This window comes from Scomber japonicus, chromosome 22, assembly GCF_027409825.1.
Source record: "Scomber japonicus isolate fScoJap1 chromosome 22, fScoJap1.pri, whole genome shotgun sequence".
NCBI classification, from domain to species: domain Eukaryota; kingdom Metazoa; phylum Chordata; class Actinopteri; order Scombriformes; family Scombridae; genus Scomber; species Scomber japonicus.
This window is the reverse complement of record NC_070599.1, coordinates 18,016,185-18,088,024: the sequence shown is the minus strand read 5'-3', so window position 1 is coordinate 18,088,024 and position 71,840 is coordinate 18,016,185. Positions and strand designations below refer to the sequence as shown.

At 37.6% G+C, this 71,840-nt stretch overlaps 7 protein-coding genes across 7 annotated transcripts in view; 5 read left to right on the top strand and 2 right to left on the bottom strand.

Annotated features, from left to right (window-relative positions):
- The window catches only part of pfdn2 (prefoldin subunit 2), a 4,356-nt gene extending 1,921 nt beyond the window's left edge, over positions 1-2,435 (bottom strand). Inside the window, exons 1-2 of the mRNA XM_053343549.1 lie at positions 2,347-2,435; positions 850-938 (exon numbers count right to left, since the gene is read on the bottom strand). Of these exons, the coding sequence (XP_053199524.1) occupies positions 850-938; positions 2,347-2,427 (170 nt within the window). The 5' untranslated portion in view covers positions 2,428-2,435. The remainder of the gene's footprint in view (positions 1-849; positions 939-2,346) is intronic.
- Positions 2,436-3,661: 1,226 nt separating this feature from the next.
- Positions 3,662-7,149, top strand: nit1 (nitrilase 1). The gene is made up of 6 exons (XM_053343537.1): positions 3,662-3,848; positions 4,453-4,689; positions 5,086-5,189; positions 5,303-5,439; positions 5,892-6,017; positions 6,154-7,149. Exons 1-6 carry the CDS (start codon positions 3,760-3,762, stop codon positions 6,418-6,420), a joined length of 960 nt encoding a protein of 319 aa, XP_053199512.1. The 5' UTR covers positions 3,662-3,759; the 3' UTR covers positions 6,421-7,149.
- Positions 7,150-9,472: 2,323 nt separating this feature from the next.
- On the top strand, positions 9,473-17,956 carry LOC128383507 (basement membrane-specific heparan sulfate proteoglycan core protein-like). The gene is made up of 14 exons (XM_053343119.1): positions 9,473-9,503; positions 9,934-10,194; positions 11,255-11,518; positions 12,060-12,326; positions 12,944-13,210; positions 13,818-14,096; positions 14,227-14,499; positions 14,644-14,946; positions 15,470-15,730; positions 16,764-17,006; positions 17,205-17,318; positions 17,463-17,478; positions 17,573-17,670; positions 17,841-17,956. Exons 1-14 carry the CDS (start codon positions 9,473-9,475, stop codon positions 17,900-17,902), a joined length of 2,739 nt encoding a protein of 912 aa, XP_053199094.1. The 3' UTR covers positions 17,903-17,956.
- Positions 17,957-21,491: 3,535 nt separating this feature from the next.
- On the top strand, positions 21,492-22,608 carry LOC128383505 (ependymin-like). Its single transcript, XM_053343118.1, has 4 exons — positions 21,492-21,641; positions 21,880-22,066; positions 22,150-22,237; positions 22,372-22,608. Exons 1-4 carry the CDS (start codon positions 21,492-21,494, stop codon positions 22,499-22,501), a joined length of 555 nt encoding a protein of 184 aa, XP_053199093.1. The 3' UTR covers positions 22,502-22,608.
- Positions 22,609-27,571: 4,963 nt separating this feature from the next.
- Positions 27,572-55,000, top strand: LOC128383504 (basement membrane-specific heparan sulfate proteoglycan core protein-like). The gene is made up of 16 exons (XM_053343117.1): positions 27,572-27,635; positions 28,505-28,537; positions 30,432-30,695; positions 30,970-31,242; positions 32,305-32,574; positions 32,848-33,126; positions 34,283-34,582; positions 35,413-35,712; positions 36,584-36,850; positions 37,271-37,513; positions 53,168-53,281; positions 53,423-53,438; positions 54,027-54,124; positions 54,374-54,422; positions 54,793-54,858; positions 54,969-55,000. Coding segments are annotated over exons 1-15 (2,544 nt in total). The 5' UTR covers positions 27,572-27,598; the 3' UTR covers positions 54,794-54,858; positions 54,969-55,000.
- LOC128383957 (ependymin-2-like) lies at positions 41,159-42,714 on the top strand. The gene is made up of 6 exons (XM_053343545.1): positions 41,159-41,254; positions 41,475-41,509; positions 41,603-41,737; positions 41,991-42,177; positions 42,261-42,348; positions 42,483-42,714. Exons 1-6 carry the CDS (start codon positions 41,188-41,190, stop codon positions 42,610-42,612), a joined length of 642 nt encoding a protein of 213 aa, XP_053199520.1. The 5' UTR covers positions 41,159-41,187; the 3' UTR covers positions 42,613-42,714.
- Positions 55,001-57,290: 2,290 nt separating the features above from the next.
- LOC128383503 (OTU domain-containing protein 1-like) lies at positions 57,291-65,610 on the bottom strand. Its single transcript, XM_053343116.1, has 3 exons — positions 65,604-65,610; positions 64,213-65,142; positions 57,291-57,376 (listed from the first exon to the last, which is right to left on the bottom strand). Exons 1-3 carry the CDS (start codon positions 65,608-65,610, stop codon positions 57,291-57,293), a joined length of 1,023 nt encoding a protein of 340 aa, XP_053199091.1.
- Between the last annotated feature and the right edge of the window lie 6,230 nt (positions 65,611-71,840).

Below are 71,840 nucleotides of genomic sequence, written 5' to 3'. Positions count from 1 at the left end.
GCTGAAGTTGTCAAACTGTCTTTTTTAGGGGAAGACAAGATAAGACAAGAGAGTGTACAACAGTCCAACGCTCCTGAAGACGGACGCATGAATGAGCGTGTAATGTGTAAAATATCTACTGAGCCGGTCACTTGTCTGTAGTTCAAACACCAACTCTAACTTATGATCTGTGGATTTTAAAGTTCTCAGAAGGTAGGACACATGGTGAATAAGAAGTGGGATATGTACATACTGTCAGTACAGACTATAATAAAGGTTTAGACCAGGGGTGTCAAACATGTGGCCCGCGGGCCATATCCGGCCCGCTGAGGGGAGCAATCCGGCCCACTTTCCTTCCTTGGTTCTTTTCCTTCCCATCTGTCCTTCCTCCCTTCCTTTTTTTCTTTTCTTCATTCCTTCCTTCCTTCTTTCTTCCCTCCCTCCTTCCTTTCTTCCTTTTTTCTTCCCTACCTTCCTTTTTTCCTCTCTTCGTTCTTTCCATCTGTCCTTCCTCCCTTCTTTCTTCCCTCCCTCCTTTCTTTCCTTCCTTTTTCCTTCCCTACGTTCCTTTTTTCCTTTCTTCGTTCCTTCCTTCCATCTGTCCTTCCTCCCTTCATTTCTTCTGTCCTCCCTTACTTCCTTCCTTCCTTCCATCTGTCTGTCCGTCCTTCACTGTCTGTCTTTCCTACTTTTCTTCCCTCCTTCCTTTTGCCTGTCTTTCCTTCCTTTCTTCCTTCTTTCTCTCCATCTTTTTTATGATCTGGCCCACGTGAGATCAAATTGGTCTGTATGTGGCCCTTGAATGAAAATTAGTTTGACACCTCTGGTTTAGACTGTCGATCTATTATGAAATGAAGAGACGTTACTGACCTGTGCTCATTGATCTCCATCTCTAACTCTGCAGATTTAGAGGCCATACTGCGCTGCTCCTGGCGCATCCTCTGAAATGTTGCCACGACCTGTCACACAAAAACACACATACACATTTATGTCACACAACACACATATTCTGACTATGAATCAATACAGTAAGACTGGAACAATACAGATGTTGATATCTAACTATTGATTTAATCATGGAGGGTTATGATCTTTTTTTTTGATAGGGCTCCACATGCAGAATTATGCAATTATGCACATGCAGTTCCCATCATGTGAATTGAAGCATTAAACTGCATGAAACGCCACCACTCCTCCACATCTAAATGATTTGATTTTTACACAAATGCATTTTGAAAGTCAATTGAATTATAATAATAATAATATTGTCGCATTAAACTCTTGCGTTGATTGGCTGTGAGCAAGTCCACAGAAATAGTCGTATTGTCTAGCTCTGGGTGCAAAAAAGATTGATTGCAGGTATTGTTTGATGGGAGACGTTTCAATACTACTTGGTATCCATTTATTTCGGTCAGTACCTTAAATGGTATCGAGTACAGATACCCAGCTCTGAAGATAAAGTAAAGGAGCAAGTCTTTGCAAGTGAGAAGTTGGAATTTGTGCTTGAGAATTAAACTGATCAAAATGTTTGGCCAATTAATTTTCTGTCATTTAGCTCTAAAAAAGTAGTGTGCCTATAGCTGTTGGCCACTCTAATGAACTTATATAGCTTTTGATTGTGATTTGTTATTTTTAAACTACTGATCAATTAATCAAGTACAGATTCAGTAAATCGAAGTGATTTGTAATAATTAAAATGGTTATTTGACAAGTTATTACATATTAAATATTTAATTATAGGCTGCCATACTGTGCTGCTGAATGATTTTCTGCTAACTGAACAGATTTCTATTCATTTATTCATCTTAATGCACAAAATAACGCTGGAAATAAACTCTTAATTTCTCATTTTTAATTACAGTTCTGAGGTTTTTAACTGGAGGCTGTCTAAAAGCTTCGCTGATTTATGATTTTAAATACAATATCATACAACCAGTTCATGAAATATAAATAAATATATCCAAATGGACATGAAGTGCTTAGATCTTAGATAAAGTGATCTTCACTGTCTTGGAGAGGCTCTGGGTGGTCTTCAGTGATAAAAATAGCCTCTCTACACCTTCCCAAAAGGGACGTATACTAAATTAAATGCACTATAACTCTTATTAATCAGGTTTCCATGAGCATAAACCTGTGACTAAACATTTAAACATTAAAATAGCATTAAACCCCCCCTCTGAGTGTTTGTGCTGTGCTAATTTCTGGTGATAAAAGCACAATGTGAGCCAGATGATGGCGATAGGGAAGCTAACGTTAGCATCGGCTAGCTGGGGCTCAGACTGCCGGCTTTAGCGTCTCCACACACGGCTAAACAACGACCAGAAACACCGGAGAGATTAAACCACACATGGCTGGAGGGGATGGTACCTGCTCGGCCGAGGGACCGGACTGTTTTCCTCCGGAGCTGCTGCTGGATTTGCTACCCGTGCTGCCACTGTTGGCTGCCATCTTGGAAGGGTGTAGCTGAGAAGGACCCCGGGCAGGATGTGCAGAGCTGTCTGCTGTGAGTGCCTGTGTGGAAATGGATACTCTCTCCAGCAGGTGGCGGTGGTGTGCTTTAATACTGGTCTCTATCCTCTTTTATGCAGCAGGGAATTAGGAATGAGCCAGTTTATTATACAGGCTATGTATATTATTTAGATAATATAGACTAAACAAAGTCCTAGTTTAGGATGAGATAAGATGTGTTCCAAAACTAATTTAAGATACTTTTAATAATAATAATTTTATTTTGAGTTACTAAGTCATTATTAGATATATTAAGTCATTATATTGAGAACGTTTCTCATTATACTGACTTACATAATTTTTTTTTTCATCGAGGTTGGCAGAAATGGGCTTCCACAGTGTCTTATTGATCCCCCTTTGGAAGAAATTCAAATTATAAAAGTTGGAAAAGCATTTGGGAAAAAAGTAACAGTGTAAGGGTAAAACTGATAAATAAATAAAGTAAAATACTATATAAAGTAAACAATCTCTAAATTAATCTGCAATATATAAATGTGCAATATGTATATTTACATAGTAAGGACAGGATCAGTCTCTTTTAGTGGGTAGTATGTCAGGTGTGTCCATTAATAATCAGGACTTATTGTTCAAACAATTGCAATACACTGGTGAGTAATAAAACAAGGCATTCATTTGGGCTTCTGCCATGCAGTCAATAAAGTCCTGCTCACATCGGCAATAAAGGAAATTGAAGAGTGGACACAAACTTGCCAAACAAGCACTTGGGAAAGGAAACACAGACATCCTATATGAAAATCAGAGGGGAGAGGGCATTGTGTGGGAAAATATCTATAAAGAGTGGAAACAGCACTGGGATCAGGAAATAAGTGGGAGGCATTTACATACTGTTCAAAATAGAGAAGGTAGTGTCAGAAACAGGAATCTATACAGCACACTTTATATTATAGGGAAGCATCCAACCAGTCTTTGGTCATTTTATCATTAAATTATCATAAACATCAAAAATGTAGGACATACTGTACAAAATGGGAAAGCATAGGGATAACAGGGACAAGGTTAAAGAACATATTAGAGTGTGATGCTGGTGGAGAGATCTGATAGAAAAGATGAGATAATCTGGATGCTCTAGGAGTTAATTATCTCCACAAGATGGCAGTAATGCAACAATATCACCAGTGATTTAACATAAAATGAGAAGAAGAAGAAGAAAGAAGGCAGTCTGATCCTTCCTGCTGCACAGAAACACACTGAACCAAATGTTAATATGACACTAACGTTGACCAAACAAGGAAGGTGACGCTGTCTGGACCAATGTTCACGTTCAGGTGCATTTTGGGAACATCTACAAAGTATTTGACCTCTCTCTCAGCTCGGAAATACAACATCAAGCTGCAGATCAGGTATGTTTTACTCTACTGTCACTTTACACTTAATCCACCAAACACATGATTTATAATACAAAATCTTATATTGGTAAATGGTTTTTGACAGCGAAGTCCTGCAAACATCATCTTTTAGAGATCTAGATCTAGAGTTCTTCTAAAGTAGTGACTTTTGGGTGCATGTTTTTGCACATATTGCATGCTAATGATGTTGATTTAAATGTAAAGTTTATAGCTTTTCATCAGAGAACATCTCTATATTCCTGTAAGCTGTACAATGTTATAAGAAGTAAGTTTAGCAGAGTACTGTACTGTATGTAATTCTCTTCAATGAAGCCACAACTTAAATATTCAGCAGTGAACATTATGACTTGTGCAGTTAATGATCAACAAAGGTGGAGATCAGAGCATTAAGATTATATTGCATGCAAATGAGATCAGAAAATGTCTCTATATTCCTGTAAGAGTGTATTTTCTCCTCAGTGAAGCCACAACTTCAATATTCTGTGAAAATGATCCTACTACTATTTTACTAGTGCAGTTAATGATCAACTATAGCTGACTTGACATGTTTTGTTGGCTCTGCAGTGGATATTCAGTAATAACCCTTTTCTCCGTGCAGGATGTCCTCTTTACCTCACCACCCGCTGGCTGCAGTGTGTCAGGTGACGGCCACTCCGGACAAAGAGGCCAACTTCTCTGCTTGTAAAGAGTTAGTGGAAAAAGCAAAGCAGCGAGGGGCGAGCATGGTGTTCCTGCCTGAGGGATTCGACTACATCGGGTCCAGTCGAGAGGAGACTCTGTCGCTGTCTGAGAGCCTGACAGGAGACACGATCTCTCGATACACTCAGCTGGCCGGGTAGGCGAACTGTTTTCTGTTGAATGTAGGGCAGACAACCTGAATTTTGCCTCCTACGTCTTCATTTTCACTTAAGGCAAAATGTATTATTGGTTTATTGACTTATTTTTGCAAAAGTAATTGGAGCAAAGTGACCAACCTGTGTTTTGTACTTGTATTATAACACTTAGTATATGTTTGTTCACCAAGTAAGATTGGTTATTCAAACTCTGAATCTATCAGCAGGCAGCAACATTTAAAGACTGACTGATTACTTCTTCTATTTGTAATCAAGTCTTGAAAATGAAATCCAGATACTTCAACCATGCATGCTGTGTGAAGAAGATGTGAAAAATATGCACATTTTTTTAATCTCTAGAGGATTTCCACACCAATTTTAACCTCTCCATCTTCCAGGAAGTTGGAGGTGTGGCTGTCTCTTGGAGGATTTCATGAAAGAGGACACGACTGGGAGTCTGACCAACGAATCTACAACAGTCACATTATAATTAACGATAAAGGTACTGTTCTTTCAGTTCTTTTCTTTACACTCTCCTGAAATTATACCCAATTAATTAAGACGTTTTCCACGTTGATGATTCCTTGCACTCACACACTGTCATTACACCTCCAGGTGACATCGTTTCAGTCTACAGGAAGTCACATCTGTTTGACGTGGAGCTGCCAGAAAAAGGTGTATCCCTCAAAGAAAGTGCCTTCACCATCCCCGGACAGTCACTAGTGTCTCCGGTCCAAACTCCAATTGGAAAGGTATCATTTTGTGAGACATATATATCAATGTAGAACGAGAAACAAACATTTTTACTTTAAATTTAAAAATACATTTTAGGCTCTTGCTGCCACAGAAAACTACAACAGTTGTGAAGATTGGATGCAAATAATTCAGATAGACACAGATGTTCCCAGACACCTTGATTTTACCTCTTAAAAGAAGAAGTATGAACTTTGTATTACTTTGTAGTAATTGATTGCAGGTTGTTAAAATCACACAAGGTCTGAACTATTTGTTGGCTTTGTGTATGACTGTTTTTTAAATGTGGAAAACAAAAACTTGCTCAAATTATTGACTCTAGTACATACCATATTCAGGCAAGTGAAGGCATGTTTTAGATTCAGTTCTGGTTTTCAGGATGTCAAAAATCAACCTGTTTAATTGCGGTCTTCATTATGATTGTTATGATACATTGTTATTGTTGCCTTAGGTCGGTTTGGGCATCTGCTATGACCTAAGATTCCCCGAGTTATCAATGGCTCTGCAGAGGCATGAAGCAGAGATCCTGACATACCCATCAGCCTTCACGGTAGCAACAGGAATCGCTCACTGGGAGGTAGGACGAGTCACGACGAGGCAGTTTGTTTCATTATTCAGATTAATTAGTGCATTTTACATTTGTTTACTGTAAGATACAAACCCACTGAAGCCCATCTTTGATATAAAGGTGTTATAAATGCACACATTCCCAGGTCTTACTCCGTGCACGAGCTATCGAGACCCAGTGCTTCGTCCTGGCTGCGGCGCAGGTTGGACGACACCACGAGAAGCGTTCGTCATATGGTCACGCCCTGGCGGTGGACCCCTGGGGCGAGGTGCTGGGCGACTGTGGAGGAGAGAACCCAGGCATGGTGCTGGTGGAGATAAACCTGGAGAAAGTGAGCAGCACCAGGAGGAACATGCCGGTCCAGCAGCATCGCAGAGACTCAAGTTTCTATCACAGTCTGGAGAAGACTTAAATTAAAACTGTCTGAATACAGAAGACAAACTGAATAGAGATGACTAGCTAATAAGGTATTGAATCTTTGATGTTGGATTTAATTCTTATATATTTCATCATGAACAGATTACGAGTTGTTGAGGTTTCTGTCAGGTCATGAAGTGAAGAAGGGAACATCAAAATCAATCTCAGCTTGTTAGGAAGCATAAATAAATTAAAGATTTTAATGAAAAAATATGGAGGTTCAATCTCGGAGTAACTGTTATGCTCAGTAAGAATGTGAATGCTGATTATTAGCAACACTTAAATATGCTCATAATCTCATTTCCAAATCAGCTCAGACCTTCAGCTCAAGTCTGTAAATGATTTTACTCACATTGGTCAATAGGTGGTGCTGTTAGGTAGTGAGAACAGAAGAGGAAGAAAGTGGAGGAAATGCTTTGATGTTTAATGTAGTAAAATATTGCTATTCTAGTTTAATTCCTGATATGCATCAATCTATGAAAATGAATGTTTGTTTGTTGTTGTGGTGAAAGAAAGAAAAACTCATCATCAAAACTTCACTATTTCCTTTGCACAATTGTTTTTAGTCTTTATATTGGACAACAAAAACTCATTAAACGTGAATAAAAAGGCTCTGCACACCCACACAGGTGTTTTTAATGATGCTGTCTAATTAGATATATGGAAGATGGATGGAAGGAGGGTGGAGCTACGATGGAAATTAGACAGTCTGAACAAAATCTATGGATTTATAAACGGAGGTGAAACCAATGAAAATATCAGTCACAGTTTGTACACACCCACACAGTCCTGAGAGGAAGTCAGACAACAATTGAAAACATCTGAGTAGATTTATAAGCACAGATCTCAAAGACGTGGTTATCACAGATAAATAAATAACATTCATACATTCATTCATGTAAATGAAAATAAACACTAAAACTTCTGCGGCATCAAAGTGTTAAAACTCAAACCGTGAAAAACCACAGAGTGAAATACTCATTTACGTTCTTCCTGTTATCTTAGGTCCTAATATATAGATTTATTTATTCATCTCTTTCATTATCATTAAAATAAAAATGGTTAATCATAATCAGTTACTTTGATTATTAAAGTAGAATAATGTCATATTATGTCAATTGTGTAAGCAGCAGTTTGATAAAAAGCATAAATATTAAATGTACTATCAGACTGAGAAATGACTGACCACTTCTTCATGTCACATGCACCTCTTCTTTTCCGTGAGTTTAAAAAATATCTCCGGTGTGAATGTGGTGTCAACACATGACGTATGTGTTAGGATAAAAATGACACATTAATTACTGAATGTCTAAAGAGGAAGTGGTACACTGGTGTGTTTCTCTAACACTGATCAGCAGCGGTTTGGCTTGTTTCCACTCAGACTGGCTGTTTTTAGAAATGAGTCCTGACATTTGGCTTCTGTTTTAATATGAAGCTTTTTTAGACACTAGGGCAGAGGCGGTCCTGGCTAGTTTTGCGCCCTGGGTGGACCGTTGACTGTTGAGTTAAAATGTGGATTGGCTTTGTAAATGACAAATAATGAAGATAATGTGAATATACTGATTCGAAAAAATTAATGTTCAACATTTTATTTATTGATGTGTTGAGAGATAAATAAAAAGTTAAGTCTTTTTTATTTTCTTTCTTGTGTCCTGAGCTCACCACAATTGCTTTTGCTCTTTAGATTGATAAGAAGGAAACACATTTACAATTCAAGGCTTTTTATAAATATATACAACACATACCTCGTTACAATGCAGGAATTGTTGATGCAAGAGCACTGGACATGTGCTGCAAAACATACAAAAATAAACATGCATACATTTTAAGCATGCATATAATGTAATATGTTAAATTAAATGGTTTTATGGTTCTTGGATGTGCATAAATACTTATTGTTGATACCTATTTAAATGACATTTTCACAAACTTTTGCAGAAGACACAAACTAAAATATCTCTGCAATGGCCAGGAAGTGTAAAGGTGTCAAAGTTTGCTGCGGTTAAACCAACTGAAGTGGTCTGAGCTTCACAAGGAAACACAGGTGGACTAAACTAAGAACTAGTTTGAGAAAAACTCTGATCTAATATTCATATGAAATGTAACTTCTCTCTTTCTGCTGAATTATTATTGAAGCAAAGTAGAAACATTGTCAGACTGGGAGCAGCTGAGTGACAGAGTGTCAGTGCTGGATGTGAGGATGAGGTCCACTTTGATCTGTGTGCTGGGATTATTCTGTAAGTACATTACTGACTTTGTTTGCATGGCACAGATCAAAGAACATGTTCCTGATTAGTCACAATTACAGAGTATCACTGGTTTCATCAGTTTCTCTGAGAGCTTGAACAGAGCTCGCTTATAGTTTTTAACTACAGGGTTATTTTTTAGTCCAGATGTTGGTTGGTGACTTGGCTCAGTTTAGATTGGAGGACTGTTTTTAGAAGCAATTATTTACATAAATACTGTACTGCACCATGCATGTAACATGTTTAAGGTATTATGTATGTGAGTTTTGAATTTCATGGTTTCTTATTTTATTTTAAATATTTCATTTTAAAGTGTTTTTCCTTTTATCTGTTACCTCCCTGCTTCGTACTACAGTTGTTAGGGTGAGTGAACCCAAGGCAGGAACACTGAGGCAGAAGGCTCTGACTGGTTTTGAAAGAGTTTTATTGCAGGGAGGTATCTGGGAGACTGGGGCAGGAGCTGAAACCAGGATCTGAGACTGTGGTGTGAAGCTGGAGTCAAGCAGAGACAAAACTACAGGAACAGAAAAAAAGGATTTATAGGAAAATGCCAATTTCAAGCAAACCAGTATCAGATTTTAAAAGGGCTAGAGCCGTGACTGACTGTGTTAACAGATTTTTATACTTGTCTTCACTCCTGCTATCAAGCACAGACACAAGGAAGGGAGAGAAAGAGAGAGAGGGACTGCAGACTAGGAGGCAGACAGGATAGTATATAAATATGTAGTTTTTAATGCCTTTGTTATGATTTTGACTTTTTCAGTTTGATTTTCTCTGATCAAGTTTCATCTTTTTTTAGCGATGAATACACTCTGCTACGGACAATATGAAGGTGAATATTTTTATATTAAAAATGTATATGAATATTTATCTTATTTTGTCATCCACTGTATTATTCTTAATCTCATCCCATTTATTAGGTTTAAGTTTTATTATGTATATAATTTTACTCCATGTATCAATATAAATACTGAAGTGGCTTCATTACTGCCCAAAAGTAAAACAGCTTTTTTCTCAAAATGCATGTTCATGTAGAGAGGCCACATGTTGACATGAAGCGTTATTATGGATCCCACTTCTTTTCTTGGCAAGACCCTCCTTACTCTGTCTCTGATTGGCTAGTACTTGTTACTTTGGTTGGTTAGATTTAGGTTTGTTGTTGTGGAAACAGAGTTAATTAAAATGAGCTGTCAGTGCTGTAAAATAAATCTAATTCAAATCTCATTATAATTGTTATAGTTTTTTTTGTTTTTTTCTCCCAGCAAATAAACCCAAACTGACAGCAGACAAAACCATCATACCAGTAGGAGGCAGTGTGACACTGACCTGCTCTGTGTACGGTTTTGCTGACTGGGAATACGAATGGTTCAGACAATACGACTGGTTATTGTACAGACAAACCTCTGAGTCTTCTGCACCTCAACTCATAAGTGTTAATGAAGGAGGCATCTACTTCTGCAGAGGAGGAAGAGACTCAATCTTCTACACAGAGGACAGCAACAAAGTTACTATTCAGGAAACTGGTGAGTTAAGTCATTTGTTTTTAATAAAACAACATTTATTCTTTAAATGTAATTCTTAAACAGTGTCTGAAGTGTGGAAGAAAACCATATGTGGTAACAAGAACATGTATTAAATCCTTTATCATGGTAATAATGCAACATTTGATTAATACTTCAGTTTGTATACAGACATAATAAAGGCGTTGAGGGTTCTTCCCTAATGCTGCTCAGTTTAACTTATAAATATCTAGAAAACACATGACTGTTTAATTCAGTATTATTTGTGGACTTTTCCTTGACATTGAATATCATTTAACTCAATGTTTCAGCTGAAATAGTTTTCCTTTGTTTCAATCTAGATTTTAAATCAGTGAGGAGGCTTTTAGATGATTTTATTGAGTATATTTTAAAATGATCAGAGTCAGTGACGGTAGGTCAGATTCTTTACTCCAATGGCTCCCCCGAGTGGTGACTCCTTTCTCAGCATGAGATCAGACACATCATTACATTTACTGACAGTACTGTGATCCTCAGTTTATTACTTTACCAACTTTTCCTCCTGCTACAAATCATCTTTTCATACAGTGAATGTTTACGAAACATGACTGTGAACAGACTGTCCTGGAGTGCAAATAAAAGCTTTTCACAACAAATCTCAACAAAATCTGTTTTTATCATATAAACTTATAAACTTTTAATTGTAATGCTGAATAAAAGGTTCTTATTCTTTTTCATAGAAAGTTTAACATATTATTTCGTAATGTCCAGTAATCTGCCTGCTTGGTAATCTAGACAGCAAAGACACAACTAGAGGAGATTATTAAACTCTTCCCCAAAATGACTAATGTTGAACAGTCAAGTCTCTCTGCTCTGTGAGATAAATGAATCCTGTAAGAGTTTAGGTTTAGGTGTTCTGGAGGACTGTTGTCCTCAGTAAAACCTGTTTATCTTACAAACAGATGTGATTACAAAGGTCTGTTTATACTACTTGATTTTTATGCTTTCAATGTTGCCTTGTTTTTTTCTCTCTTAATGTTATATTTCTAGTTGTGTCCTAACTGTGTATTTCTGGTTTGAACAGTTTCCAACAAGGCTGTTGTGACTCTGCAACCCAACTGGTCTCTGATATACAGTGGTGAGACAATCACTGTCAGATGTGAGATAGAGGGAGGTGGAAACACTGGATGGGAATATGAATGGAGAGAAAACGATGTGGTCTCACCTCAGAAAGACAAAGAATTCAGAATCAGTGCTTCTTCATCCAGTAATATAAACTTCATGTGTAAGGGTAGAAGAGATTTATATTCCTCGACAGAGTGGAGTGAAGCCGTCACACTGAGATCATGTAAGTCAAATATGTTCGTATCATATTCATGTTTTTCTGTTTCAATCTATCTCGATAAGGTAACAGTAAATATTTTCTCCTTCCTATAATAACGTAGCTTCCTGAGCAGCAAGAGACTCAAATTCTGTTTTAGTTTGAGGACAGAATAACTTAAGAAGAGACAACATACAGTGTACTTTTGGGTTATAATGATTCACATGGAAATGTGCAGAAAACAACATAAAATATAAAATATCAGCTGTCTGCCAACAGGAGAATAATAAATGGCAGTGAATCATGTGTTGAATGACCACATGTCACATGCTCTGTTTGTAACTTCTATATTCCACATGATCATCACAACTATTCTAAATAATAAATAATTAAACTAAACAAAAAACAGTCAAAGACCAAGAAGAGTCACATGTTGCTCTGTTTGTAACTTCTATATGATGGTTTTGGGTAAATGACTTAATTTATGTTCAGATTTTTTCTAAGTGAAATTTCATCTCATTTGATACTATTTTTTTTTTTGGTGGTGTTTCTTCTCTGAACTGAACAGTGAATAAAGCCAAGTCGAAACTGACACCAGACAGATCCATCATACCAGTAGGAGGCAGTGTGACACTGACCTGCTCTGTGGACTCCTCTGCTGACTGGAAATACTACTGGTCTAGACGTGACTCAGGTTCTTCTGCTCTTCAGTCCATAACAAATGTTAAACCAGTTCACAAGGTCTCAGAAGGAGGCATCTATCAGTGCGGAGCAGGAAGAGGAAACCCAGAGATCTTCACAGAGTTCAGCAGAACAGTCACTGTTTGGAAAACTGGTGAGTTTAATAATTTGTTGTGGAATAATAAAACATGTATTATTTAAATATATTATCAGTAGTATAAAAAGAGTAATTTTGACATTGAGAGGAGGATTAAGGAGAATGTTAATGAAAAAGTGAGTATATGTTAGTAGCTCTTGATCCTCTGATGACGGCCTGTTCAGGTTGTGTAAAGATGTGAAACAAGAGTGGAAGCTTCCACAACACATTTGTCCTGTTTAAGTATTTGTGTATTTCTGCTGAGGAGCTGCTGTCCTGTTTCAGTCCAGACTTTAAATTAGACTTTTAAAGTTTTTATATAATTGTCCTTTAATCCCACTTCTATATTTAATATCTTTAGTTTGAAAGACTGTCTCTTATTTATTGCATTTTTTCTTCTGGTAATAAAAAATGGCAATTTTGCTCTTTTTAATTAAAATGTTTGCCTCTGATGTGTATTTGTCACTTTTCACTGTTTTTTCTGATGTTTTTAGGATTTTTTTGGCAAATAAGATGCTTGACATGTTTTCACATTTCTGTCTTCAAACTGCTTTTGTTATTACAAAAATCAAATTTTGTATGTGTGTGTGTGTGTGTGTGTGTGTGTGTGTGTGTGTGTGTGTGTGTGTGTGTAGTCCCAAATAAGGCAGTTGTGACTCTGCAACCCAACTGGTCTCAGATATACAGCGGAGAGACAGTCACCATCAGATGTGAGATCCAGGGAGGTGGAGACACTAAGTGGATGTATGAATGGACACCAGCCAACTTAAACACATCTCCAACACTCAGTGAACACAAGATTAGCAGCACTGATTACTACAGTAGAGGATACAGTTGTAGAGGACTGAAGGACTCATATTCCTCTACAGAGTGGAGTAATGTCTTCAGACTGACAGTATCATGTAAGTTGGATATCTGTCATCCATAACGAACATGTTATGTTTTATATTGTTTTCATCTGTTTAGTTCATCAATACCATGTGATATCACTTGCTGATCTACTTAATAACTCAATATATTTATTTACTTTAATTTTCATTGGACCTTAAAGGACCTGAGAACGATTGTAACAGCAGGAGCAACACAGGTTTCATATTTAGTCAGATCAACAACAAAAAAAACAAATGAACAGAGTAGAATATGTCTTAAAGGTTAATCTGTTAGTTTAATAGTGTTACATGTCGGCCTGGAGGCAGCTATTACTTTACTCTTAATTAAGTAACAACTATTTATTTTACTTTTCAATGACCTGTAGCATTTGAAATATGACCTGGAGGCAGCTATTCTGGCTTTTGAGCCATTTCAAGAATGATTTTACTATAGTACTTGTACTCTTAACAATATAATTAAGTACATTTTCCTCCAAGATCAAAGAAAATATAAAATAATGACTCACGGTGCAGATAATAATGATTAAATGAATGTTCTCATTTTCATCAAGTTTATTTAAATTGGACTATATCACAGGACAATAATGACCTTTTAATGTCTTTGTTCTAAACTGAACAGCAAATAAACCAAAGGCCAAACTGAGAGCTGACAACAGAGATATTCCAGTAGGGGGCAGTGTGACCCTGACCTGCTCTGTGGACTCATCATCATCTGGTTGGAAATACTACTGGTACAGAGGAGAGAAAACCTCTGAACCCCTGACCACACAAGATGCTGTTTTCCAATCAAATGGACAAATCAGCGTCTCACAGGGAGGATCCTACTGGTGCAGAGGAGGGAGAGGAGACCCAGTTTACCTCACAGAGTACAGTGATTCAATCAGGATCAACAATATTGGTGAGTTTGACAATGAGATTTGTTACACAGTTTAGAAAAAAACTGATTTAGTCTAAAAACATTTTGACTGTAAATGATTCCAACTTTTGTCATTCTCGTATCCTCATTGGTAATTCTTAACCATGAACAGTCCCAAATAAGGCTGTTGTGACTCTGCAACCCAACTGGACTGAGATATACAGAGGAGAGACGATCATGCTGAGATGTGAGATCCACGACGGAGACAAAGAGTGGGAGTATGAATGGAAGAGTCCCCGTTACACATCTACAAATAACAATGAATACAGGATTAGCTATGCTTCTTCATACCACAGTGGAAACTACAAGTGTAGAGGCAGAATGAAAAATGCAGAACATATTTCAACAGAGTGGAGTGCTAACATCACATTGACAGTATCTGATAGTAAGTCTGATCTTATTTAATTTTACACTGAAAATATTAAATAGTCTATTAAATAAATTTTTGTTACAAATTTAGATATAAAAAATATTAGATAGACTAAAGTTTTAATATGTTTTCATTCTGAGAAAAATCACTTTCCAACAGATGAACCAGCATCTGTCCTCACTGTGTCTCCATTATGGCTGAGTCCTGGAGACTCAGTAACTCTGAGCTGTGAGGTTGAACATCCATCTGCAGGATGGAGGTTTTACTGGTATAAGACTGTTCCCAAACTATCAGAGTATTCCTACATCAATGAGCTGCTACCTGGTAGCATCAATGGGACTGAACAGGATTCCTACATCATTCATGGACCGACACACACAGCAGGATATATGTGTAGAGCTGGAAGAGGAGACCCAGTGTATTACACTCAATACAGCAAACCTGGGTTTGTTTGGTCTGGAGGTGAGTTTGTTTGTTTTAGTCTCTTTCTGTCAAGAAGCAGTTGTGATGTCATTATCTGGGTATTGATTGTGGTGAACCTTTGACCTTTCTTCTTCCTTACAAACTGGACTGAGCTGGATTTACTTCTTTATATCTTCAGTTTATCTGAAATCATTAAAGCACCAAAAACACTGAGATATTAGTATTTTACTTGTTATTGAAACTGAGAGAGATTTTATCTGTTCATCAGGTAACTTACAGATAAACACAAGAGTCAAAATATAGGAATGAAAAACCAGGTAAAACATCCATAAAACAGCTGAAACCTCTCTGTAGCACACTTCACGTCTCCACTGTCAGTCCATATGCTCTGTATGTTCTTAACACTCAGTTTTACCTAAACACAGCACCTGATGCACCGATTATATGATTCAGATGTTTTTATTATCAACAATAAATAGAATTAAAATACAACAAGATAAATATTTGCTGATCTTTTTAAATGTAATATCTCTGTTCTTGGTTTTTCATTACATGTTTTCAGATGTTCATTCAGCAGTGACTCTCAAAGTGAGTCCTGACAGAGTGCAGCACTTCACCTCTGACTCTGTCTCACTGAGCTGTGAAGGAAACTTTACTAAGTGGAGAGTGAGGAGGTTTCCTGTGGGCTACTCATACTGTTATTACTGGAGGTCCATGACTGGATCCACATGCAACATCAGCAGTTCAAAGCAGAGTGATGCAGTGTACTGGTGTGAGTCTGGATCAGGAGAGTTCAGCAATGCCGTCAACATCACTATACAGAGTATGTTTTCATTACATACATTTTATTTTCATCTTGTATTTAAATTATTATCAACATGGTGTCACTAACTACACTTCCTGTGTAGACAAACAAGTTATATACCTAACCTTTTCATAGAATAATTATATGATCTAGTTTCTTTCAACAAAGAACTAAAAAGCTCATTGAATTATTATTAATGCAAAAGGATAAAACTTTACAAAATTATACCAAAAACTCTCCTGTGGCCCAAATGACAGATTCTTTATATTTATTAAATCAAATGGAAATTAATATTTTATAGATTCAGTATATTTGGTCCACAGCTTTTTTGGTGAACAACAAGACCTTTCCTTCTTTCTTTCCTTTCTTTTTTTCTTTCTTTCTTTCTTTCTTAACCCCTAACCCTAACCCTTTCTTTCTTTATTCTTGATGATAAAATTAAAATGCTGATTTAGTTAGGTGTTTTTGTGACAGTAGCCATCCACTGTTTCTTTCATGTGTACCTGTTAACTCTACTCTTCCTTTATTATTGTCTTCTTTAACAACGAACCTAAACCTTGAGATTATGGTAAAGAAATATCATCCAATTCATTAGGAAAGTACACAAAGCTCAGCTGTGGCCCAAATCAAATATTCTTTATATGTATTTAATCAAGTGGAAATATATATATAGATTTATAGAGAATATATTTGGGTCACAGCTTTTTTGATGTACAAAAAGATATTTCTTTATTCTTGATGATTAAATTAAAGTGCTGATGTAGTTAGAGGTGTTTTTGTGACAGTAGCCATCCACTGTTTCTTTCATGTGTACCTGTTAGCTCTAGAGCTAACTAGCCATAGCTATATTTACAGTTATGTAATAAAGCTGAAATGTTGGGTCTTTGTTCAGCTACACTGATTCTGTGAGATATATTAGTTGTAGAAAAATAAAGGTATATGTGTGATCTCTTCTTATAGTTTTATGTCACCTTGTTCTAAAGGCCACCAGCTGGTCTCTGACTGAAACTTCTTCTTTTTTTTCTTTTTTTATTCTTTGACTGTTTTACAGATGCAGATATTATCCTGGTGAGCCCTGTGCATCCTGTGACTGAGGGACAGTCTGTTACTCTTGGCTGCAAACTGAGGACAGGAGAATTACTTTCCAACGTGTTTTTCTATCAAAATGACAAACTTATCCAAAATGATACCAGAAGAGAGTTGAATATCTCTGCAGTGTCAAAGTCAGACGAAGGTTTCTACAAGTGTAAATACTCAGGAGAAGAATCAGCACAGAGTTGGATGTCAGTTCAGGGTGAGTAGGATTAAAACAATTCATACATTTAGTTTTGTATGAACTGTGTTGCTGTCTTTGAAAGAAATGTGGTCAAACATAAATTCAAATGTACAGGTTTAGTTTCAGAAAATTTAACATATTGGATTAACTTATCTTATACTGTATATCAGGACCATTAAATAATTATCTCAAGATATCATTTATTATCTCTTGCAGCAGTGTCCAGACCTGAAAACTCTTCATCTCTTATTACATTAATTGTTGGGCTGGTTTGTGGAGTTGTATTTATTATTCTCCTGATCCTGTTGTATCTCTACAGTCGATCCAGAGGTGAGAGGCTTTTTCATTTTGATGTTAAATGTTTTATGTTTTAATGTATTCAAATACAAAGTTGTATTCTGATGTCATGATGTGGAATAGCAGAAAAATAATTTATAAAACAAAACCATGTAACAACAAATATCCTTTTCACAGATTCTCACTCTGTCAGGTTGGTACAAAACTCTCCTCTCTTTCATGTTGAACATAACAGCAGTAACTTCAATGTGTCTTATTAAATTCATTGTATTTGTTAAATGTTTTAGACCAATCCAGTCTGAGAGCACCAATCAGGACTCTGCTACACATCACATGGTCAACCTGAATGAAACTCAAGATCACATCTACAATTCTCTTCTCCACGGTCAGTCTTCATACTCATCCTGATTAATTGAGTTATTTTATATTTACTTTAACTGTAACCCTAACATTTCTATTACAGTCTACAAATACAGTAAAGGCTCTAAAACATTCAAGATTTTGTCTTTGCAACATTACAATCACCTCAGTTTGATTTTAACTTGTTGCTCACAGGTGATGTTTGTGTCTATGAATCAATCAGAGGCTCTGAAGACCCTGAAAACGGTAAAGTATAAACCTTAACATGGAGCAGTCTGAAATGCAACTATTGTATAATTTAAGAGAAAATCATTTACCAAACAAAACCATGTAACAACAAATCTCCTTTTCACAGATCCAGACTATGTCAGGTTGGTACAAACCTCTCCTCTCTTTTATTATGAACATAACAGCAGTACCTTCAGTTGTCTACATATCTGTCTATATGTCTATATCTATATCGTGTCTTGTAGAGACAATTCACAGCCTTGTGACTGATGGAAAAAGGAGTCGTTTATTCTGCACAGAAGAAAGTGACTGACTTAAACACACCCAAGTGAACATTATATACAAAGATAGGCAGAGCTACAGAAGACAACACACATACCAGTGCCTCCTGTTATTCTCTACAACCGCAGCTCATCACCTCGTTCTCTCTGATCATACTCTGCTCCCAAACTGTCCTTGATCATCCTCACACCACATATCCTGCTCTTTAGCTGAATCTCTGCACACACACTCTGCCTCGAACTCTTTCTTTGTAAATCGACCTCTGAAATACCATATAATGTATCTTATTAAATTCATTGTATTTGCTAAATGTTTTAGACCAATCCAGTCTGAGAGCACCAATCAGGACTCTGCCACACATCACATGGTCAACCTGAATGAAACTCAAGATCACATCTACAATTCTCTTCTCCACGGTCAGTCTTCAAACTCATCCTGATTAATTCTGTGATTATTTATTAACTCTAACTCTTACTCCAACATTTCTATTACAGTCTACAAAGACAGTAAAGTTTATCTTTAAACATTTAAGAGTCAGTATTTATACATCAGTGTGTTTATTCAGTATCAGTATGTTTACTAAATTCAGTAAAAGTCATAATACTCTGCTTTGTGACTGCTTTGAGCCCTGTGGACATTATAATACTGTTATTCTTTTATTATCAGTGGAGACATTAACCCTGACAACCCTTCAGTACATTATCATTATAAATTATAACATTACTGACAAATGTTTAATCTTCTCTCCATTTAAAGGAAAATCAGCTCCTACAGCAACTGATGAAGCTGTTTATTCTGAAGTTAAACCAGGAACAGCTCATGGTAATAATTAATCATACTGATAATTAGATGAATAATCTCGTATTGCGATTTCCAAAGCATTAAATTCTGAATAACCCAACACATCTTTCTTTTTTGTGGTTGTCTTTCAGGTGTGTAAAGACAGCTGTGTGGACAAGGCCAAATAAATATGGTTAACAGCATTTTATAACCATTGTGTGCATCTCTGCTATCCAAATATCAGCCATGCTCAATGCTTCGTACAGTTAATATAATAAGATTATATGAAATAAATACATCATGTGGATTTAATACTTTGTTTTTTAGCAGAAAGCACAAGACCACTGAGGTTTATGTAGATTTATGCACTGTATTATTATTTTATTTGTAGTTATTTTGTTTCTTCATTTCAAAAGTTTGACTGCAGCTATTTCAAAAAGCAGCAGGAGGTATCAGTTTGAAATGTGTAAATGATATTAACCAGATGATACTGCAGCTTTAAACTCATATACATATATATTTTCTACATTATATATTTTCATACATGTTTTTCAGTGTTTGATGAAAAAGCTCCATGATGGACGTCAACAGTTACTTTGGTAAATGTAATAATCTGCTCTGAAATGTTTCATGTAACTTTTTGTGTTATGAGACTCTAAAGTTTTCCTGAATTTAGTGGCATCAATAAACTTTTTAAAGCATTAAATAATCAGTGCTGTTTGTCATTTCTTTTTTTATGTACATAATATATATTTAATATATTTATATAACTGAGCGAGCTTGAGTTTATCATTTTTAATAATTAAATTTGAAGCTCTAAGAACATCTGGGGAAACAAAACATTTAGCTTTTTCCTCCTGATCTTAAGAAATGTTGCCATCCAATATCACATGTGAGTATTACCTAATATGATCTGAGAGCAGACAGAGTTGAGGAAGCAGAGAGGAGAGTGGTGCACTACTGATCCATATCTAACACTATACTTGTGTGTATGTTATGTTAACAGGTTTCAAAGTAACATGATTAAAATTGTGATATAAGACAACAAATAAAATTGACTTGACTTAAGAAAATTGCATTTAGAAATCATGTCCAGATTAATGTAATCTGTGTTTTACTTATTATAGATGATAAAAATGATCATACACTAGATTTAATGAAAACGCATGATGTCCTTATTTTTAAAACTGCCTGTGATGTATAACGTCAGATTTGACTGTATAAGTCAGTTGCAATATAGGAAACTTAAAAGTGCACTAAGTTTAGTTTTGCACAGGGTTGAAATGTAATATATTGAATCATTAAACAAACTCTAATGGTAAATGTAAAGCATAATGCTGTTGATAAATAAAACATATAAGACATATCAAACCAAGAAGATTTGTGTAACATGCAGGTATTGCAGTCAGGTGACAGCAGTAGCACACCTTCACATCATATGACAGTGATGTCATTAATAGCAGGCATGAACCTCCCTCACTCTGCCGCCAAAAAGAAAAGACTGTTATCGTTAATGTAGGTTAAAGTATAATGCTGAGGAAAACGCAATCCAAGAAGATTTGGCTAACAGGTATTCCAGTCAGGTGACAGCAGTACCACACCTCCATATCATATGACAGTGATGTCACTAATAGCTCACATGACCCTCCGCTTCACTCTGCAGTAGTCCAGTCCTGGTTTTATTATCCTCAGTCTTTTATGAAAACAAACAATATTCTTTACCCCTGACCCACTGTGCACAGGTCTCCCAGACACTCAGTCTGATAAAACAACTTTTCTGAACATGGGAAGTCTTGCATTTCTAGCACAATGTGTTAATTCTGCATCATGTTTTATTGTTGGGAGTAAAACATTAATGGATACAATATTCCATTACAAATATACACATGATCTGCTGTAAATCCAGTTCCTCCATTAAACATTAACCTGATATATAATGCCGATAAAGTGGATCAGGTGGTGTCATTTTGCTTTTATGCTGTGTTATCTTGATGTGAGCCTGATAGCCTGTATGAGGTCATTTTTTTCACAAGGCCGATGAGATAACCTGGAGGCAGGACTTTCTCCTGGAGCCTCATAGCAGTGTATATCAGGAAGTGATTTACCTCTGACACAACAGACTGTTTGGAGCTGAGAATCGCAACATAGAATCCTGCAATATGAGACTCTTAGTGGCTTTCATGTGCTTACTGGCCGCCTGCCTGGCTCAGAAGCCTCAACCATGCGGTAAATAAAAGAACAAATGAGGAAAATCATTTGGAGGTTGATTGCTATTTTCCTCATTTCATTCATTCAAGAATAATTATATAGATTGTTCGTTTGATTATTGTTGACATAATTATCAATTGCTGACTTGCAAAGGGATCAGGTTTGCTATTTAAAGCTAATACTTTGCCAAATGTGTATTTTTGTGTAATATTTTTACATATCTTCTTCTATGACACAGCAAGTCCAGCTCTTCTGACTGGAGCCTTCACTGTGGTGAGTATTTGCATGAAAGCAGAATGACCGAGTCCAATTACAGTACCTTTAAAGGGGAGATATGAGCTCACTTACATGGTATTTGTCCAGGCCACACAGAATGAGAAGCTGTGGGAGTATTCCACGTACGAGTATGATGCACTGGGACAACGAATGCGGGTCAAGCAACAGGGAACTTACCAGTCTAAGCCATTCACCCAAGATTTTCTTCTGCTCTTTAGAGAGGTAAGCAATGACATTGGCATCCCAAATATTGATTTTAGAGTACAGCACTTACTTAGCAAGTTTATGTGCTGAGAAACAGATTAAATTTGGATTTGACCTGTACACACAACACACTGTGGTTTATTATTATTATTATTATTATATTTGAGTGTAAAAGTCACATGCAAATAAATAAGAATATATTAAATGAATCAAAATGAGCAATTATCATCCTCATCCCTTTATTTCCATCCATCAGGGTGCCATGTATCAAATTTTCGACACTAACCGCACATGCATCAAAAGTGCTTTGAAGGACAAATTCCATCCCATGGAAATCCCAAAAGACGCGTCTCTGGTGGGCCAGGCTGTTGTGGGCAGCTCATCTGGACCTGGACAAGGACTGCTGGTCAACACCTGGACAGGAGATATGCCTGACAAAAAAGGTGAGACACTGGAATGGTTTAGACTGTCTTAACTGTCTCCATTACACTTTATGAACACTTTACTTTCACCTTTGACTCTACAGGAAAGTACATGAGCACCGTCACTGAATTTGGATGCATTCCCGTCAGTAATTCATATCAAACTGATGAATATGGATGGGTGGTGATAAAGTAAGTTTTTCAAAATGTTCATTAGGCTACATGTTAAACTTTGCACTACAAAAAAGTTCCAAGAAACCAGAAATTGACCGAATTATTTGCATCTGACCAAGTCATTGTTATGTCACTGCTTTTCTGCCTATTAGCTTATTTGACAACATCATCGGGATTGTGGACCCTAGTCAGCTCGACCCTCCAGACTTCTGCGTAGACAAAGTGATGAAGACTGATGGGGAGCCACTAACCTTCCTCAGTTTGTTCCATAACTTGCCTTGAGCCGCCCTCTTTCACCAATGTCTCTAACTTTAAGTTTTTAATAAAGCAATTAAAGCTACTAAATCAAAACTTTGAGTTACACATGTTTGTAGCAGGAGTAAGTGTGATAACAACGTACCTTGAGTTGAAATATGTTTATATGAGCAATGGTTTAAATGATTATGTGTAATGTGAAAGGAAGGATTCATTATGAAGAACCGGAGTATTATCATTTGCAGTTCCCTTCAGTTCTACTACGTCTTTTTATCGTCTTTAAGTGGATTGCTTCATTTTTGTGACCTCCACTTATTACCCATTGGCTGCTAAATGTGTTGATAGCTAATTCTTTTCTAACAGCTTTACACAGTGATAATACGATAAAATGTTGGACGACTTTTTTCAGGCATACATTGTAAAAGCTGGTGAACTGGATTAACTCAAATGCAAAATTAAAAAAATGAAACTACAAAACCTGACTTATTTCTTTCCAGCACACATAGCTTAAATGATCACCATGGCTGCAACTGTATGATGCTGTCGTGCAGCCAAGTGCCCCCAGGGAAAATGACTTTACAAGATATAAACCTTTCATAATATTAATTTTGAAGTGTCTAATGACAACAGACACACACATGAATTTATATGACATTATCACGTAAGAAATCAACATCCCTGATTGAGAGATTAGAATGTGTTAAAGTATATTTTAATCATATAAAACCAGCAAGAGGAGTGCTAGCAACAATTCATATTTTATGGATATGGGGTTGATGTCAAAGTGAATGCATCATAAAGAAGAAGGGGCAGATTAATAACCTTAATTACCTGCTTAACACCCCAGAACCCCACAATCATAATCACAAACATCATGTCCAACAACATGATTGCACAACATATACATGAAATCTGTTCTTTCTGTGCTGTTCACTTCATATTCTCATCCCTTCTTAAGTGAATAAGTAAATAACCTGTTGTTATTTAGATTGAAATAGTAGTAGCATAATACATGTCCAGTCTATGATGCAGGCTTTGATCAGCAAACAATTTAATAATGTGTAGCATTTTGGACACCAATGTCCTACTACTACTGTAGTGTACCTTAAAAAGAAATGGTACAATGTTATAAGCGTTAAAGCCTTATAGGGGAACTAGAGTAGCACATACATGGCTACATTATTAAAATAACTTAAGTGTTTGCGTCTCGGCATAGAATTTGTTTTATGTAAATAGAAAATGAGAGGGAACTACTTCCCGAGAAAAAAAAATCTAGTGGTGATTGAAAGAGGAACCAATGAAAACCTGGCAGTAGAGGCAGACTGGTAGCCTAGCCAGCTGATTTTTAAGGAAGTGAGCACTCATAAGCAGAAGAGTGTTTGTTTCTCTCAGCAGAGGAAAGTGTATCCAGCCTTGCTCAGAGACCACAACAATGCAGTAAGTCCAACACAGATGTTCAAGTAAATTGTACATCTAGTGTTTTTTGTGTTGTTGTTTTTCAGCAGGATGCCTTAAATCTTAGAAGTTCACTCACTACAGTGTGAATACCGAGTGTGCTGTTCTATTTTTGTTCCAGCAGTTACAGTATGAGGTGTATATATGTTACCAGTTTAGTACAGATGTACAGACTTTATTTAGATTAAACCAACTTTTAAACATTTTGACAGTGTCCCCACCACTGCTGACTGGAAGCCTCTCTGTGGTAAGTCTTACACTTTCTTTTTTTTTTAAAGTTAATACTACTGTGTAAACTGAACTCTCTGACTGACTTGAAAGTTTACATTCACCATTGATAATTTACTGTTGTCCAAAGAAGTCTACATGGGACTATTATCATCATGGCAAAATAACTGATTACTGCAATGTTATGATACAATTCTGATTAAAAAATGATTCAGTAGAAAAAGATTCCTTTTTTTTCCTCTTCAAGTCGACCCAAAGTCGACAAAGTTAACTCAATGTTTCAGCTGAAATAGTTTTGCTTTGTTTCAATCTAGATTTTAAATCAGTGAGGAGGCTTTTAGATGATTTTATTGAGTATATTTCATTTATTGCCTCCACATTCACTGTTTTTGTTTGATGTGGTGATTTGTTATTTGATGTGAGCTGTGTGCCTGAACTGTCAATCAAACCTGCCATCAAAGCTTCAGTCATGTCTAAAGAGTAGACCTGAAGAGGAGACTCTCGATGAACAGTTTAAAATGAGGAAACACTGTAGAGTCTTGTGTGCGAGTGACATTTTCAACTCACTTGTTGGTATGCAGGACAGGGTCGGGATGGACTGGGTCTGTGCTGTCGGCCTGGCTACAGATGGCGCGCCATCAGTTCTCATGAAGAAGGCAGGTGTTTTGACAAATACTCAGAATGTACTTGTACTATACACTGAATGTCAAAAAAACTGAGATATAATGTTGAACGTACCTTATACTAACTTTTCTTGAGACATCCCAGACTGTTCATCCATGGGCGGGGCCAACGTGGTGGCACCTGTTATCTGCCCCCCATTTAATTTCATTTAATTTAATTTTATACTAGTAAAAAAAAACAACCTTTTACTGTGATTTGATATTTTCTGCCTCACTGTCGTTAAAGATGTATTAGTTACCGCAGGGGTTTCTGTTTTTCTTCTATGCACTTGAACGTGACACCTGACGAGCCCCTGCAGACTTCACGGGAAGGCCCCGTATGTTGCTACAGTGTCTCTCATGGTTAGTAGATTAGGGCTAAACTCTGGTAAAATACTTTCCTTTTTTTAGGATCAAATGTGTTTTATTTGCCATATAAACTCCAGACAACAGTAACTAATATTCTGTGATGATGTTTGGTGGTTGAAATATTTGTGGAGCAAGTTGTACAGTTTATGGCTTGTGGTTATCACTGGTGGTGTGGCTGTTTGACTGGAGGCAAGCCACGTGGGTTTTCTTCATTTTGTTTCACTGTATACAGTAAATGTAATGTGTGCTAACCAAATGCAACAACTGTGTCAAGATAATGGTTTGATGAACTGAAAAATATGCATTATTTATTTCTTCAGAAAAGATGGGCAGTAGACGCCTACGGAAATAATAATATCAATGTAAAGGTCTGAAACTATTGATAATTTCTTCATTTTGAAGAAAAAACCAAGTAGCCACAGGAGGAATGATATATTTGTCCAATCACCCAACCCTAATGGACTGTACTTATATAGCCTAGTGCTTATATAGCGCTTTTCTGGTCGTTATGACCACTCAAAGCACTTTTACACTACATGTCTATGTTACACATGTGTCATTGACCCGTTCATACTGAAGTTGTTGTTTTATTGTTTTTATTACAAATATTAAATGTAAACTAGAACATTTCAGGGAAATTTTGAGTGACACTGGACTGCTGCCTGGATGAGTACATGATTTATTTCCAGTGTTCAAAAGTCACCCTGATCATATTCTGGTTTTGATAATTGCACTAACACTAATTAAATAACTTTTACTGTTGCAGTATGAAGTACATCTTACTGGTCAGTATCAAGTGTGACAGGAGATGTAAGCAGAGAGTAGCACACAGATCATAAGGCCGTAGCAACATGCACTAACTCTAAGCACTACACTACAGCACTTTACACTTCACACATACCCTGTGTTAGCACACAACACAGTGTGCACACACACACACACACCTGCCTGCGTTTGAGCAGTAAGAGTGTCAATATATTGAAGTTGTTATATTATTTTCATGTAGCCTTGAACTGTTGCATTGTGTAATCTGCTGAGTATACGGGAAATTACTGTGATGATTAAAGGGAACTATGTTGCACTAATTACTAAGGGTTTTTATAAGTGATAAGAAATGAATGCTTGCATTGTCATAGTCACACCACTGTACCAAAGAACACAATGTAACTTGAAGTGGAAAAGTACGGAGCGTGAAAAAATTACTTTAGTACTTAACTATACTATAAGTCAGACCCAGAGCTCTGTAACATTGCATATTCTACTGGTGTTAAAATAAAACTGATTGTTAAAAGAATACGCAAGGACAAACTGACAGCTTCCTCAACAATACACTGATGGCAGGAGATACCACGCAGGGTGCCAATCTGCTCATCAGGAGGAAACTATACCATTCACCGCTCTTCCTCCTGAGCCACAGCCGCCCCGTATATATATGGCATAGACACCTTTATTAGCAGCAGGGAGAAAGGAAATCATGGGAGAGAGGAGAGGGGTGTGACATGCAGAAAGGGTCCTCCGGCTGGGACTTGAACCAGTGTCTGCTGTGTATGTGACATGCACCCTAACCACTTGACCACCTGGGCGCCCAGTTTTAGATGACTGCAGAGCACAAGTCCTGCAGAGGAGACTCAAAAAACTGATTAAAATGAGGAAATACTGTAGAGTCTTTAGTTAAAACCACATTTATGTTGACAGCAAGAAGACGTGTTTCACAGCTGATGACAGCAGATAACAGATTGAACTTTAAGTTCATATTTTCCCACACTGACCCCTCTGACTTTCTGTTAGGACTAATTTGGACATATTGACAACATAGTTATATTCAAAGAGTCATCTGACTCAATTTCTAGTACCTCCCATAATATTTTCACTTGTTTTAATTTCTACTGCCTAAAAATATGATTGTGCACCATGCACAGTATCAGACAACTCGTCTTTTCTGCTTATTGACACATTAGATCTAGTGTGAATGTGTGAATGTCATCACATCACATCACTGGTGTTGACAAAGTTAGGCAGGCAGCAACACATATGATGGTGATGGTACATTTGATGGTTTTATGGTTCATGGATGTGCATAAATGCTTATTGTTTTTATCTTTTTTTAATATAACATTTTCCAGGCACAAACCTTTGCACAAGAGATAAGCTAAGATATCTCTGCAGTGGCCATAGGGTGTAAAGGTGTAAACGTTTGCTGCGGTCAAACCAACTGAAGTGGTCCGAGCTTTGCAGAAAAGGGAAGGAAGCATAGGCGGACTAAACTCACAACTAGTTTGAGAAAAACTCTGATCTCATATTCACATGAAATGTAACTTCTCTCTTTCTGCTGCATTATAATTGAAGCAAAGTAGAAACATTGTCAGACTGGGAGCAGCTGAGTGACAGAGTGACAGTGCTGGATGTGAGGATGAGGTCCACTTTGATCTGTGTGCTGGGATTATTCTGTAAGTACATTACTGACTTTGTTTGCATGGCACAGATTAAAGAACATGTTCCTGATTAGTCACAATTACAGAGTATCACTGGTTTCATCAGTTTCTCTGAGAGCTTGAACAGAGTTCGCTTATAGTTTTTAACTACAGGCTTAATTTTTTAGTCCAGATGTTGGTTGGTGACTTGGCTCAGTTTAGATTGGAGGACTGTTTTTTGAAGCAATTATTTTTACATAAATACTGTACTGCACCATGCATGTAACATGTTTAAGGTATTATGTATGTAGGCTTTGAATTTCATGGTTTCTTATTTTATTTCAAATGTTCAATTTTAAGGTGTTTTTCCTTTTATCTGTTACCTTCCTGCTTCGTACTACAGTTGTTAGGGTGAGTGAACCCAAGGCAGGAACACTGAGGCAGAAAGCTCTGACTGGTTTTGAAAGAGTTTTATTGTAGGGAGGTAGCTGGGAGACTGGGGCAGGAGCTGAAACCAGGATCTGAGACTGTGGTGTGAAGCTGGAGTCAGGCAGAGACAAAACTACAGGAACATTAAAGCAAGATTCAGTAAAACACCAATTTTAAGCAAAACAGTGTCAGATTTTAGAGGAGCTAGAGCCGTGACTGACTGTGTTAACAGAGTCTATGATCAGTGAGTTGTAGGCTGAACCAGGTATATATGCAGGAACTAATCATGACTGATGGCAGCTGGACGTCTGACTCCTGGTTACTTGTCTCCACTCCTGCTATCAAGCACAGACACAAGGAAGGGAGAGAAAGAGAGAGAGGGACTGCAGACTAGGAGGCAGACAGGATAGTATATAAATATGTAGTTTTAAATGCCTTTGTTATGATTGTGACTGATCAAGTTTCATCTTTTTTAGTGATGAATACACTCTGCTACGGACAATCTGAAGGTGACTATTTTTTATTTTTTGTTACATATATATATATACATATTTATCTCTTATTTGTCATCCACTGTATTATTCTTAATCTCATCCAATTTTTATGTTTAAATTTCATTTTATATATATATATATATATATATATATATATAGATATACATATATATATAATTTTACTCCATTAATATAAATACTGAAGTGGCTTCATTACTGCCCAAAAGTTAAATAGCATTTGTCTCAAAATGCATGTTCATGTAGAGAGGCCACAAGTTGACATGAAGCGTTATTATGGATCCCACTTCTTTTCTTGGCAAGACCCTCCATACTCTGCCTCTGATTGGGTAGTACTTGTTACTTTGGATGGTTAGATTTAGGTTTGTTGTTGTGGAAATTAATTAAAATGAGCTGTCAGTGCTGTAAAAAAAAAAAAAAAAACTCAAGGTCAAATCTCATTCCGTACATTACAATTGTTAAGTTGTTGTTTTATGTTTTTCCCAGCAAATAAACCCAAACCCACACTGAGAGCAGACAGAACCATCATACCAGTAGGAGGCAGAGTGACACTGATTTGCTCTGTGGACGGTTCTGCTGACTGGAAATACGACTGGTTCAGACAAACCTCTGAGTCTTCTGCACCTCAACTCATAAGAAATCTTAACCCAAACAGAGCCATACGTGTTTATCAAGGAGGCATCTACTACTGCAGAGGAGGAAGAGGAGAAGGAGACTCAGTCTTCTACACAAAGGACAGCAACAAAGTTACTATTCAGGAAACTGGTGAGTTAAGTCATTAGTTTTTGAATAAAATAACATTTATTCTTTAAATGTAATTCTTAAACACTGTCTGAAGTGTGGAAGAAAACCACATGTGGTAACAAGAACCTGAATGAATAGATGATGTCGTCCAGTACCTCTTAGCTCTCTGAAAGAAGTTTGAACATGTATTAAATCCTTTATCATGGTAATAATGCAACATTTGATTAATACTTCAGTTTGTTTACAGACACAATAAAGGAGTTGAGGGTTCTTCCCTAATGCTGCTCAGTTTAACTTATAAATATCTGGGAAACACATGACTGTTTAATTCAGTATTATTTGTGGACTTTTCCTTGACATTGAATATCATTTAATCAATGTTTCAGCTGAAATAGTTTTCCTTTGTTTCAATCTAGATTTTAAATCAGTGAGGAGGCTTTTAGATTATTTTATTGAGTATATTTTAAAATGATCAGAGTCAGTGACGGTAGGTCAGATTCTTTACTCCAATGGCTCCCCCTAGTGGTGACTCCTTTCTCAGCATGAGATCAGACACATCATTACATTTACTGACAGTACTGTGATCCTCAGTTTATTACTTTACCAACTTTTCCTCCTGCTACAAATCATCTTTTCATACAGTGACTGTTTATAAGAAACATGGCTGTGAACAGACTGTCCTGGAGTGCAAATAAAAGCTTTTCACAACAAATCTCAACATCATCTGTTTTTATTGTATAAACTTTAAAACGTAATGCTGAATAAAATATTATCATTCTTCTCTCTTCAAAGAAAATTTAGTATAACACTAACACAAATTTCCAGTAATCTACCTGCTTGGTAACCTAGACAGCAAAGACACAACTACAGGAGATTATTAAACTGTTCCCAAAATGACTAATGTTGAACAGTCAAGTCTCTCTGCTCTGTGAGATAAATGAATCCTGTAAGAGTTTAGGTTTAGGTGTTCTGGAGGATTGTTGTCCTCAGTAAAACCTGTTTATCTGACAAACAGATGTGATTATAAAGGTCTGTTTATACTACTTGGTTTTTATGTTTCTTTATGCTTTTAATATTGCCTTGTTTTTTTCTCTCTTAATGTTATATTTCTAGTTGTGTCCTAACTGTGTATTTTTGGTTTGAACAGTTTCCAACAAGGCTGTTGTGACTCTGCAACCCAACTGGTCTCTGATATACAGTGGTGAGACAATCACTGTCAGATGTGAGATAGAGGGAGGTGGAAACACTGGATGGGAATATGAATGGAGAGTAAACAACTTGGACATATCTCACAAAGATAATGAATACAAGATCATCAGTGTTTCCCACAGTGGAGACTACAGGTGTAAGGGCAGAAAGGACTCATATTCCTCAACAGAGTGGAGTGATGTCTTCAGATTGACAGTATCATGTAAGTCAAACTATCTGTCATCCATTTTCCAAATGGCCTGTTTTACATTTCATATCTAAATAAGATAACATTAAATATTTTCTCCCTCCAACTATGATGCAGCCTCCTGTGAGCAGCTCAGTAACATCAGGTTGTTCATTAGTGTGGAAACAGAATTACTGAAAATGAGCTGTCAGTGTTTCAAGTCTGTTGTGTAACAATATGATGGAGTAAAAGAAAACTAGTCAAATCTCATTATAATTGTTATAGTTGTTGTTTTGTGTTTTTCTCCCAGCAAATAAACCCAAACCCACACTGAGAGCAGACAAAACCATCACACCAGTAGGAGGCAGAGTGAGACTGACCTGCACTGTGGACGGTTCTGCTGACTGGAAATACGACTGGTTCAGACAAACCTCTGAGTCTTCTGGACCGCAACTCATAAGAAATGTTAACCCAAACAGAGCCATAAGTGTTTATGAAGGAGGCATCTACTACTGCAGAGGAGGAAGAGGAGACTCAGTCTTCTACACAGAGGACAGCAACAAAGTTACTATTCAGGAAACTGGTGAGTTAAGTCATTAGTTTTTGAATAAAACAACATTTATTCTTTAAATGTAATTCTTAAACAGTGTCTGAAGTGTGGAAGAAAACCATATGTGGTAACAAGAACCTGAATGAATGGATGATGTAGTCCAGTACCTCTTAGCTCTCTGAAGGAAGTTTGAACATGTATTAAATCCTTTATCATGGTAATAATGCAACATTTGATTAATACTTCAGTTTGTATACAGACACAATAAAGGAGTTGAGGGTTCTTCCTTAATGCTGCTCAGTTTAACTTATAAATATCTGGGAAACACATGACTGTTTAATTCAGTATTATTTGTGGACTTTTCCTTGACATTGAATATCATTTAACTCAATGTTTCAGCTGAAATAGTTTTCCTTTGTTTCAATCTAGATTTTAAATCAGTGAGGAGGCTTTTAGATGATTTTATTGAGTATATTTTAAAATGATCAGAGTCAGTGACGGTAGGTCAGATTCTTTACTCCAATGGCTCCCCTAAGTGGTGACTCCTTTCTCAGCATGAGATCAGACACATCATTACATTTACTGACAGTACTGTGATCCTCAGTTTATTACTTTACCAACTTTTCCTCCTGCTACAAATCATCTTTTCATACAGTGAATGTTTATAAGAAACATGGCTGAGAACAGACTGTACTATACATTATAATACTGAATAAAAGGTTCTCATTCTTATTGATAGAAAGTTTAATTTAATATATATTTAATTGTCCATTAATCTACCTGCTTGGTAACCTAGACAGCAAAGACACAACTACAGGAGATTATTAATCTGTTGCCCAAAATGACTAATGTTGAACAGTCAAGTCTCTCTGCTCTGTGAGATAAATGAATCCTGTAAGAGTTTAGGTTTAGGTGTTCTGGAGGACTGTTGTCCTCAGTAAAACCTGTTTATCTGAAAAACTGATGTGATTACAAAGGTCTTTTCATACTACTTGATTTTTATGTTTCTTTATGCTTTTAATATTGCCTTGTTTTTTTCTCTCTTAATGTTATATTTGTAGTTGTGTCCTAACTGTGTATTTTTGGTTTGAACAGTTTCCAACAAGGCTGTTGTGACTCTGCAACCCAACTGGTCTCTGATATACAGTGGTGAGACAATCACTGTCAGATGTGAGATAGAGGGAGGTGGAAACACTGGATGGGAATATGAATGGAGAGTAAACAACTTGGACATATCTCACAAAGGTAATGAATACAAGATCATCAGAGCTTCTGTTTCCCACAGTGGAGACTACAGGTGTAAGGGCAGAAAGGACTCATATTCCTCAACAGAGTGGAGTGATGCCATCAGATTGACAGTAACACGTAAGTCAAACTATCTGTCATCCATTTTTCAAATGGCCTGTTTTACATTTCATATCTAAATAAGATAACATTAAATATTTTCTCCCTCCAACTATGATGCAGCCTCCGGTGAGCAGCTCAGTAACAAGAGGTTGTTTGTTAGTGTGGAAACAGAATTACTGAAAATGAGCTGTCAGTGTTTCAAGTCTGTTGTGTAACAATATGATGGAGTAAAAGAAAACTAGTCAAATCTCATTACAATTGTTAAGTTGTTGTTTTATGTTTTTTCCCCAGCAAATAAATCCAAACCCACATTGAGAGTAGACAAAACCATCATACCAGTAGGAGGCAGAGTGACACTGAGCTGCTCTGTGGACGGTTCTGCTGACTGGAAATACGAGTGGTTCAGACAAACCTCTGAGTCTTCTGCACCTCAACTCATAAGAAATGTTAACCCAAACAGAGTCATACGTGTTAATCAAGGAGGCATCTACTACTGCAGAGGAGGAAGAGGAGAAGGAGACTCAGTCTTCTACACAAAGGACAGCAACAAAGTTACTATTCAGGAAACTGGTGAGTTAAGTCATTAGTTTTTGAATAAAACAACATTTGTTCTTTAAATGTAATTCAACAGTGTCTGAAGTGTGGAAGAAAACCATATGTGGTAACAAGAACCTGAATGAATGGATGATGTAGTCCAGTACCTCTTAGCTCTCTGAAGGAAGTTTGAACATGTATTAAATCCTTTATCATGGTAATAATGCAACATTTGATTAATACTTCAGTTTGTATACAGACACAATAAAGGAGTTGAGGGTTCTTCCCTAATGCTGCTCAGTTTAACTTATAAATATCTGGAAAACACATGACTGTTTAATTCAGTATTATTTGTGGACTTTTCCTTGACATTGAATATCATTTAATCAATGTTTCAGCTGAAATACTTTTCCTTTGTTCCAATCTAGATTTTAAATCAGTGAGGAGGCTTTTAGATGATTTTATTGAGTATATTTTAAAATGATCAGAGTCAGTGACGGTAGGTCAGATTCTTTACTCCAATGGCTCCCCCGAGTGGTGACTCCTTTCTCAGCATGAGATCAGACACATCATTACATTTACTGACAGTACTGTGATCCTCAGTTTATTACTTGACCAACTTTTCCTCCTGCTACAAATCATCTTTTCATACAGTGAATGTTTATAAGAAACATGGCTGTGAACAGACTGTCCTGGAGTGCAAATAAAAACTTTTCACAACAAATCTCAACAAAATCTGTTGTAAATAAATATTAAATCTTCCTTCTTTTCTTCATAGAAAATGTAGTATGACACTAACACAAATTTCCAGTAATCTTCCTGCTTGGCAACCTAGACAGACATATGAGGTTTCCTTGATTAATCAGTCTATGATACATTGTTAGTGTAAATGCATAGTTTTCCTCTGTATATGTGGCCCATTAAAAAAACAAAACAATGTAGGAAATGTATTAATTATAAAATGAGTTACACTCATTTTATAAGTTACACTTACAGGTAATTCAGAATAACAAACAAAGCCTTCGTGCTCCTGAGAATCATGCAGCATTATTAAAACTGATGTAATCAGTATAATTCAGATAATTAAAAGCTACATTTTATTTTGCATACAGGCCTTTCACATTTACAGCATATCAGGATAGGTTTTGTATGTAAGCTAACTTTTGTAAGTCGCTGGTATGTTTTCTTTCAGGTATTACAGCAGAGGACTCACCAGTGATGCATTACTGTCTGAAAAACAGCTCAATATGTCTTCATATTCAAAATCCACCATCACCACCATATCAAAATAGTCTGTGGAAATTTGCTGGAAAAGTCATTGCATCACCAGCATCCATCAACCCCGACTACAGAAACAAAGTGGATTATGACCCTGAGAACCTAACCTTGTGTGTGCACAATCTGACTGAGACAGACAGTGGCATCTATGAAGTCTCATTCTACGACTCTGAGTTTAAGGTTTTCAGGAACTCTCACAGAGTCATTGTTCAAGGTAAGTTGAACGAATGAATGCAGAACTTACTGGATCTGCTTTATGCATTCATATCTGAATTCAGTAGTTTCTCACCCATCATGACAATAAGCATAAAATAATCAGTTTTTTATCATTGTATTTTCAAAACTGGTTGGTAGTTTGTTGTTATTCATTTCCTTGTATCTCACATATTAAATGTAAGACGTCCTAAGTATATTTTTACTGGCAGCCAATGGGGGGTTACATCATCATTAAAGGATGATTACCGTTTTTTACAACCTGGACCTTATTTCTAGCATAAAATACGATCATTTACTCAGCCAGACAACTTTGGTGTCATTTGGAGTTGTTCAGACGAAATTAGCTCCAGTGGAGTGCCATGTATATCCGTATAATGCGAGTACACGGGGCACCGAAGCGCAGCCTCTATATAATGCATTATCTGCCGCAAAACTAGTTAATTTCACCAATATTCTGTTATGATACGAGCCCGTGGTGGCATATTATCAACATCAGGGGTCTGTAGGTTGACCTACTAACCTCTGATCTGGATGATGTCATTTCCGAACGTCTCTACCACAGCCCGGTTTATCATTGAGCGGAAATCCTCCAGTGTTGTGATACAGACGTTTATTGACACATCCAGACGCCTATCTCCACTGGATGCCAGTAAATTGTACATACTACACCATTAGGTTTATATTACAGATTTAGATCTAAAATATACTAATATAGAATATAATTCTATGATAGACAAAATGATACAGCTTCAGATAATATATATTTAGTCTAGAGACTAAAGTTTTCTCATAACATGTTTTCATTCTGAGAAAATCACTTTCCAACAGATCCAGCAGCAGCTGTCCTCACTGTGTCTCCATTATGGCTGAGTCCTGGAGACTCAGTAACTCTGAGCTGTGAGGTTGAACATCCATCTGCAGGATGGACGTTTTACTGGTATAAGACTGTTCCCAAACTATCAGACAACCACATCTATGAGCTGCTACCTGGTAGCATCAATGGGACTGAACAGGATTCCTACATCATTCATGGACCGACACACACTGCAAGATATAAGTGTAGAGCTGGAAGAGGAGACCCAGTGTATTACACTCAATACAGCAAACCTGGGTTTGTTTGGTCTGGAGGTGAGTTTGTTTGTTTTAGTCTCTTTCTGTCAAGAAGCAGTTGTGATGTCATTATCTGGGTATTGATTGTGGTGAACCTTTGACCTTTCTCCATCAAGTCAAGGTTTCAGTTTTTCACCAAACACAATGTTGATGTTGAATTATTTTACAAACTGGACTGAGCTGGATTTCCTTCTTTACATCTTAAATTGATCTGAAAGCATTAAAGCACCAAAACACTGAGATATTAGTATTTTACTTGTTATTGAAACTAAACTCTCCTCTTTGCAATGAATTCTTTGGATACCTGAGATCATCTTACAGCCAATACTCATTACTTTTACCTACACAGCAGCTGGACAGGTGTGGTTAAATGAGATTTTATCTGTTCATCAGGAAACAAAATGGTCAAAGTATAGTCATAAAAACCAGAAAAGTCAGCAGGCAACAAATCAGGTAAATGGACAAAGTACAGAAACTAGAAACCCTGAGAAAACTTTGACTAGTACTTTAAATGAAGCATCATTTAGTATGAGAAACACACTTTGAAAGGTGGCAGGTAAACGTAGGTTGTTTACAGCTTCACAGTGAACAGTTTCAGTAGTTATCTTGGCAGCAAGTTTTCAAGATAGAAAAAATAATCCAAACATCCATAAAACAGCTGAAACCTCTCTGTAGCACACTTCACGTCTCCACTGTCAGTCCATATGCTCTGTATGTTCTTAACACTCAGTTTCACCTAATCACAGCACCTGATGCACCGATTATATGATTCAGATGTTTTTATTCCCAACAACAAATAGTATTAAAAATACAAATAAGATAATTATTTGTATTATGATCTTTTTAAATGTAATATCTCTGTTCTTGGTTTTTCATTACATGTTTTCAGATGTTCATTCAGCAGTGACTCTCAAAGTGAGTCCTGACAGAGTGCAGCACTTCACCTCTGACTCTGTCTCACTGAGCTGTGAAGGAAACTTTACTAAGTGGAGAGTGAGGAGGTTTCCTGAGGATCGCTACAGGTCAGACTGTTATTACTGGAGGTCCATGACTGAATCCACATGCAACATCGACAGTTATCAGCAGAGTGATGCAGTGTACTGGTGTGAGTCTGGATCAGGAGAGTTCAGCAATGCCGTCAACATCACTAAAAAGAGTATGTTTTCATTACATATATTTTATTTTCATCTTGTATTTAAATTATTTTCAACATGGTGTCACTAACTATACTTCCTGTGTAGACAAACAAGTTATATACCTAACCTTTTGATAGAAAAAATATGTTATCTTATTGTTTTCTATAACTGCACAATATTTAAAATGCTTTCTTCAAAATTACACCAAAACTCAGCTTCATATTTATTTAAACACGTGGAAATCAATATTTTTTCGATCCAAGATGTTTGGGCCACAAAACCTTTCTTAAGCTTTGATGATGAAATTAAAATGATGATATATTAGTTGTAGAAAAATAAAGGTATATGTGTGATCTCTTCTTATAGTTTTATGTCACCTTGTTCTAAAGGCCACCAGCTGGTCTCTGACTGAAACTTCTTATTCTTTGACTGTTTTACAGATGCAGATATTATCCTGGTGAGCCCTGTGCATCCTGTGACTGAGGGACAGTCTGTTACTCTTGGCTGCAAACTGAAGAGAGGAGAATTACTTTCCAACGTGTTTTTCTATCAAAATGACAAACTTATCCAAAATGATACCAGAAGAGAGCTGAATATCTCTGCAGTGTCAAAGTCAGACGAAGGTTTCTACAAGTGTGAATACTCAGGAGAAGAATCAGCACAGAGTTGGATGTCAGTTCAGAGTGAGTAGGATTAAAACCATTCATACATTTAGTTTTCTGTAAACTGTGTTGCTGTCTTTGAAAGAAATGTGGTCAAACATAAATTCAAATGTACAGGTTTAGTTTCAGAAGATTTAACATATTGGATTAACTTGTCTTATACTGTACATCAGCAACATTAAATAATTATCTCAACATATCATTTATTATTTCTTACAGCAGTGTCCAGACCTGAAAACTCTTCATCTCTTATTCTAATTCTTCTAATTGTTGGTCTGGTTTGTGGAGTTGTATTTATTATTCTCCTGATCCTGTTGTATCTCTACAGACGATCCAAAGGTGAGACTTTTTCCTTCTGATGTTAAATGTTTTATGATTTAATTATTAAAATACAAAGTTGTATTCTGATGTCATGATGTGGAATAGCAGAAAAATAATTAAATAAATAATTAATAAAACAAAACCATGTAACAACAAATATCCTTTTCACAGGTTCTCACTCTGTCAGGTTGGTACAAAACTCTCCTCTCTTTCATTATGAACATAACAGCAGTAACTTCAATGTGTCTTATTAAATTCATTGTATTTGCTAAATGTTTTAGACCAATCCAGTCTGAGAGCACCAATCAGGACTCTGCCACACATCACATGGTCAACCTGAATGAAACTCAAGATCAAATATACAATTCTCTTCTCCACGGTCAGTCTTCATACTCATCCTGATTAGTCTTTGCAACATTAAAATCACATTAGGGTTAGGGTTCGTTATTAGTTGATTGGCATCATGCATTTAAACCTCAGTTTGATTTTAACTTGTTGCTCACAGGTGATGTTTGTGTCTATGAATCAATCAGAGGCTCTGAAGACCCTGAAAACGGTAAAGTATAAACCTTAACATGGAGCAGTCTGAAATACAACTATTGTATAATTTAAGAGAAAATCATTTACCAAACAAAACCATGTAACAACAAATCTCCTTTTCACAGATCCAGACTATGTCAGGTTGGTACAAAGCTCTCCTCTCTTTTATTATGAACATAACAGCAGTACCTTCAGTTGTCTATATATCTGTCTATATGTCTATATCTATATCGTGTCTTGTAGAGACAATTCACAGCCTTGTGACTGATGGAAAAAGGAGTCGTTTATTCTGCACAGAAGAAAGTGACTGACTTAAACACATCCAAGTGAACATTATATACAAAGATAGGCAGAGCTACAGAAGACAACACACATACCAGTGTCTCCTGTTATTCTCTACAACCGCAGCTCGCTCATCACCTCGTTCTCTCTGATCATACTCTGCTCCCAAACTGTCCTTGATCATTCTCACACCACATATCCTGCTCTTTAGCTGAATCTCTGCACACACACTCTGCCTCGAACTCTTTCTTTGTAAATCGACCTCTGCAATACCATATAATGTATCTTATTAAATTCATTGTATTTGCTAAATGTTTTAGACCAATCCAGTCTGAGAGCACCAATCAGGACTCTGCCACACATCACATGGTCAACCTGAATGAAACTCAAGATCACATCTACAACTCTCTTCTCCATGGTCAGTCTTCAAACTCATCCTGATTAATTATGTGATTATTTATTAACTCTAACTCTTACTCCAACATTTCTATTACAGTCTACAAAGACAGTAAAGTTTATCTTTAAACATTTAAGAGTCCCTGTCTGCACTTATCTTCACCATTAAAATCAACATCTGATGATTTTTGTTAGAAGTGATATTTGATTGGTGTCGTGCATTTTAAAATGATTAATTTGACTTTTTGCTCACAGGTGATACTTGTCTCTATGAATCAATCAAAGGCTCTGAAGACCCAAAATTGTAAGTGTTTGTAATTATTACTTTTTCATTGAATATCTTGTGCTTGAATGTGTGTTTATTTTACATTATGTGTGTATGCAGTGCTGAAGAACAGTATTTATACATCAGTGTGTTTATTCAGTATCAGTATGTTTACTAAATTCAGTAAAAGTCATAATACTCTGCTTTGTGACTGCTTTGAGCCCTGTGGACATTATAATACTGTTATTCTTTTATTATCAGTGGAGACATTAACCCTGACAACCCTTCATTACATTATCATTATAAATTATAACATTACTGACAAATGTTTAATCTTCTCTCCATTTAAAGGAAAATCAGCTCCTGCAGCAACTGATGAAGCTGTTTATTCTGAAGTTAAACCAGGAACAGCTCATGGTAATAATTAATCATACTGATAATTAGATGAATAATCTCATATTGCGATTTCCAAAGCATTAAATTCTGAATAACCCAACACGTCTATCTTTTTTGTGGTTGTCTTTCAGGTGTGTAAAGACAGCTGTGTGGACAAGGCCAAATAAATATGGTTAACAGCATTTTATAACCATTGTGTGCATCTCCGCTATCCAAATATCAGCCATGCTCAGCGTTTGATGAAAAAGCTCCATGATGGACGTCAACATTTACTTTGGTATATGTAATAATCTGCTATGAAATGTTTCATGTAACTTTTTGTGTTATGAGACTGTAAAGTTTTCCTGAATGTAGTGGCATCAATAAACGTTTTAAAGCATTAAATAATCAGTGCTGTTTGTCATTTCTTTTTATATGTATATAATATATATTTATTATATACATATAACTGAGCGAGCTTGAGTTTATTATTTTTAATTATTAAATTTGAAGCTCTAGGAACATCTGGGGAAACAAAACATTTATCCGTGTTTTACTTATTATAGATGATAAAAATGATCATACACTAGATTTAATGAAAACGCGTGATGCCCTTATTTTTAAAACTGCCTGGGATGTATAACATCAGATTTTAGTCAGTTGCAATATAGGAAACTTAAAAGTGCACTAAGTTTAGTTTTGCACAGGGTTGAAATGTAATATATTGAATCATTAAACAAACTGTAATGGTAAATGTAAAGCATAATGCTGTTGATAAATAAAACATATAAGACAAATCAAACCAAGAAGATTTGTGTAACATGCAGGTATTGCAGTCAGGTGACAGCAGTAGCACACCTTCACATCATGTGACAGTGATATCATTAATAGCAGGCATGAACCTCCCTCACTCTGCCGCCAAAAACAAAAGACTGTTATCGTTAATGTAGGTTAAAGTATAATGCTGAGGAAAACGCAATCCAAGAAGATTTGGCTAACAAGTATTCCAGTCAGGTGACAGCAGTACCACACCTTGACACATGACCCTCCGCTTCACTCTGCAGTAGTCCAGTCCTGGTTTTATTATCCTCAATCTTTTATGAAAACAAACAATATTCTTTACCCCTGACCCACTGTGCACAGGTCTCCCAGCCACTCAGTCTGATAAAACAACTTTTCTGAACATGGAAAGTTTTGCATTTCTAGCACAATGTGTTAATTCTGCATCATGTTTTATTGTTGGGAGTAAAACATTAATGGATATAATATTCCATTACAAATATACACATGATCTGCTGTAAATCCAGTTCCTCCATTAAACATTAACCTGATATATAATGCCGATAAAGTGGATCAGGTGGTGTCATTTTGCTTTTATGCTGTGTTATCTTGATGTGAGATAACCTGGAGGCAGGACTTTCTCCTGGAGCCTCATAGCAGTGTATATCAGGAAGTGATTTACCTCTGACACAACAGACTGTTTGGAGCTGAGAATCGCAACATAGAATCCTGCAAGATGAGACTCTTAGTGGCTTTCATGTGCTTACTGGCCGCCTGCCTGGCTCAGAAGCCTCAACCATGCGGTAAATAAAAGAACAAATGAGGAAAATCATTTGGAGGTTGATTGCTATTTTCCTCATTTCATTCATTCAAGAATAATTCTATACATTGTTCATTTGATTATTGTTGACATAATTATCAATTGCTGACTTGCAAAGGGATCAGGTTCGCTATTTAAAGCTAATACTTTGCCAAATGTGTATTTTTGTGTAATATTTTTACATATCTTCCTCTATAACACAGCAAGTCCTGCTCTTCTGACTGGAGCCTTCACTGTGGTGAGTATTTGCATGAAAGCAGAATGACTGAGTCCAATTACAATACCTGTAAAGGGGAGATATGAGCTCACTTACACTTACATATTCGTCCAGGCCACACAGAATGAGAAGCTGTGGGAGTATTCCACGTACGAGTATGATGCACTGGGACAACGAATGCGGGTCAAGCAACAGGGAACTTACCAGTCTAAGCCATTCACCCAAGATTTTCTTCTGCTCTTTAGAGAGGTAAGCAATGACATTGGCATCCCAAATATTGATTTTAGAGTACAGCACTTACTTAGCAAGTTTATGTGCTGAGAAACAGTGTGCATGGATTAAATTTGGATTTGACCTGTACACACAACACACTGTGGTTTATTATTATTATTATTATTATTATTATATTTGAGTGTAAAAGTCACATGCAAATAAATAAGAATATATTAAATGAATCAAAATGAGCAATTGTCATCCTCATCCCTTTATTTCCATCCATCAGGGTGCCATGTATCAAATTTTCGACACTAACCGCACATGCATCAAAAGTGCTTTGAAGGACAAATTCCATCCCATGGAAATCCCAAAAGACGCGTCTCTGCTGGGCCAGGCTGTTGTGGGCAGCTCATCTGCACCTGGACAAGGACTGCTGGTCAACACCTGGACAGGAGATATGCCTGACAAAAAAGGTGAGACACTGGAATGGTTTAGACTGTCTTAACTGTCTCCATTGCACTTCATGAACACTTTACTTTCACCTTTGACTCTACAGGAAAGTACATGAGCACCGTCACTGAATTTGGATGCATTCCCGTCAGTAATTCATATCAAACTGATGAATATGGATGGGTGGTGATAAAGTAAGTTTTTCAAAATTTTCATCAGGCTACATGTTAAACCTTGCACTACAAAAAAGTTCCAAGAAACCAGAAATTGACCGAATTATTTGCATCTGACCAAGTCATTGTTATGTCACTGCTTTTCTGCCTATTAGCTTATTTGACAACATCATCGGGATTGTGGACCCTAGTCAGCTCAACCCTCCAGACTTCTGCGTAGACAAAGTGATGAAGACTGATGGGGAGCCACTAACCTTCCTCAGTTTGTTCCATAACTTGCCTTGAGCCGCCCTCTTTCACCAATGTCTCTAACTTTAAGTTTTTAATAAAGCAATTAAAGCTACTAAATCAAAACTTTGAGTTACACATGTTTGTAGCAGGAGTAAGTGTGATAACAACGTACCTTGAGTTGAAATATTTTTATATGAGCAATGGTTTAAATGATTATGTGTAATGTGAAAGGAAGGATTCATTATGAAGAACCGGAGTATTATCATTTGCAGTTCCCTTCAGTTCTACTGCGTCTTTTTATCGTCTTTAAGTGGATTGCTTCATTTTTGTGACCTCCACTTATTACCCATTGTCTGCTAAATGTGTTGATAGCTAATTCTTTTCTAACAGCTTTACACAGTGATAATACAACAAAATGTTGGACGACTTTTTTCAGGCATACTTTGTAAAAGCTGGTGAACTGGATTAACGCAAATGCAAAATTTAAAAAATGAAACTACAAAACCTGACTTATTTCTTTCCATAGCACACATAGCTTAAATGATCACCATGGCTGCAACTGTATGATGCTGTCGTGCAGCCAGGTGCCCCCAGGGAAAATGACTTTACAAGATATAAACCTTTCATAATATTAATTTTGAAGTGTCTATTGACAACAGACACACACATGAATTTATATGACATTATCACGTAAGAAATCAACATCCCTGATTGAGAGATTAGAATGTGTTAAAGTATATTTTAATCATATAAAACCAGCAAGAGGAGTGCTAGCAACAATTCATATTTTATGGATATGGGGTTGATGTCAAAGTGAATGCATCATAAAGAAGAAGGGGCAGATTAATAACCTTAATTACCTGCTTAACACCCCAGAACCCCACAATCATAATCACAAACATCATGTCCAACAACATGATTGCACAACATATACATGAAATCTGTTCTTTCTGTGCTGTTCACTTCATATTCTCATCCCTTCTTAAGTGAATAAGTAAATAACCTGTTGTTATTTAGATTGAAATAGTAGTAGCATAATACATGTCCAGTCTATGATGCAGGCTTTGATCAGCAAACAATTTAATAATGTGTAGCATTTTGGACACCAATGTCCTACTACTACTGTAGTGTACCTTAAAAAGAAATGGTACAATGTTATAAGCGTTAAAGCCTTATAGGGGAACTAGAGTAGCACATACATGGCTACATTATTAAAATAACTTAAGTGTTTACGTCTCAGCATAGAATTTGTTTTATGTAAATAGAAAATGAGAGGGAACTACTTCCTGAGAAAAAAAATCTAGTGGTGATTGAAAGAGGAACCAATGAAAACCTGGCAGTAGAGGCAGACTGGACTCTAGATGGTGCTATTTCATTATACAGTATGATGTGAGCCTTCATCATTTATTGCCTCCATATTCATTGTTTTTGTTTGATGTGGTGATTTGTTATTTGATGTGTGCTGTGTGCCTGAACTGTCAAACCTGCCATCAAAGGCTCCACCCATGTCTGCAGAGCAAAAGTCCTGCAGCAGAGATGAACCGATGAAAATGAGGAAATAGTTTTTTTTTTAAACCAAATGTATGCTGTCAGCCAGATGACGTATTTCACAGCTTGTTGACATACTGAGGTGATAGGGAGTGTTCAAGATGAATAGTGAGATCTTTAATGTTAGATTTCCCACACTGACTCCTCCAGCTTTCTGTGCTTCATCATCAAATCCATTCCTCTTTGCTTATTGACTGACTCCAAATCAGTGAAAGTCCATCCTACATTTTTTCTGCTACCTTTCGCCCAGCCACATTCTCACACAGCTTTCTGTCATCCTGCATCTTTGTATAATAAAGAGGGACAAACCTATGTGAGGAAATCCCCTCTGCCCCAATTTACAGTGCATCGGTCTGTGGTGAGATCGGTCTGTGCATTAAAATAATTAAAGTCATAAATCAGTTATCAGAATTAAAAAGACATTTGCAGGTTTTGAAGTTTAATATGAGGCTAGATGGAGATTTTCTCACGCTGGAAGGTTTAGGGGACATATTTTGATTTGCTGTCAGTGTTTCTATTGTTCATTAATATGTTCTGAAATTGATCCCAATTATTTTGTTTGTCACTGTTGTTGTCTTTATAGGTGTGGTGTGAACTAAACTAACAGTCATCATTATAGTTATCGTTCTTGCTGTGGACGGCCCTTTATCCAGGAAAAAAAATTCATCTTGTGCAGCCTACATCCTATCACATTGTCCTTCATCAATTCACTCCTCCCTTTCTTCTCTCCTCATATCCAGACTTCCATTTCCACTTCTGTCCTCCTCTCCTCAGACTGGCTCCTCATCACACATTTTTCTCTCTTCCTCTGTTAACTTCTGCTTTTCACTTCTTTCTCACTCCTCTCATCATGTCTCCTCCTCTTGCCCTGCTTCCTCCCCTCTGTCCTCTCCTCTGCGCTCTCACTCATTTTCCCTTGAGGCTTGTCCATAAGTTAGTTAAGTGACACGACAGAGTGAAACACAACACACACATCAACCCTTTATGACAATGGAGAGACTGAGAGGAAATCACACAAAGTTTAACTTGTTTTAAAAACTTAAAAGGTTTGGGGCTTTTAAAAAACATTTGGGGCTGGAGTTTCAAGAAGCCTCCTATCAGTGTTTCGATGGATGTTTCAAGGGACAAGGATGTGAAATTGAGCTTTACTTTAATGCTAGTAGGTATCTTGTCATATTATCAGAAATGTTGTTTTTAGCCAGATGACATGCTTCACTCCTGATTGACAGCAGATAACAGACTGAGGTGATAGGGAGTGTTCAAGATGTGAACTTTCTGTTAAACAAAGGCTCAGACTGAGAAATGACTGTCCACTTCCTCATATCATAGTATCATGCATCTCTTCTTTTCTGTGTATTAAAAGATTAGCTCTGGTGATAACACATGAAGTATGTTAGGATAAAAACAACATATATTATTTACTGTATGTCTAAAGAGGAAGTGCTAAACCCGTTTATTCTCTCATGCTGATCAGTGGTTTGGCTTGTCTCCACTCAGACTCTTGTTGCTTAGTGTGTTTAGCACAATGAGGCAAAATGTGCAACAGTTTTGTTTTCCCCTTTATGAATTCATTTTTTTTAAAAAAGGAAATTAAATGCATAAACACATAATATAGTGCAGGTAAATGACAGTAAACATAAGCAGCCTTTATAACCTAGTTATGGTTAAATGCAGAACTTATTCTCTTACATATAATCCTGGAAACTCTGCTCTACCTCTCTCCTCTTTTCTTCACTCTCTTCTTCTCAAACACATTTTATCTCTTATGCCTCTTCCTCTTCAGCTGCTTTCTACACAAGTTTCCACATCTCGTTTCTTATTCTCCTCTCTGTTTCCTGACTTCCTCTTTCACTCCTCCCTTTTTTCTCTCTTTCTCTCTCCTCAAATCCAGACTTCCATTTTCACTTCTGTTCTCCTCTCACTAATTCTCCACTACTCTCCTCATCACACATTTTTCACTCTCCTTCTGTTAACGTCTTATTTTCACTTCTTTCTCACTTCACTCATCATCTCTCCTCCTCCTCCTCTTGTCCTGCTTCCTCTGTCCTCTCCTTTTCAGTCTCTCACACATTTTCCCTCATGGCTCGTTATTAAGTTAGTTAGGTGACACAACAGAGTGAAACACAGAACACACATCAACCCTCCAAGACAATGTCAGGACAGACCTACAGATGGCGATAATAGAACTTTTGCTTCATTGATTTGCCAGTGCAGTCAGAAAGGGTTTTCCCCTTTATGCATTTATTATTTATTTATCATTACAAAGTTAGGTAGACAGACAGCAACACTGATGTTGGAGGTTTATTCGTACAACTCCAAATTTTTGGGAAAGAATCTGAAATTCAGACCATAGATGGATGTGTTGAGTTCATCATATCACTACAATTGCTTTTGTTCTTTGGAGGCAACACATTTGTTAGTCAGGGCTTCTACACACAACACATACCTCACCACAATGCAGGAACTGTTGTTGCAGAGCACTGGGCGTGTGCTGTAAAACATGCACAGATGAACACATGATTAAATGTTAAACATGTACATGAAATTATAGGATTAAGTTTGATGATTTTATGGTTCATGGATGTGAAATAAATGCTTATTGTGATTATAACTTTTTAAATGCACAAACCTTTTCACAGGAATTAAGCTAAGATATCTCTGCAGTGGCCAGGAAATGTGAAGGTGTCAAAGTTTGCTGCGGTCAAACAAACTGAAGTGGTCTGAGCTTCACGTATAAGGGAAGGAAACACAAGCAGACTAAACTCACAACTAGTTTAAGAACAACTCTGATCTCATAGTCACATGAAATGTAACTTCTCTCTTTCTGCTGCATTATAATTGAAGCAAAGTAGAAACATTGTCAGACTGGGAGCAGCTGAGTGACAGAGTGTCAGTGCTGGATGTGAGGATGAGGTCCACTTTGATCTGTGTGCTGGGATTATTCTGTAAGTACATTACTGACTTTGTTTGCATGGCACAGATTAAAGAACATGTTCCTGATTAGTCACAATTACAGAGTATCACTGGTTTCATCAGTTTCTCTGAGAGCTTGAACAGAGCTCGCTTATAGTTTTTAACTACAGGGTTATTTTTTAGTCCAGATGTTGGTTGGTGACTTGGCTCAGTTTAGATTGGAGGACTGTTTTTTGAAGCAATTATTTTTACATAAATACTGTACTGCACCATGCATGTACATTGTTTATGGTATTATGTATGTGGGTTTTGAAGTTCATGGTTTCTTATTTTATTTTAAATATTTTATTTTAAAGAGTTTTTCCTTTTATCTGTTACCTTCCTGCTTCGTACTACAGTTGGTAGAGTGAGTGAACCCAAGGCAGGAACACTGAGGCAGAAAGCTCTGACTGGTTTTGAAAGAGTTTTATTGCAGGGAGGTAGCTGGGAGACTGGGACAGGAGCTGGAACCAGGATCTGAGACTGTGGTGTGAAGCTGGAGTCAGGCAGAGACAAAACTACAAGAACATTAAAACAAGATTTAGGAAAACGCCAATTTTAAGCAAAACAGTGTCAGAGGTGCTAGAGCTGTGACTGACTGTGTTAACAGAGTCTATGATCAGTGAGTTGTAGGCTGAACCAGGTATATATGCAGGAACTAATCATGACTGATGGCAGCTGGACGTCTGACTCCTGGTTACTTGTCTCCACTCCTGCTATCAAGCACAGACACAAGGAAGGGAGAGAAAGAGAGAGAGGGACTGCAGACTAGGAGGCAGACAGGATAGTATATAAATATGTAGTTTTAAATTGTTTGTTATGATTGTGACTGATCAAGTTTCATCTTTTTTAGTGATGGATACAATCTGCTACGGACAATCTGAAGGTGACTATTTTTTATTTTTGTTACATATATATATTTATCTCTTATTTGTCATCCACTGTATTATTATTAATCTCATCCAATTTTTAGGTTTAAGTTTTGTTATGTATATCATTTTATTCCATGTATCAATATAAATACTGAAATGGCTACATTACTGCCCAAAAGTAAAACAGCTTTTGTCTCAAAATGTATGTTCATATAGAGAGGCCATAAGTTGACATGAAGCGTTATTATGGATCCCACTTCTTTTCTTGGCAAGACCCTCCTTACTCTGCCTCTGATTGGCTAGTACTTGTTACTGTCAGTGTTTCAAGTTGTGCAACAGTAATAGGAAGTTAAAAAAAATCTAATTCAAATCTCATTACAATTGTTATAGTTGTTGTTTTGTGTTTTTCTCCCAGCAAATAAACCCAAACCCACACTGACGGCAGACAGATCCATCATACCAGTAGGAGGCAGTGTGACACTGAGCTGCTCTGTGGACGATTCTGCTGACTGGAAATACTACTTGTTTAGATCTGCCCCAGGTTCTTCTGCTCCTCAGTCCATAACAAATGTTGAACCAGTTAACAAGGTCTCAGAAGGAGGCATCTATTACTGCGGAGCAGGAAGAGGAAACCCAGAGATCTTCACAGAGTTCAGCAGAGCAGTCACTGTTTGGAAAACTGGTGAGTTTAATAATTTGTTGTGGAATAATAAAACATGTATTATTTAAATCTATTATCAGTAGTATAAAAATAGTAATTTTGATATTGAGAGGAGGATTAAGGAGATTGTTAATGAAAAAGTGAGTATATGTTAGTAGCTCTTGATCCTCTGATGACGGCCTGTTCAGGTTGTGTAAAGATGTGAAACAAGAGTGGAAGCTTCCACAACACATTTGTCCTGTTAAAGTATTTGAGGAGCTGCTGTCCTGTTTCAGTCCAGACTTTAAATTAGACTTTTAAAGGTTTTTATATAATTGTCCTTTAATCCCACTTCTATATTTAATATGTTTAGAATGAAAGACTGTCTCTTATTTATTGCATTTTTTCATATAAACTTTAAATCTGTAATCAGTAGTGAATTACAGGTTTTCAATCTTCTGTCTTCATAGAAAATGTAATATAATATATATTACATTTTCAGATGTGATTACAAAGATCATTTCATACTACTTGATTTTAATTTGTTTTTTTATGCTTTTGATGTTGGCTTGTATTTTTCTCTCTTAATGTTATATTCCTAGTTGTGTCCTAACTGTGTATTTTTGGTTTGAACAGTTTCCAACAAGGCTGTTGTGACTCTGCAACCCAACTGGTCTCTGATATACAGTGGTGAGACAATCACTGTCAGATGTGAGATAGATGAAGATGGAAACACTGGATGGGAATATGAATGGAGAGAAAACAATGTGGTCTCACCTCAGAAAGACAAAGAATTCAGAATCAGTGCTTCTTCATCCAGTAATATAAACTTCATGTGTAAGGGTAGAAGAGATTTATATTCCTCGACAGAGTGGAGTGAAGCCGTCACACTGAGACAATCATGTAAGTCAAATATGTTCGTATCATATTCATGTTTTTCTATGTTTCAATCTATCTCGATAAGGTGACAGTAAATATTTTCTCCTTCCTATAATAACGTAGCTTCCTGAGCAGCAAGAGACTCAAATTCAGTTTTAGTTTGAGGACAGAATAACTTAAGAAGAGACAACATACAGTGTACTTTTGGTTTATAATGATTCACATGGAAATGTGCAGAAAACAACATAAAATATAAAACATCAGCTGTTAGGTGAATAATAAATGACAGTGAATCATGTGTTGAAGAGCTTTAGCACCAGTGTTACCAGATGATCATCACAACTATTCTGGTGTTAATCAAAATTAAAACAAAATAAAATAATTAAACAAAAATGCACAAATGTGCAGCAACTCCTGTTTCCCAAATCAGTCAACGACCAAGAAGAGTCATATGTCACATGCTGTTTTTAACTTCAGTGTGATGGATGAAATTTCATCTCATTTGATACTAGTTTTGTTTTTGTTGTGTTTTTTCTCTGAACTGAACAGTGAATAAAGCCGAGTCGACACTGAAAGCAGACGAAACCATCATACCAGTAGGAGGCAGTGTGACACTGACCTGCTCTGTGGACTCCTCTGCTGACTGGAAATACTACTGGTTTAGCCTTGACTCAGATTCTTCTGCTCCTCGGTCCATAACAAATGTTAAACCAGTTAACAAGGTCTCAGAAGGAGGCATCTATTATTGCAGAGCAGGAAGAGGAAACCCAGAGATCTACACAGAGCTCAGCAGAGCAGTCACTGTTTGGAAAGCTGGTGAGTTTAATAATTTGTTGTAGAATAATAAAACATGTATTAATTAAATCTATTATCAGTAGTGTAAAAAGAGTAATTGTGATATTGAGAGGAGGATTAAGGAGAATGTTAATGAAAAGGTGAGTATATGTTAGTAACTCTTGATCCTCTGATGACGGCCTGTTCAGGTTGTGTAAAGATGTGAAACAAGAGTGGAAGCTTCCACAACACATTTGTCCTGTTAAAGTATTTGAGAATTTCTGTTGAGGAGCTGCTGTCCTGTTTCAGTCCAGACTTTAAATTAGACTTTTAAATGTTTTTATATAATTGTCCTTTAATCCCACTTCTATATTTAATATGTTTAGTATGAAAGACTGTCTCTTATTTATTGCATTTTTTCTTCTGGTAATAAAAAATGGCAATTTTCCTCTTTTTTAATTAAAATTTTTGCCTCTGATGTGTATTTGTCACTTTTCACTGTTTTTTCTGATGTTTTTAAGATTTTTTTTGGAAAATAAGATGCTTGACATGTCTTCAAACTGCTTTTGTTATTACAAAAATCAAAGTATGTGTGTGTGTGTGTGTGTGTGTGTGTAGTCCCAAACAAGGCAGTTGTGACTCTGCAACCCAACTGGCCTGAGATATACAGCGGAGAGACAGTCACCATCAGATGTGAGATCCAGGGAGGTGGAGACACTAAGTGGATGTATGAATGGACACCAGCCAACTTAAACACATCTCCAACACTCAGTGAACACAAGATTAGCAGCACTGATTACGACAGTGGAGGATACAGTTGTAGAGGACTGAAGGACTCATATTTCTTTACAGAGTGGAGTAATGTCTTCAGACTGACAGTATCATGTAAGTTGGACATCTGTCATCCATAATGAACATGTTATGTTTTATATTGTTTTCATCTGTTTAGTTAATTAATACCATGTGATATCACTAATAACTCAGTATATTTATTTACTTTAATTTATTTTATCTCTGAAATAATTCCCAGAAGCTCTTGATTGGATTTTAAAGTGTCTGAGAAAGATTGTAACAGCAGGAACAACACATGTTTCATATTTAGTCGGATCATCAAAACAAATTAAAAGAGTAGAATATGTCTTCATTTAGTTAAAGATTGATCTGTTAGTTTAATAGTGTTACATGTCGACCTGGAGGCAGCTATTTATTTAGGTTTTGAGCTACTTCAAGCATGATTTTACTCTCATATTTTATTTTATTTATTTAGTTGAATTATTTTCAAATACAGAAACTTGTTCCAACAGCCCTACCTGGTACTCTTCTCTATTCTTAACAATGTCATTTAAAAAAAAACATTTCCCTCAAACAGCGAGTAATCCCAAGGCCACACTGACAGCAGAAAGGATTCTCACCTATCTGTGTCTGAATAATGAAATAGAAGTCATCACTCAGTGACCTAAATATATTTTATAGATTAATCATTAACAGATTAAAGAAAATATAAAAGAATGACTCCTGGTGCAGATCACAGTGATTAAATGAATGTTCTCATTTTCATCAAGTTATTTAAGTTGTACTATATCACAGGACAATAATGACCTTTTAATGTCTTTGTTCTAAACAAAACAGCATATAAACCAAAGGCCAAACTTAGTGCTGACAACAGAGATATTCCAGTAGGGGGCAGTGTGACCCTGACCTGCTCTGTGGACAGTTCTGCTGACTGAGTACAAAAAAGCAAAGTAAAATCTCATTACAATTGTTATAGATGTTGTTTTGTGTTTTTCTCCCAGCAAATAAACCCAAACCCACACTGACAGCAGACAAAACCATCATACCAGTAGGAGGCAGAGTGACACTGAGCTGCTCTGTGGACTCCTCTGCTGACTGGAAATACTACTGGGCGAGAGAGTATTCTGCTATTCAGTCCATAAATGAACCAGTTAACAAGGTCTCAGAAGGAGGCATCTATCAGTGCAGAGCAGGAAGAGGAAACCCAGAGATCTTCACAGAGTTCAGCAGTGCAGTCACTGTTAGGAAAAATGGTGAGTTAAATAATTTGTTGTGGAATAATAAAACATGTATTACTTAAATATATTATCAGTAGTGTAAAAAGAGTCATTTTAGTATTGATAACAAAAAAGGAGAATGTTAAAGAAAAGGTGAGTATAGGTTAGTAGCTCTTATTCCTCTGATGATGGCCTGCTTCCACAACATATTTTGAATATTTTATTTAGACAGTGCACAACAAAACATGAACCTGTATACCAGTTTGCCCACCACCACCCCCCAACTTTAATAAACATGTGCAAAGTATAAATGTAGCGTAATGAAATTAATTTAGTACAATGTTTAGTATGAAAGGCTGCCTTTTTTAAAATTCATTTTAATATGTATTTGTGCGTGTGTCTTTAAATTAATCAATTTTGGCTCATCACAGGGTTTTGTCTCAATTAAACTGAGAAGTCATGGAAGTGGTGTCATTAAGGTTGCGTTCTCAATTGGATTTTGATGCAGCTTAAGCGTGTGGCAAATGCTATCCAATAAGCGGGGACACTATTGTAGTTCTTTGTGTTTTTTAACCTAAAAAATACAAAGTGGTGTGAAGAATGCATTGCCACTTTGCTAAATACAAATACAAATTGCATGACTAAATTGAACACTGAATTGAATAAAGTGTCACATACACCACAGGTCTCACATATAATAATGTAATGCCTCCGCCTTGTGCCAAATGTATCATCAAGCGTGTCATGAACCGAACCAACTGAACAATACACAAGTGGCCCGACCGTGACAAATGTACTGAACAGGACGGATGTTTTAAAATTACAAATGTAAATCAGTGATCAGGCAAATCTTGCTTGAAGACTTTGTTAATTAAGTTTAGGAAAAGTGTTAATTATTAAATATATTAAGAGTTATCATGTATTATTTCTTGCAGCAGTGTCCAGACCTGAAAACTCTTCATCTCTTATACCATTAATTGTTGGGCTGGTTTGTGGAGTTGTATTTATTATTCTCCTGATCCTGTTGTATCTCTACAGACGATCCAGAGGTGAGACTTTTTACTGCTGGTGTTAAATGTTTTATGATTTAATTATTTAAATACAAAGTTGTATTCTGATGTCATGATGTGGAATAGCAGAAAAATAATTTATAAAACAAAATCATGTAACAACAAATATCCTTTTCACAGATTCTCACTCTGTCAGGTTGGTACAAAACTCTCCTCTCTTTCATTATGAACATAACAGCAGTAACTTCAATGTGTCTTATTAAATTCATTGTATTTGCTAAATGTTTTAGACCAATCCAGTCTGAGAGCACCAATCAGGACTCTGCCACACATCACATGGTCAACCTGAATGAAACTCAAGATCAAATATACAATTCTCTTCTCCATGGTCAGTCTTCATACTCATCCTGATTAGTCTTTGCAACATTAAAATCACATTAGGGTTAGGGTTCGTTATTAGTTGATTGGCATCATGCATTTAAACCTCAGTTTGATTTTAACTTGTTGCTCACAGGTGATGTTTGTGTCTATGAATCAATCAGAGGCTCTGAAGACCCTGAAAACGGTAAAGTATAAACCTTAACATGGAGCAGTCTCAAATACAACTATTGTATAATTTAAGAGAAAATCATTTATAAAACAAAACCATGTAACAACAAATCTCCTTTTCACAGATCCAGACTATGTCAGGTTGGTACAAACCTCTCCTCTCTTTTATTATGAACATAACAGCAGTAACTTCAATGTATCTCATTAAATTCATTGTATTTGCTAAATGTTTTAGACCAATCCAGTCTGAGAGCACCAATCAGGACTCTGCCACACATCACATGGTCAACCTGAATGAAACTCAAGATCACATCTACAATTCTCTTCTCCACGGTCAGTCTTCAAACTCATCCTGATTAATTCTGTGATTATTTATTAACTCTAACTCTTACTCAACATTTCTATTACAGTCTACAAAGACAGTAAAGTTTATCTTTAAACATTTAAGAGTTCCTGTCTGCACTTATCTTCACCATTAAAATCAACATCTGATGATTTTTGTTAGAAGTGATATTTGATTGGTGTCGTGCATTTTAAAATGATTAATTTGACTTTGGCTTGACTTTTACTTTTTGTTCACAGGTGATACTTGTCTCTATGAATCAATCAAAGGCTCTGAAGACCCAAAATAGTAAGTGTTTGTAATTATTACTTTTTCATTTAATATCTTGTGTTTGAATATGTCTTTATTTTACATTATGTGTGTTTATTTTACATTATGTGTGTTTATTTTACATGATGTTTTTATTTTACATTATGTGTGTATGCAGTGCTGAAGAACAGTATTTATACATCAGTGTGTTTATTCAGTATCAGTATGTTTACTAAATTCAGTAAAAGTCATAATACTCTGCTTTGTGACTGCTTTGAGCCCTGTGGACATTATAATACTGTTATTCTTTTATTATCAGTGGAGACATTAACCCTGACAACCCTTCAGTACATTATCATTATAAATTATAACATTACTGACAAATGTTTAATCTTCTCTCCATTTAAAGGAAAATCAGCTCCTGCAGCAACTGATGAAGCTGTTTATTCTGAAGTTAAACCAGGAACAGCTCATGGTAATAATTAATCATACTGATAATTAGATGAATAATCTCATATTGTGATTTCCAAAGCATTAAATTCTGAATAACCCAACACATCTATCTTTTCTGTGGTTGTCTTTCAGGTGTGTAAAGACAGCTGTGTGGACGAGGCCAAATAAATATGGTTAACAGCATTTTATAACCATTGTGTGCATCTCTGCTATCCAAATATCAGCCATGCTCAATGCTTCGTACAGTTAATATAATAAGATTATATGAAGTAAATACATCATGTGGATTTAATACTTTGTTTTTTAGCAGAAAGTACAAGACTACTGAGGTTTATGTAGTTTTTATGCACTGTATTATCATTTTATTTGTAGTTATTTTGTTACTTCATTTTAAAAGTTTAATAGCAGCTATTTCAAAAAGCAGCAGGAGGTATCAGTTTGAAATGTGTAAATGATATTAACCAGGTGATACTGCAGCTTTGGACTCATATACATATATATTTTCTACATTATATATTTTTAGGGCCCAAGCACTCAACAGTGCGAAGGCCCTATTGTAATCGTCAAGATTATTATTATTATTATTATTATCGTTCTGCCTAAACGAACGCCTTTTTGCCCCCCTAAACGTGCCCCAAAAGTCACCAAAATGTGCAATCATGTCAGACCCGGCGAAAAATTTGATATTTTATGGTTTGCATAAATGGACGTGGCAAAATGGCTCTGTAGCGCCCCCTAGAAAATTAAAAAAAGCGAGCCCCACCCCTGAGATTGTCCTACACAAACGAAATTCGGTACACATATGTATCGTGTAAAGACGCACAAAAAAGTCTCTTGTACCCATACCCTCACTCCTACAGGAAGTCGGCCATTTTGTATCGAATATGCGTTTTTGCCGATTTCCACGCATCTCATTTGAGCTAACTCCTCCTAGAAATTTAATCTGACCGACTTCAAATTCACTCAGAAACATCTTGACACATTGGAGATGAAAAGTTATCAAAAACTTTCTGATTAGGGATCCGGTTTGGCCGTGGCGGCGCCGACAATTTCCTTCACCATTCGATCCTTCGCCATTAAATTTCAAACCCTCATAACTTGACTCCACATGGTCTGAGCTTTTCCAAATTTAATATGCTTGTTCAGTGTCCCGGTCTGAACACATGTACAGTCTGATATTTAGTGACAGTCATAGTGCCACCTAGTGGCAACAGGAAGTCACTCGCTTCAGTCTTTCACTGATTACTCCCATAATATTAAGTATTTACACCTGAAATTAACTCAGCTGAGACATAAGACCTTGGTGATGCTACATTCTGCAACTCATGACCCATCATCAAATACCGTTGCTATGACAACACATTCAACGCCATGATAATACGATTACAGTTTTTAGGGGCAAAGGATGCGTCCACGGTAACGAAACTCAACACACACGTCTGGAGTGGGTTCATTAAACATCCCATATACTTCAATGGGATGGGCGTGACTAAACGGCTCAATAGCGCCCCCTTGAATATTTCAAAATTGAACCTCAGCCTTCCCGATTGACATAGAAGAATGAAATTCGGTAGGTTTATGTATCATCTCCAGACGCACAAAAACGCCATTTGGACCCATACCCTAAGTCCAACAGGAAGTCGGCCATCTTGGGAAAAATGCTATATTTTGCTGAGTTTTTTGGTCAGTTCCAGGCCTCATATTTGAACAAACTAGTCCTAGAGATTCCATCCCATCCACTTCAAATTCACACACAATCATCTTGAGACATTGGAGATGACAAGTTATCAAAAGCTTTTTTATGACTTCTTCCTGTTGGGCGTGGCTGTGCAAACAATTTCGATGCTTCGCCATAAAGCAGGAAGTCCTTATAACTCCTACAGACATTGTCCCTCCTACACTAAATTGATCACACATGTAGAGGGTCCCGCCCTGAACACTTCTATGCATCAATACTGCTTCACATACACAGCGCCACCTACTGGACACAGGAAGTCAGCCTCATATGACAAACATTATCCGATTTACATGAAATTTACAGGATGTGTTCTCCACATCACACACTGCAACATGACATGTCATTGGTGGGTGATCTCTAGCGCCATCTAGTGGACACATGCAATGTGACTTAGCCCCATCACACAATGTTCATTAGGAGCCCGGGTGTCAAGAAGTCTACGTGCCCGCTGTGTCTGCCGTGTGACTGCAGCATGCACCAACATGCGCGTACGGGGCGGTGCGTGGGAGCTTGGACCCGGACAATGCCATATTGTGAAGATTGGATGTTAAGAGGCTGGGTGTGTTAACCCTAGAAAGCTGAGGCAGGAGGCTGTAACTGCTTTTAAAATAGTTTTATTGCAAGAACACAAAGAATCAGGTCTTCAGAAAGGTGCATTACTGACAATAAAATAGTCAACAAGAACTGGAAGGCATGACTGTCTGTATCAAGAGAGTCTACCATCTTGTGATGAGGTGTACAGAACTAATCATAATTGATGACAGCTGGTGGGCTGACTCCTGGACACCCATCTCCAGTCCTTCTGCAGAAAGTGACAGGACAAGAGAGGAGACAGAGGAGAAAGCACAACTACAGGAGACAGATTGAGTTTTAACAAGGTCTTTCAGTGTTTACCTTTCATGTAAATACCAAACCAATCAGCAGGGCACCGCAGGGAATCGAACCCCATCCCAGTATAAACCAGGAGTACCATTACCAGTGCCTTTTGCTTTTAGTCTGAACATGGTAGGTAAAGCAAAACCTACATTAGCAACAGCATTTTATTATATGTCAAAATGACAACTACAAGTTATTTGTTCAACAAATATAGAAAACTATGCAAATAGTGCAGTTTTTAATAAATGGTTCAATGGGCCAAATACTTATCAATACATGTACTAAATGCTGTTGTAATGTAGGAAAAAGAAAACCCATTTTTTAATTTACAACATAATAAATAAGAATATAATAAATAACAGAACAAACAACATCACATACAACATAGATAAAGCCATGCAAACATCCTCTAATGCACACCATGGGTCATTTCATATTATACAATACATAGTGGAGTGTTTTCTTGACTACATTTTAAAAAATAAATCAATATAATTCATGATTTTTGACAATGATTTCAATTATTCATTAAAATAAAAAAATCACTTTACCCATGTTGTATACATTAAAGCATTACAGAACATACAGCTGACCACAAGACTAACATCTACAACTATAATGACCACTAATTACAAGTCTACAACTAACCAACCACCTATTAGTCACATACATTATTATGATTATAAAAATATTCCACACATGATCAACTAACGCGCAATCCATTCTACCTGATACCAGAAACACTTACCTAAACACCACAACCTATAGTTACTATGACAACTCTTCCTATTTATACATTTCTACATTTAAAACTGCAAACAATCGCCTCATGATCACTAAAATACGCAGGCACAACCTCACACTCAACTTCATAATCTGATGTATTCACATAAACATGATCTATCAAAGTCCCTTGCTCTGTTGTCGCCTGCGTTACTAACTGACCAAACCCTTTGTCTGTTAGAAGTTTGCAGACACTTGATGATTTCAAGAGATCGTCATTAAAATCTCCCATGACTGCAATATTGTTACTTTTAGGATGTAGCCAATCAAGTAATTTCCCTAAGTGTTCTTTAAACAGAGACATGGGATATGATGGTGGCCGATAAATAACTGCTACTAATAGATTATATTCTAGCCAATTATAAACTATACATTCTAAATTGAATGGTGGCATTTGGATAATATTAGAGGCCAAATTGTGTGCACTGTACAAGCCAACACCACCATGTTGTTGTCCTTGCAGTGCAATCAGTGCTGGATGGTCACTGTTATAAGATAAACTTCGAGGACTACTGTGAAAAGTGAAGCCCTCAATGTTTACTGCTTCTGTAGATGCAGCAGGTAGCCATGTTTCTGTCACAGCAATACAGTTAAGCTGTAAATGCTGTGTACATGAAGCCAAATCTGATACATGTTTAGTTAGATTTTGTACATTCATCAAAAAAACATTGAATGTATTTGTATCCAATTTGTGCCTAATGTTATTTCCTATCAAATATTGGGGCATACTCTGCATAGCATCCTTAATGTTATCCTTACAATAAATGGCCTTATCATCAAAGTCTTGAATCACCAACCCTGACAAGCTTCTAACACGACTTAAGGCCACATACGCCTGACCTGCACAAAACACCTTCTTCAGACACACCACAGCACTATCAACAGTTATACCCTGTACCTTATGTACAGTACACGCCCACGCAAGTCTAAGTGGAAACTGACGACGCATGCCACCTTTATTGGTCACCCTCTCTTCCTCTGCTTCAATACCGATAGAACCCGCTACAACTGACAAACTACTACCACACTGTTTCCTCCTCTGAGCACCAACATTATTATCATCAAATTTAACAAACACTCTGTGAGGAAACTTTTTCTTCTCTAAATGAACTATGTCTGTCACAAAGCCACACACACCATTAACTAGACCATCTGACACATCCACATTTTTACACAACATAACACGTGCACCCTTACCTAATGACAACACTTGGGCTAAACACGTGTTATATGATTTTGTGTGATGGCCACTCTTCAACACTAATTCACCTGTTTTTTTATCATTGACATAGTCCTGAGCCTCTATTTCCTCATACTCAGGACATGTCTTCAACAGTTCTACATCATTGTGCTCATTTACTTGTCTATTCGTCGGAAAAATGTGTAAAGCTGAGCTGACTTCACCGGTTTCACAACGCTTTAATATTTCAATGTCGCTATTCAACATTGCCGTCCCTTTTGAACGAGTTCTAACCCGATTTAACAACGACGCAAACTCACCATCTTTTTGTCTAACTACTTCGGTCAACTCGACAACCTTAAAAAGGTTCGACCACAGGTTGACTCCAAGTTCCTCTTCATAAAGAGGTTTCCCTCTAACTGGAGGCAACTGGAAAAAATCTCCTACAGCGATGACACACACGTTCCCAAACGGAGCCAAATCACCTGTCTGTTTAATCTGTCTCAACCTACTATGAACATACGTCAACAGTCTGTGATCAACCATCGATATTTCATCAATTATCAAAATTTGAAGATCACTATATTTAGCACGCAAAGAGTTCACCTTTTCCTCACCCAAAGGTACGTAGGGAAGGCGAACATCTTTGCCAATGCTAAATGTGTGATGAATGGTTGTTCCATGTAAATTGTAAGCAGCAATCCCCGTAGGAGCCGTTAACAAGACACAAATATTGTCAGGTTGACGACAGACTGTTGACAACAACCTCATTGCCTCATACTGAATGGCTTTAATTAAATGGCTCTTTCCTGTCCCTGCACCACCTGTAACAAAAACATGAAAGGGATGTGGCTTCTTCCCTCTAACACTATCTAAACACCACTGCCTCACCTGATAAAAAACACACCGCTGAGTCTCATTTAAAGACCTAATAAGAGCCAAGCCATCAGTCCTACACATAATGTTATTCCTTTTTTCTATATTCACTACCTGTTCCCTACACACCGCTAAGTCTGGGACGTTTTCATGATCAACATCACCATCTAATACCTGCCCTTTCTTTCTTTCTTCCTCTTCCTGTACACACTCTAACCTCTCTACCTCCTGCTCTGGGCACAATTCACCCCAGGCATCTTCTGCTACACCATCTAATGCTACATTTTCCAGGATCTCATCCAACTCGTCAGCATTAATTTCAAATTTACTTCTATTCAAATCTACGACTTCTTTAACCGAATGCATCGTCCTATCACTAAACCTAACACGCGCATCGTTATAAAATTGTCCATATGTATCAAATTTTTTAGGCTTTAATTGCTCATCGGAACGATACGGCAAGAACAACTGCAGGATGCTCTGATAGAATAATTCTGGAGTTTTAGTCTCCGAAAAGCGCGCATATCTAATTACTGCAGGTTCAGAATTTGTTCTTTTCGCGACAAATCCGCAATCATTTTTTAATTGAATCTTAGCTTTACATTTCTCATTCTTAGCTACGATGCGATACTCAGACGCAAATGTGGCTATACACATATCGCTAAACGTACTATCGTTAGGCCTATTCTTAAACCGATCAATTATACTAGTCATCCAGATGTCATCTGCATTACAATCTGAAGACTCTGCCTTTTCCCTCAATATACTTATAGGTAGACTCATCCTTACTATATTGTCCCCTGTAGGTATAAACACAACCTTCCTAGAGAATTCCTTCAGGTGCATGCCACTTAACCTATAGACAGCTTCCTGAGCACTCACATCTCTATTATGCAGATAAACACTACCTAAACTTTTCAAAGCCTCTTTGGCACTAACGTTCCCGTCCTTTGACGCTTCCCTATGGGCGTTCCCTAGCAACAATCCTATGTCTCTCTCTGCCTTAGAGATATAAGAAATGATATAAACTATACAAGCGTACGCGTCTGCTACAAATTGGATGTCTAAATTGGCATTCCAACATTTCAACAGCGGCTTACTATACTGATTAATCCATACTTCGTTAACCTGCCTCTTCAAGACTACCGTTGTCTTTTTCGCGATGCGTTGATATGCAGCCTCAAACGTAGCTTGACTAATCCCTAAACGCTGCCACAACTCCTCAACAGTGAGGTTACTATTTTCTTCCTTTAATACAGCTGCCTTGATACGTCCCACTATATCTTCCGCGTAATCACGTTTCATGAGATCTGGTTTTTCCATGTTTAGTTTACCACATGTACACGCTGTGGATTCCTCGCACTTACATTTATTTTTAGCTTCTTCCCCTGATGGGCTACGAGAAATGAATGTACGAGTAGATGGCACTTTTGGAAAATTGAAACGACAAGCCGTGTTTTTCTTTTTACAAGTTTTAGAATGTCGCTTTGAGTGTTGCTGTACAGATGTGACAATGTCCAATAATGTCTCATCTTGTGCCGGTAACTCGCATGTCACATATTTATCAATAAATTCGACGACCTCTTCGTCCGTGTTTTCATCAATTTTAGGTGCGTTTTCAATCCAAAACAAGCAATGTACATGTGGTGAACCGCGCTGCTGAAATTCAACCCTATAAAAGTAATCGATAACTTTACCAATCGGATTGGAGGGGGACATAAGGACCTCCCTCAAAAACACATGCCAGCGATAATCAAACATTCTCGCTGCAGTGACCGGATTACGACGCAGTAACTCACACTTGTCTGCCCACTCTAAATCTTCTGCAGTCTGAGTCCTACCTTCCTGCTTCAAAATGCTACCTAGTAAATTAGTCCATCTCAAATCTGCAGAAGAAAATGAACAAAACCAAGTAGGCAGACCAAGCTGACGGACAGACGCAACTAACCCACGCTGGGCTTCCTGCCAAAAAGCCGGGGTACCTCGGATCGGCTTCAGAAAACGATACCCGTCATCAAACTCCAACAACTTCTTCATGGACTCTTCATCGTTTATTAAGTCCCTTACACTTCTACCACCTACCTTCTTAGAAGGACGCCCCTTACCTTTTCGCAGGGCGATTGACACATTCGACACAACCTGCTGAACCTCAGACATGTACTGACCAAAAAATATATATTCTACATTTCTAGAAAACCTACCGTCAGCATGCAAAATCCTGTTATTCAAATACCGAGACAACGTTAAACGACTAGACCTACTGTCATGATACGTCTTACCACCTAGAGGAAACAACACTGGGAAACATTTAGCCTCATTTTCCTGATCAGAAAGTAACTTCACAGGATTGTTACCTTCTGCAGGCGCAACATTCAACACACCCTCATAATACTGATCTAATGTTTCCTGACCTATGTCAACAGGCATAAAACACGTGTCCTGAAACATACAATGCTGCTGCCTATCATGTAAAAGCTCATCTGACACATCTTCATCTTCCCCAGTTTCTGCATTAACACTAACCTCCGGTTCAACAACTGCCTCATCTTCTTCCCTAAGAAATGCATTTAGCCACTCCTCATTAAAATCAACGTCTTTATAATACACGTTTGTTTCTTTTAAAAACTGCAACGCCTTCCTAACACGCATAGTATCCACAAACTGATACTCATAATGCCCTTTATACGTCAACTTACGCTTCAGTTTTACAAGCATCAAAGACCCCTCCATATTGGAGCGCGGCAACAAATTACTGGTCTCCACTATGTTGGCAGGAACACATGTCACCGGACCATGCACTCCATTCTGACCTCCCTTAGGCAGAGCCAACATCTTCATAAACGGTATGTGCAACGCAATTAAATGCTGCTCTAAACTATTCAAACACGCCAACTCCGGTGGAATAGGATCGAGTTTCAAATTATTAACTGAACTCTCAGGTGGCAGTACACCATTATTAAGCTTACTATGACACGTGTGACAAATCCACAACTGACCTCTAGCTGAATCTAACCACTGACATGGCACTACACAGTCCTTACTACACTTGTGTAAATAGTCCTCACTAATACACTTATCTGCTAATGAAGCTAATGCCTTACTCTTGCTGTAATTCTCTTTTCTACAATTTAAGACCTGCCGTCTAAACAACAACCTATGACAAACTGAACACACAAAATCGGGACCATCTTTAACCTTATCCAAAAACTGGTCCATCACAAAATCAAACTGCTTCTGCTTCTCTTTCATGTCTACTCTCTTCAACTTGTTACCTGCTACAACACGAATTCTATGCTCCGGGTCCCCATGATACTTTCTTTGACTCATTTCCTTCACTCTCTGCCTATGAACCACATTTTCCCTATACTTTCCAACACTCTTTGCTTTCACTCTCTGCCTATGAACCACATTTTCCCTATACTTTCCAACACTCTTTGCTTTCACTCTCTGCCTATGAACCACATTTTCCCTATACTTGCCAATACTTTTTGCTTTAACTTGCTCCTGATGCAACAAATTTTCCCTATACTTCCCTACACTCTGTGCTTTAACTCGCTCTCTATGCAACAAATTTTCCCTATACTTCCCTACACTCTTTGCTTTAACTTTCTCTTTATACGACAAATTGTCATTATACTTCCTAACACTTATTGCTTTTTCCTTCTCCCTCAGCAACACATCCTGACGATATTTCTTATTGCGCATTTCCCTTTTCTTCTCCCTATTCAGCACACTATCCTGATATTTCTTTTTAATTTGTGACTTCCTCTTACTTTTCAAATACTTGGAAAGACAACTATTCACACCTGCACAATCTACTGTTTTCACTCTCTTACACGCTGGACTTTCCAAAGAACAACTCTCTACACTACGACGTCTCATATCATAAACTTTACAATCCAAACTACTCTCATTACACAAACCATAACACCTCTGCAGCTGAGGCTCATAAACACAAACAACCGTTTCATAATGGTTACCGTTACAATTTTCCAAGTAAATCCCCTGTCTAGACAAACCATTAAACTTACAGCTATATTCTAGCCATCTACCATCACAGAATGTAAAGATATTAACTCCTAAACAATCTGCTGCTGCCTGAATCTCCACCTCTGTTGCCCAGCTGCCAACATAACGCATTTTTGACTCCCTAACATAATCTGCCACTGAAGAATACTCACTTCTCAAAATGCTATTGTATTGTGACGCATTCTTCTCTAGATGCTTAACAACAGCGAGTCTAATCTTCCTATGACTCTTCTGTGTTCCACTCACAGCTAGAGACACTGCCCTAAAGAAACAGTTCCCATCAGCCACTATGTTCTCCTTCTTACAAGGAGACCCTAACAAACCAACTCCTGCAGACACTACCTCATCAACCTTCTCAAACTCTACATTTACCCGTTTACAAACCAACTGGGCAACCTCCTTACTGAGGGGATCAAACTGCAGCTGTTTGCACGTCCCATCACCGACAAACACAACATCTGCATCAGCTGCAGGAGCCTCCCCACTAACTACATCTGCATCAGCTGCAGGAGCATCCCCACTAACTACATCTGCATCAGCTGCAGGAGCATCCCCACTAACTACATCTGCATCAGCTGCAGGAGCCTCCCCACTAACTACATCTGCATCAGCTGCAGGAGCATCCCCACTAACTACATCTGCATCAGCTGCAGGAGCATCCCCACTAACTACATCTGCATCAGCTGCAGGAGCATCCCCACTAACAACATCTGCATCAGCTGCAGGAGCCTCCTCACTAACTATCACAGACACAACTTCATCTAGAGTAGCATCACCACTAACAACCACAACATCTGCATCATCAGCAGGAGCATCATCAAACACTACATGAAAGACACGCACACCAGCGATCTCAAAAGATTCATGACTTGCATTGAGTGATGCAGCCAGATTGCATACATACTCATGCAGGTCTCTAACACAACTAAAATAAGCAACTAAACTTCTACCATGAACACCTACCAATCCAGCAGCGCTGCGTGCGTGTGAATCAACAAGAGCATATCTACCGTTCTGATTAAGAACCGCGCATGTATTACCACCCAGGGTCAGTAAGCACGTGCTATAGTTATCAAGCATCCTCTCCAATCCATTTAGGAGAGAGGTGTGACAACCAGCCTCAACCAGTTCTCCATCAACTACATTGACCACACCACTAACATAGTCACTACCATAATCAAAGGTAAACTGCTGCCCGTCAAAAACATGTTGTCCTGGCAATTCAGGAACACACAAGAACTCAGAGGTCCCACCGATCCTGTTGTTCTCACGCAAGAACGCGTACAAGTCATCGCCTAGATGGAGAACATGATCCAAATCACGACGCCGCCACGAGAACACACTACTGACTGTGTGTTTAGCCAAGCTTGCTAAAGCTATGGCCATACACTGACGTCCTGGGTATTTAAATCTACCATTGCCCTGATGGAAGCTCCCCCTAACCCATTTAACCTTAGCTGATGTACAGTCATCATGGTCAGTAGGAACATCAGTGTCTGAACACACTGAACCTGAACTAGAAGAATCAAAATCTGTCCTACCTTTGACGCTTCTAGGGAAGTCTTCCTCCACGGGGCTGGGGGGCGATGACTCTGAGGACACGTGACATGGTTAACAAACACGTTTTCAAACTCCATCAATAAATGACCGTTAAGGCTAATCAGGAACTAAGGTCAATCTTACCTGTGACGCAGGCAGCTGGAGTCTCCCTCTGCGTCACGACCACGTCCACGTCCACGGGGCTGGGGAGCGATGACTCTGAGGACACATGTGACATGGTTAAAAACATGTTTTCAAACTCAAAGTGCATTGCATGTTTCAGGACAGCATTAGAACTAGGGTCAATCTTACCTGTGACGCAGGCAGCAGGAGTCTCCCTCTGCGTCACGACCACTTCCACAGGAGCAGTCTCGACAACAGCCTTCACCTAGAAGAGGAGAAAAACCAAAAATGATTGACCAACTCCATCCACACATTTTTTCATGGTTTCACTCCAAACATAATACAAACAAAAATGTCATCAATTACTAACCTGCTGTCGAGCCTGTCTCCGCTTGGAAGTGGCTGCCTTGGGCTGACGGTCCACGCGGGGTTTCTAAAAGAAAAACATGAAAATGTTAACATCAAATTTGAAATGAATTTAATTAATTAGAAAGCCTCAATCAAACACATATCATTTGCATGTAACTTACCTTCTTGCCGGATGGCGCAGTGCACATCACAGGGCTGGGGAGATCAGATGGAGCGACCCTGTCCATCGCCTCCATCACCGCGCTGCTGAACCGCACCGGGTTCAGTGGGAAGGACACCTCCAGCTGTGAAATAATAATGGAGACAGACTATTACTGACAACTTGCTTTGACATATAATACACATATGATCACTAAAAATATCAATGATAAAGTTAAAGCATAACACAAATAGACTGACCGGCTGCTGGAGCTTCCCACTTTGGCCCGCGCCGCACGACTCCTCCTCGCTGGAACGTCTCCTCTGTAATGACCAAAGTTTGTATTAAACAGATTGAAGCTGCAGTTGGTAAGTCTTATAAAAGTAACTTTTTGTCATATTTGCTAAGACTGTCACTATGTAAAGACAGCATTACATGAAACTAGTAATCTGTAAAAAACAAACTGCTCCTACTGCAAATTGCCAGAATCCACCACGACTGGAAAAAAGACCCAATCAGAGCCGGTCAAGCTCATGTCTCCCAGTTTCTAGGTAAGGTATAGCCATGTGAAAGTCACTGTAAACATGTTATATCTAGCTGTGTGGAGTGTAGCGCATGTATTACCGATCACTTGGTCGCGTGCACGTCAGCCTCCTCTGGGGGAGGGACTTTGGAGGCAGGAGTGCAGCGGAGAGGGAGGGGGAGGGATCTGACAGTTGTACTTCTTCAAATTTGATGCTAAGTCCTCTCTCTGCTCAAAGTTACCAACTGCAGCTTTAAGTCAAACTTTATTGTTATAATGTTACTTTAAAAAAAAAAAAAAAAAAGTCTAAATCAAATCCTTACCTTTCTGCACCGTTCCACAAGCGACCAGTCGAAGGGGTCTGATTGCCGAGGAACGACAATCTCCCCCTTGACGACCACTCGTGGAAGGCGACGAGGCGTCCCTGGCGAGGTCCTCGGAGACACGCTGGGCTCTGGTGGCGGCGTCGCCAGATGCAGATAAGCGGCCCTCCACAGTGACCCCCGAAGGATAAGCATACCAGCGCTGTCACTCAAGTGGATCTGCAAAAACAACACATGAAAAATCGATTTACACATCAGAAATTTGACTCTCCAAGTTGTCACATTTCAACTACAAAGAAGTAGTACTACTACTTACGCCGTCTCTGCTCCACAGCTCAAGACGCCGCGTGGGGAAGTCGTCCGCAAGATGGATGTACGGGACACCTACAGGAAAAAAAAACATTAATTACTGAAATATTCAGAGACAACATAATTCACATTATTATTATTATTATATTTTTTTCTCTTTTTTAACATACCCATGCTTGCAGCGACCTGGCTGAACGCGTTTCGGAAGTGGGCCTGGAGGTCGTCATCCACAACCAAACGCGGCACGAAGTCCATGACGATCACCTAGAAGAAATAAAATAAAATAAAAGATTTCATTACGAAAGTCTTTTGACAATCAAATTCATTTGTGGCACAAGCTGCTGCCACTATAAATTCCCTCAACACAGTTTAGTCAGACACAGTTCAATTAACATTTTTTATTGCCACACAAAAACTTGCGCAGCTCTCAGGTGCTGCTGCTGCTTTACACCGGGCTCTCCACCGCAACGACCAACTCGCCAGCCTTTTTCTGCTCCGGTGCTCCTCCACTCTCTCTGTGCGGCCACCACGCTGTCCAGCACCTACTACAGTGCGAAAGGAGAGCTTGATTAGTCAATTAGTCCAACTGTACCAATCAACTCACCTGGCGCTGCTCCTTCCCAACCTGCCCAAACCAAGCTCACCACATGTTATAATTATACAACCAATCATAATAACCGAAATAATAATCATTGTAATGACAAATGCACTTACCTTAGGCCAGCGTGTGCAGACCGTGCACAGGAGCTTGGCGAAGTCGGCCCGGCCCTCGTCCACTGTCCGGCTCGCTGTCAAGTTGTTGCTAGGAGCCATGAGACAGACCAAGTCAGGGACCCGAGGTACCGTAGCGTTCAGCACCTCGGTCCGCAACTGAGCTGCACAGGCCCCCGGCGTCGACATGACAGCGAAGGACAGGCACCCCTCTGGCATAGGAACCACACCATCTGCGAAGCTTCGCAGATGCGAGGCACCGACAAGAAGGACCAACTGAAACAACACAAGATATATATTTTTCAATAATGGAAATAATTACTCCTTGGAACAAATTGTTTGTTATTAAATTATTAAAAAAATAAATAATAATAATAATACCTTCTTGTCGGGGGCATCAGCTGGAAGGACCAACTTGTGCTGACGGCCGGTCAGCTCAGAGGTCGGCCACTTCCTCACCTTGTGGCGCCAGCCGGTGCCACGGCCTAGATGAAGCCAAGATAAAAACATCATTTACAACATATCCAAAACACAACACACTTTCCCAATAGGAAAACTGCAAGACAGTTTACACCTTCCACATATGAAGGAAAATATTCATTAAAATAAAAGTTGGCTACATACGTGCAAGGGTGTCACAAGGAGGCTGCTGGGGACCCAGCATGACGATCCGCTGCTCCTCCACTCGCCTCCTGGCGGCCTGGGAACGGCGGAAGGACTTCATACGAGGCATCTGAATGATTAGAAAGTGTATATACATCAGTAACAAAGCAGCAGAGACTGTATGTAGACTCAAGTTTAATGCACTAAGCTCAATAAACAAACCCCTTAGTATTAACTGTTTAGGCAGCAAATTACACAGCTGTAATCATCCATGTATATTTTTATGCATTTTTACAGACCATAGCTTTTAAACATAAAAGGACATGTTAATTACAAAGTCACAGTAAGACACAGTTTAACAGGATTGATATCAATTTAACTAACTGAACAAAAAAGGTCAGTCCAGCTGTGTCTGTGTGCACTGATAATAACAATAATAACAATAATAATAATAATAATAATACAACATTTCATAAATAAATTACATTTACATTAAGTAAACACAGAACAATCAATACATGTATATATACTCTTTCCTTTTTTAGCACGTTTATTATATCAGCCAGTTTAAACCCTGCTGTAACAGCTTCACATGAAGAGAAATATCCATCCAGAATAAACCAAGCTCCTCAAACACACAACATCCAATCTAACTTTCAGGAGGAAGAACAACAACAAAATAATTATAATAATCATGATAATAAAATAATAATTCCGCTCTATGTCACTGGTGTGCCACACACACACACACACACACACACACACACACGTGACTAAAGTCTGTAATCAATATAACAGCTTAAATTCTATCTTGTCGCTAACAACACAACAGATAAGTTGCTATTTATAGCTCTGAAACATCATGTAAAAGTCCGGCAGCATAATGCTAACAACCATCATAACTCATATATAAGCCACATAACTCAGAAAAATACACTCAAAGTTACTCAATCAATAAAGCAGGTAAAACACAGCAAACCAGGAGCAGTAGAAACAACTCTCCATGTCACCAAAATAGCGCACACAGACACACACACACACACACAGTAACCAATATAACAGCCTAAATTCACCTTGTAAGCCATACTTTAACATAAAAACGGACGTTAATAAACATCACAGTGTCTCTCATAGCCATAAAATAGCATGTCGCTAATAACACAACAGATAAGTAGCTATTTATAGCTCTGAAACATCATGTAAAAGTCCGGCAGCATAATGCTAACAAATGCTAACGAGCATCATAAAAATATATAAGCCACATAACTCAGAGAAATACGCTCAATCAATAATCTCCGTGTGAAAGCAGATAAAACACAGCAAACCAGGAGCAGTAATAAAAACCCTCCATGTCACCAACTGTGTGTGTGTGTAACAGCAGCGGGCGCACACACACACACACACACACACACACACACACACACAGATGACTACAGACGGTAACCAATATAACAGCCTAAATTAATCTTGTAAACCATACTTTATTAACATAAAAACTCACGTTAATAAACACCACAGTGTCTCTCATAGCCATAAAATAGCATGTCGCTAACAATACAACAGATAAGTAGCTATTTATAGCTCTGAAACATCATGTAAAAGTCCGGCAGCATAATGCTAACGACCATCATAACTCATATATAAGCCACATAACTCAGAAAAATACACTCAAAGTTACTCAATCAATAAAGCAGGTAAAACACAGCAAACCAGGAGCAGTAGAAACAACTCTCCATGTCACCAAAATACTGCGCAGACACGTTTAGTCCACCTGTCTGTGTGTAACACGTTAATAAACATCAGTGTCTGTCATAACCATAAAATAGCATGTCGCTAATAACACAACAGATAAGTTGCTATTTATAGCTCTGAAACGTCATGTAAAAATCCGCTAGCATAACGCTAACGTATGCTAAAGAGCACACACACACAGCAGTGACTGCAGTTAGCACTAGCATTAGCCCATGAACCAGCAAATTATTGGCATAGCATTAGCCTGTTAGCATGTTAAGCAGCTAGCTAATAGCATCAGCGTTAGCACATGAACATTCAAATGAATGGAATAGCATTTGCCTGTTAGCTAACTAATAGCATTAGCGGTTTGCTAGCAGCTAGCAACAGCCCGTTTGGTCTAATAAATAAATTTTTTAAGAAATATATCCAACTATAACTCTGTGAGAGACATATATCACTATACATTTGTACCTTTTAAAGTGATAAATTAAGAATAACTTACTGTTAGCTCGAATAAAGTCCTCAAAGCCGATGAAGAAAGACCTGTAAAACACTGAAAAAAAACCTGGAGAAAAAAACTGTTAAAAATGCAGTAAAAACAAGTAAAATCCAAGAAAATGTGTTAATCCAAGAGAAATGTGTCAAATCCGGTGAAAGGGAATGATAATCCTGGTGAATCCGTTGATGAAAACAGCAATGCTCTCTCAGTCAAAATCGCTCGGTCAGGCAGTGTGAAGTTGTCCAGCGGGAAAGCAGAACAACGCCACCTGGAGCTCCGAGCAAACTATTTATACCCCTGGAGCTCAACCTTAAAAAAAAAAAATTCAACCAATCACAACTCTGCATTGTGTGGTGTGATTTTTTGAATTGGTCCAACTGCACAGTTAATAGCGGAGTGTTTTTTTTAAGGGAGACACGTCACCTCAGACTTCAATGATTAGAAGAAAAAAAAAATCTCCTTCAGGGAAACTTATGGAGGACATAAAAAAGACAAAATACACAACAAAGAACATATTTCTGATATTTTTTTCTAAATACCAATCTCTAGTGGTAAAGATCTGATAAGTGACTTATAACAAAGGTGTACAAAATCTTTTTTTTCTGATTTGTTTTACAGCAATAAAAAATGAAGGATGCCTCCACAGTAAC

Excerpts from the sequence above, each read along its gene's own strand:
- nit1 (XM_053343537.1), top strand. The coding sequence starts at position 3,760 with ATGTTCACGTTCAGGTGCATTTTGGGAACATCTACAAAGTATTTGACC. Across the intron at positions 4,690-5,085 it reads CGATACACTCAGCTGGCCGG|GAAGTTGGAGGTGTGGCTGT; the intron begins GTAGGCGAACTG and ends TCCATCTTCCAG. Across the intron at positions 6,018-6,153 it reads CAGGAATCGCTCACTGGGAG|GTCTTACTCCGTGCACGAGC; the intron begins GTAGGACGAGTC and ends ACACATTCCCAG.
- LOC128383507 (XM_053343119.1), top strand. The coding sequence starts at position 9,473 with ATGAATACACTCTGCTACGGACAATATGAAG. Across the intron at positions 17,007-17,204 it reads GAGTTGGATGTCAGTTCAGG|CAGTGTCCAGACCTGAAAAC; the intron begins GTGAGTAGGATT and ends TATCTCTTGCAG. Across the intron at positions 17,671-17,840 it reads CTACAATTCTCTTCTCCACG|GTGATGTTTGTGTCTATGAA; the intron begins GTCAGTCTTCAT and ends TGTTGCTCACAG.
- LOC128383505 (XM_053343118.1), top strand. The coding sequence starts at position 21,492 with ATGGTATTTGTCCAGGCCACACAGAATGAGAAGCTGTGGGAGTATTCC. Across the intron at positions 21,642-21,879 it reads TTCTTCTGCTCTTTAGAGAG|GGTGCCATGTATCAAATTTT; the intron begins GTAAGCAATGAC and ends TCCATCCATCAG. Across the intron at positions 22,067-22,149 it reads AGATATGCCTGACAAAAAAG|GAAAGTACATGAGCACCGTC; the intron begins GTGAGACACTGG and ends TTGACTCTACAG.
- LOC128383504 (XM_053343117.1), top strand. The coding sequence starts at position 27,599 with ATGAGGTCCACTTTGATCTGTGTGCTGGGATTATTCT. Across the intron at positions 32,575-32,847 it reads CATCAGATTGACAGTAACAC|CAAATAAATCCAAACCCACA; the intron begins GTAAGTCAAACT and ends TTTTTTCCCCAG. Across the intron at positions 37,514-53,167 it reads GAGTTGGATGTCAGTTCAGA|CAGTGTCCAGACCTGAAAAC; the intron begins GTGAGTAGGATT and ends TATTTCTTGCAG.
- LOC128383957 (XM_053343545.1), top strand. The coding sequence starts at position 41,188 with ATGAGACTCTTAGTGGCTTTCATGTGCTTACTGGCCGCCTGCCTGGCT. Across the intron at positions 41,255-41,474 it reads TCAGAAGCCTCAACCATGCG|CAAGTCCTGCTCTTCTGACT; the intron begins GTAAATAAAAGA and ends TCTATAACACAG. Across the intron at positions 41,510-41,602 it reads TGACTGGAGCCTTCACTGTG|GCCACACAGAATGAGAAGCT; the intron begins GTGAGTATTTGC and ends ATATTCGTCCAG.
- LOC128383503 (XM_053343116.1), bottom strand. Across the intron at positions 57,377-64,212 it reads TCAGCTGCAGAGGTGTTATG|AAGGACTGGAGATGGGTGTC; the intron begins GTTTGTGTAATG and ends CACTTTCTGCAG.